This window comes from Nicotiana tabacum, chromosome 22, assembly GCF_000715075.1.
Source record: "Nicotiana tabacum cultivar K326 chromosome 22, ASM71507v2, whole genome shotgun sequence".
Lineage (NCBI taxonomy): Eukaryota > Viridiplantae > Streptophyta > Magnoliopsida > Solanales > Solanaceae > Nicotiana > Nicotiana tabacum.
Window position 1 is genome coordinate 29,936,854 of NC_134101.1, and position 72,089 is coordinate 30,008,942.

Below are 72,089 nucleotides of genomic sequence, written 5' to 3' on the forward strand. Positions count from 1 at the left end.
GAGAGTCTCCTGGATAGCTGGTTTAGTAACAGGCGTCTCACGTGCCTGCCCTCCAACTGGAGCTGCTGGTGGCTCCTCTGTAGCAGCTTGTGCGGGTGCTCTGGATTCACCACGTGGACGTCCTCGGCCTCTACCCCGGCCCTGGCCTCTCGCGGCTCTAGCAGGGGGTGCGTGTGTCTGGTCACCTGATCCAGCCGTACGTGTCCTCACCATCTGTGAGAGAATAGAAAAACATAAATTTAGAATCCGAAGTCAAAGATTTCACACGATTACAAATCAAAGAAGTGAAGCTTTTTCCTAACAGTTCCATAGCCTCCCGAAGATAAGTACAGATGTCTCCATACCGATCCGCGAGACTCTACTAAACTTGCTTGTGACTCATAATACCTATGAAACTAGAGTTGTGATACCAACTTGCCACGACCCTAATTTCCCTCCGTAGGATGTTGTGATGACACCTAGTCTCTAAGACTAGGTAAGCCTACAAAACATGCGGAATCACCGAAATAATAATAATAATAATAATTTAAATCTCAAAACATCCACAACTATATATGTAAAGGAAATATGCAACCCAACATGTACATCTCCCAAAAACCGGTGAAGTATAAGTCACAAGCTCTAGATACAGTACAGAACGCTCCTATACATCACTGTCTACAAAAATATAAAGGAACAAGAAAAAAACAGGATAGAAGGGGACTCCGAGGCTTGCGGACACTAGCAGGTGTACCTTGAAGTCTCCAAAGCAGCAATACAACGCCCTAATATCGAGGCTGATAGGATTATACCTGGATCTACACAACAACATGTGCAGATGTGTAGTATGAGTACACCATAATTGTACCTAGTAAGTGTCAAGCCTAACCTCGGTAGAGTTGTGACGAGGTCAGGTCAAAGCCCTACTGGAGATAATAAGAAACAAGATAGATAATATAATGACATAATGAAATTACAGTGAAGTGAAATAGTAAAGAATTTATGGAAAGTAACAACACGGAATCAAGGAAAGCTAATTCAACACGAAAGGAAAACAAGAATTTTACATGTTAAGAAAACAGCAACCCACAATATAGCAAATTAGGAAGATCAATAGGGACACTCCCGAGTTACCGCCTCGTAGTCCCAAATCATAAAATAACTCACATTCCTTATATCACAGCGGGGCCTTTACATTTAGTTTTGAAAATCATTTTCTCAAAATAGGACCTCGCGTTTTAGCCCAACTTATCACACCGCAGGGCTTCTAGTAGTTTCCCTACTACTCACACATATCAAGCCCATCTTATTTCACCGCATGCGTTTCAACACTCATAACTTATACCACCGCATGCGTATCAATAATCACAACGGCACGACAGAAACCTCGTGCAATAATAACAACATCACGACAGAAACCTCGTGCAAACAACCAAACAATCACCTCAACAATAATACAAAAGCCAAGACATAACAACTAAGTAAATGATATTTCACAACTTACACCTTGCCTCAAAAGAACCGCGGCCTTGCAATTCAACACCAAACTCAACAGCAAGATATTTCAAGTAAGGAGTTCCATAGTTAAGTAATGATTACTGAAATCAAGAAAAACAAGTAATTCAACTAAACATGTGATACAAGTTGCAAATAGGAGTTAAGACAAGTAGACATGTGACATTAGGCTAAACATAATGACTATAACATGCTAAAGTATCTCAATTAAGGCATGAAAAGGAAACTACGTAGCAAAACCCGAAATTTCAATATTTAGCCCATGTACGCATTTGTCACCTCACGTACATGGCCTTCACATATCATAAATTATCACCAAAATACCAAATCTTAAGGGACATTTTCCCCACACAATGTTAGACAAGTCACTTACCTCAAACCTTGCTCAATCAATCAACTAGAAGGCCTTTCCCTCGATTTTCCAACTCCGAACGGCCCGAATCTAGCCAAAATAATTTCATACTATAAATATAAGTATAGGAAACTAGTTTAAATAATGAAACAATGATTTTAGCAAAGAATTTGAAAATAGTCCCAAAAGGTCAACCCGAGCCCACATCTCGGAATCCGACCAAAATTATAAAATCCGAACACCCATTCGATATCAAGTCCAACCATACAAGAATGATCCAAATCCGACCTCATTTAGCCTTTCCAAACCTAAATACTTGGTCTAAGAACTTCTACGCTTTTTTCCCAATTTGAAACACCAAAACAATAATTAAAAGGGGTAATTAACAGTAGATTCATAGGAATTAATTAAAAACGAGTCAAGAATCCTTACCCAAATGCTTCCTCTGAAAATTCTCAAAATCTCGCCTCAATCCGAGCTTTCAAAGTAACAAAATAAAAATGAAATAAAACCCTCAATCTTTCCCCTTTTCTGCCCAGTTATGTCGCGCCTGCGACCTTATTGCCACATCTGCGGCTATGCACCTGCGGAATTTCCATCGCAGGCGCGGTTATGACTAAGCCCAGCACACTTCGCATTTGCGAGGGCAGGTCGCACCTGCGGCAACTATGTCACATTTGTGCTTCTGACCGCACCTGTGCTCTTTTCTATCGCAGAAGCGTCGCCGCTTCTGCGGAACAATTACTACACCTGCGGGCCATGCCTAGACTGCCCTCTCTGCTTCTGCATTCCACTGCTTGCACATGCGAGTCTGCACCTGCGGCCATTCCCTCCGCAGGTGCGATGACACCAGAACTGGGAGCTTCAGCATTTGCATAAGTCCAAATTTTGTTCTGATATCGATCCGAATCACATCCGGGGCCCCTGGGACCCCGTCCGAATATACCAACAAGTTTCAAAACACATAACGGACTGACGCAAGGCCACAAATCACATCAAACAACATCAAAAATACGAATCGCACCCCAATTCAATCCTAATAAACTTATGGACTTTCAAATTCTGAAACTGACGCCGATTCATAATAAACAACTCTGATTGACACCACATTTTTGTACACAAGTTATAATCGATATTACGGACCTATTCTAACTTTCGGAATCGGGATCCGACCCCGATATAAAAAAGTCGACTCCCGATCAAATTTTCCAAAATTCCACCAATATCTAACTTTCGCCAAAACACACCGAAATGACCTGCTGACCTCTAAATCAATGCTCGGACACGCTCCTAAGACTAAAATCACCATATGGAGCTATTGGAATCTTCAAAACTCCATTCCTGAGTCGTCTTCACACAACACAAACTACGGTCAACTCGTACGACTTAAACTTCCAATTTAGGGATTATGTGTCCTATTTTACTCTGAAACTCACCCGAAACCAAAATCAAACATCCCAACAAGTCACGTAACCACAGAATAAAATAGAGGGAGCAATAAATAGGGGATCGGGGCTAATACTCTCAAAGCGACCGGCCGAATTGTTACAACAGAATCTCCCTATAATCCCTTAATCCCTTAAATCAAAATCCCTACAATTTTGCCTAAGTAATTAACTGGCTAAAAATAGTAAAGAAATTGCGATTAGCGATTAAAATGAATTACAAAAACAAAATAGGGTTATTGAAAGTTTATAAGTAATATGGGATGCTAGTTAAGTTAAATCTTCTAATAAAAATGCCAAAATTGTAACTACAGATTTAGTTACTTTTACAAGTTTAACAATTTATCAAACTTTAAAAACTTTCATAAATTTTACATACAAACATCAGCTCAATCTATATACCACAAGTACTAAAACTCTACTTATTTGTTAAATTAAACAAATTTGACAAGCTTTAAAATATTTGTTGTCACTAAATAATCTATATTTATAGTATATTAAAAGCACAAAGGCCCTTATCGAAATATCGTTAGCCTTTTTTTACGCATTTAAAATACAGTTCACATTGGACAAAATAGTCATTTGATTATTTTTCAATATTTAGGAATAGTCATTTAAGTTATTTTCTACTATTTAGGAATAATTATTTAATTATTCCCGTAATATTTAGAACTTTTATTTTCAATTTCTTTAGATCTTAAATTTAAAGCACTTTCAACTAAAACTAGGAAAGTTTTCGTATTCAACTAAAATTAAAGAAGTTTCTGATTTAGGAAACTTTTATTCAATTTAGGAATTCTTTTAGTTAAATAAACTTTTGATTCTTCGAAAACATATTAGGTAAAAATGAGCAATTTGATTTTCTTTTTGGTTTAGGAGTCTTTATTTTCTGATAAACCATTAAACTATACATAATTTTATTTTGTATAAATCTTTTCTTGTTTCAAATTATATACCCAAAAACTTCTATAAAAGAAGCTACAATTCTACGTATCATCATCAAAAATTTGCCTTGTTCGAGCAACAACTATAAAAATTAGGATTTTCATGTTCTTCTTTGAGCAATATTTTTTATAATAGTTGAATTTTGCATTCACGTATTTATATTAATAGTTAAATTTTGCATTCACGTATTTATATTATTAATAAAAAATATTTTCATTCATGTATTCAACAAATACATCTTTATTTTGGTGTTCTATTTTTTTTTGGTAATAAAAGACTTTTATTCATAATAGTAAACTTCAAGAGTTATTACAAAGGGAGATACTCCTAGGTAACAAGGTACCTATTCCATCTCTTTCAAAAGTAGTACAAACAAAAGCGGGGGGCAAAAGATAAGTAGATAATCTTCCAAAAATGTCTATTTTGCATGTATTTTTTGCTAATTGGTCTGCTACTCCATTAGCTTCTCTAAACACATGCTTTAGTAGTGGATCTCTCGCGCTCCTCAATAGAGAGCTGTAATCATCAATCAAGTTTTGATAGAGACAATCATTGTTAGCTAGTAAATTTATAAGTTCTTGACAGTCTGTTTCAATTACTACTGGAAATAAGCCACTTTCAATAGCTAATTTAACCCCATAAAGCAAATCTAGTGTTTCAATGTAAATATTTGCCGCGTGTTTTATGCTCATGCTAAATCCCATGATCCATTTTTTATTCCTGTCCCTAAATACTCCCCATATACCTCATTTCCTAGATTACCAGCACAAGCCCTATCGATGTTAAGTTTATTTAAGCCGGTATGATGGGGTTCCCACTTAATAAGAATGGTATGTTTCTAGGATTTTTAGATAACTTGTTAGTTGCGAGCACGAATTCAATTGCCCTACTTACTGTGATATTTATATTAGGAGAAGATTTTTTATTCTGAAAAACTATATCATTTCTAGTGGACCATAAATACCATAGTAGAATGAGAAGTAATTCTGACCAATTGACGTATATATTGTAGAGCTTTTTAGATTTTAATTTATTTCTAAGCCAGTTAAACATGGTGTCATTTGAACTCTGGCCTTGGGGATAGTTATGATTAGTGCATGTTTGTGCTCATGTTGCCTTAGAGTAGACACAGCCAAAGAAAATGTGCTCGATGTCCTTTTCTTTGATGTAACAAATGGAACAGTTTCCATTAGGGAAGATATTTCTTCTAGCGAGTATGTGAGTTGTAGGGAGTCTGTTGAGAGCGATTGTCCATAAGAAATGTTTTAAACTTATTTAGTGTGTTAACTTTCCAGATCCAGTCAAAGTTGGCCCCTTCATAGACCCCTTGGCCGGAGATGAGCTCATATGCAGCTCTGGATGAGAAACTATTATGATTCCTAGAGCTCCATCCAAATGAATCCTTTTAAGGTGGAATTATGACTAGATACGAGTCGATCGGAGTCGGAAAATCGAGGAAAAAGCATAATACTCGGTTAAATTGGAGCAAATCGAGGTAAGTGACTTGTCTAATCTTGTGTGGGGAAAATTTCCCCTAGAATTGATATTAATGTGATTATTAAAATATATTGAAAGTCATGTACACGGGGTGACGAGTGTGTACACGGGCTAAATATGAAAGATTATATTTTTAAATTGTATAGATCATTGCTGCGCATTTATTAAATTATTTTATCTTGTTATATTCTTCATCATTGATTTGTGATATATATTTTAAATTTATTTGCCTTTTTCCTGCTAATTGTTTTACCTGTTTAATTGAAACTTGGTTTCTTTCATACTGTGCATTATTTGAAGGTTGATTTTCTTTAAATTAAATATTATTAATATAAAGTATTTGATATTTTAATTTTGATATTAAAGCAACGTATTAAAAATTAGAATATTATTTTCCTGAATTATTTATTCTTGAATATTTTCTATGTACTATGAATCATGTTGGTTAGTTTTTCAGGAAGGACAATGGACATGTTAGTAAGGTTATAGGATTCATTTTCCAGTATAGAGTTCAAGGTTTGGTCCATTTCCTTTTGTGTGAGGGGTCCCTATACATATCTCTGAGTGGGCCTGATTGATTAACCCAATTATCATGCCATATGTTTATAGATTTTTCATCTCCTACCAACCATTTGGTGGCTTGATTACATATGGTATTTCCTTTCTTGATATTTTTTCAAGTATGAGAGCCTAAGATTTTATTGACATTATTACTTTTCGACGGTTTTTTCCTATCATACTTATTCTGTAATATATTAGTCCATAGAGAATCCTTACTTTTTCTATATCTCCAAGCCAAGACTGCTTGGAAGGAGCTATTTTTCCAAGCTTCTTTATGGAGTCCAAGACCCCCTGGTTCTTTGGTCTCGTGACAACATCCCACCTAACTAAGTAAAATTTTCTTTTTTCCTCAGTAGTTCCCCATAAGAAATTCTTTTGGATTGTGTCAATATTATTCAGGGTAGCCTTGGGGAGGTTATATATTTGCATGACATGGTTTGGGATGGCAGCTAGGGTCGATTTTATAAGGGTTGCTCTGCCGCATTACTAAGAAACTTAGTTTTCCATCCTTTAAGCCTGTTATTCATTCGATCTATTATGAATTGAAAATCCTTTTTGGAATGTCTAGTGCTAATTATTGGGAATCCTAAGTATTTGCCGAGATTGTTGGCAACCTTCATTGATAGCTTATTGCTATATAAGTTTCTCAGGCCGGTGTGGTATTATTGGAAAATAAGATTTTGGATTTGTTGAAATTTATAGATTGCCCTGATATTTTGCAAAATTTGCCGAGCGTATTAATGAGAGAATTGCAGCTTTTTTGATTGACCTCCATTAATAAGATAAGGTCATCTGCAAAGAAAAGATGTGATATAGGGGGTCCCTTAGCACTGATTCTAATGGGGTCCTATCCGCAGCAGTCAATTTCATGGTTAATGAGTTTGAATAGCATTTCCATGCAGATGAGAAAGAGGTAAGGGGATAAAGGGTCTCCTTGTCTAATTCTTCTTGTTGGTTTGAAGAATTCTGTCCTGGTCCCATTGACAAGGATAGAGGTGTTTGTGGTGGAAATGCAGGCCATGATGAGGTCGATGAGATCCTTCGGGAAATTCAGGGATATTAAGGAAAACCTAATAAATGACCATTCAATTTTATCAAAGGCTTTCTCTAAATCTATTTTGATCATCATTTTTGACTCTTTCCCTTTATGATTTTTAAGGTGAAGGAAGGCTTTTTGTACTATAATGGCATTATCAGCTGCCCTTCACCCTTTGATGAAGCTAGTTTGGGTAGGGTGAATAATGCTAGCAAGGTAGGGTTTTATCCTATTGACTATTATTTTGTGATAACTTTGTACTCCGTGTTACAAAGACTAATGGGTCTGTATTGTCTTATAGTCTTCGCATTTTGGTATTTTAGAATTAAGCAGACGTAGGTGTTGTTTATGTCTTCAAGCATATATTTAGAGATAAAACAATCCCTACAAAAATTGACCAGGTGCTTACTAGTCTCCTCCCAGTATCTTTGATTAAAAAAAAGAATGTAAACCATCGGGACCCGGAGCTTTAAAGGGTGTGAATGAGAAGAGAGCATTCTTAATTTCTTTCTTAGAGGGGATGTCAGTTAATAATTGGTGGTCAATATCGTTGATGGTGTAATTATAAGACAAATAGATATTCTTCCTATAGGATAAAACATGCTCTATAGAGTATAACAAGTTGAGGTAGAAATTATTACTGATAGCCTTTATATCCTTTTGGTCATGAATCCAGTTCCCACCCTCATCCTTTAGACTGAGGATTCTATTTTTTCTCCTTCTTTATAACATAGTTATCTGGAAGAATTTGGTGTTCGCATCCCCTTCTTGGATCCATTGAATTCTGGATTTGAGCTTCCAAAATTATTCCTCTAATCTCATTAAATTATTATATTCCTTAATAAGGTCATTTTCTAGGCTAATAAGAAAATTGTTAGTGGTTTATTTTGGTGAGTTCTTAATACCTTGTAGTCTAGCAATAATGGTATTATTTTTCTAAATATATTCCCAAAAGTATTATTATTCTAATCCTTAACCCTAGTTGTAAAGTGCTTGATTGTGTTAAGGATGTCTAAATGGTTATCCCATTTTTCTTTGACTAAAATTCTGAAACTAGGGTGTGACATCCACATAGACTCGATTCTAAAGCTATTATTACTGGTGCTGATCGATTTGTGAAGGTCTAACTTAATTGGGCAGTGGTCGGAATGTCTCCTAATAAGGTGTTTGACACTCACTTCTTGGAATAGTTTAATCCAATTCGTGTTTGCTAAACATCTATCCAATCTCTCCATGATTAGTATTTTGCAGTGCTTCCTTTTATTAGTCCAGGTATACTTAGGTCCTTTGTACCCTAAATTCATGAAATTACAATAATTTAGGCAATTATTAAAGCGGGTAAGTCTGTTATTATTAATAGAAAGCCCCCCAAATTTTTTTGAACCTCGTGTTACCTCGTTAAAATCTCCTACTACTAACCAAGGGTCTTTGAAATTATTTTCTACTATTTTAAGATTTTTCCACAAAATAAGTCTTTCCTCTAATAGATTGCTAGCATAAATTACCGAGAGAAGCCAAGAATTGTTCGAATTATTTACCTTTACCATGGCGTGGATCTCCTGGTCTGTGCCATCAATTTGGTCTAATAATGTGTCTTCATTGTTCCATGTACAATATTGTGATGATCTCCTGGTCTGTGCCATTAAGATGAATCATTTTTCTCTTCTTGCCTTGAACACTATTGTTTGTGAGTATCTCAGCACTCCATGCTCCACTACTCTTTCTGTTGGCATTTATTCCTTTTCTTTTTCCTCTTCCATCCTTGCTTGATTCTGATCCTGCTGGGGAGCTGGTGTGAGCACTGGAGCAGTATGTATCTCTGTTGCTGGTTGTATATTGTTGTTGGCTTCGTGTGGTAGAGGTGTGTGTATGGTTTGTGAATGGTTCAGTGGGTGTGCATGGTTTGTTGCATGGCTCATGTGTGTGCTCATTAGATGTTGTGGATTACTTTGGTACATTGGAACTAGGGCTGGTGGGTTCTGAGGGTTGGGGAAGAGTGGCACTTGCATGTTGAACAGGTTGGAGGGAGCTTGGGCATGTAAGCTTGGGTATCCCCATGTATGTTGACTCCATAGAGACAGGTGAATCCATGGGCTTGGGTATATAGGAAAGGATTTTGGGTGGTGGTGAAGCATGTAAAACCATGGTATGTTCATGATGTTGTTCATGCCTAGCTGGAAACCCTCCGAGACTATTTGTGCTAGATAGCTTGGTTCCTCTATCTGAACCACTATGTTTTGCCCATTGAGTTGTAGACTTATGCTCAGAGCATGTCCCATTAACCTGTGCTCCAACCATGACTGTGGAACAAGGTTTTGTTGGATGGAATCGTTGAGTAGATTAAATGAGGTTTGGTTGCATTCAGTGGAGGAACCTCCCTTGTGTTGTTTTGTGCCTGCTGGTTCTCCCTTATCCACATGTTCCTTCTTGCTCTGTGAATTCTCCTGTTCTGGCTGTATGGTGGTAGTTTTGGCATTTTAGCCTACTAATGTAATGTGTTGGTCTTGCTTAGCTAACTACTTTGCTTGATCTTGCCCAAACGAGCTGTTGTTTAGATCTTTTTTTTTGTTAAAAGTGCTATGTTTATAGCATGTCCATTGATCTAGTGGTCGTTGTTTTGGTGGCTGAGTTCCCTTGGAATTTATTTGACGGTTACTATTATTTGAATTCTTGTCTCCGTGTTCTGTAATAAGGTGTACTAAAATGGTTATTTAGGGGAAGTCTGTCCAATTTGAAGGGCGGGGTCTTGTCTCCCATAAATGTAACGATCGATTCCTCAAAGCCTGAGGTTGTTTCAATGTCCATAGAGGCTATGAGGTCTTCTTTTTGATTGCTTTCTAGGCTAAATTTTATCAGAGAGTTAATGCAATTGAGGTCTTTAGTTTGTCCTATGATTGACTCTTTAAGGCTAGCTTGATTTCTAGGTTATAAGGTATTTACTGTGTCCAATTGTGTAAAGGTATTTTTTGGCTTATTGACGAGCAAGCTTTGTTTGTCTTCTAGGCAATGGTCCGTCTTTTGGATTTTAGAGTTGTTAGGGTCATTTATTGTTAGGTCCGTGTCAAGATTTATTGGGTTGGTAATTATGCTTTGACTAGCATGGTTAGAGCCTAATATTTGAGGTTTTTTAGTACCCTCTGGATATTCATGTTGTGCTTGGGTAATATGAGGCTTTGATTTGTATTCTTGCCATGTGTTGGACGAGCTTATCAAGCCCTTCTCCATCTGGTAGGACGTGCCCGCCATTGTTGTGTTTTGGATCATCTTACCCCCATGGTTAGTGTGGTTGTTGCTGAAGGTTGCGCTCCCCACACTTGGCTTTTGTTTCCTTTTATGTGAAACAATTGTCCATTGATCTAATTTGTTAGTTAGTTCTTTCATATCGTTAGCATTTTTAGCAGGCTCATCGTTGCTCGAGTATACTGCCTGGATTTTTTGAATTGGTCATGAATTTTGGTTGTGCCCTAAGCGTCCACAGCTTGTACACAATATGCTAAACCCTTCATATGTAACCCTTTGGTTGTGTCTACCAATTATTACATGGGTGTTCATGGGATTTTCTATGGGTACTAACACACAAAATCTAGCATATTTTCCCCTTAACGTGAGGTTGTACTAGCATCAATACAAATTCTCCCTAGTTTGTTTCCTATCCATTGAAGTATATCATAATCGTAAAATTCCGTGGGTAGTTCAGGTAGTTTTGCCCATACAACTGAGTATGTTAGTGAGGCTTTGGATGCAACAAGCTTTGGTTCCCATCTTCTCACTGTCAAGAATTGGTTTCCTATGAACCATAGCCCTTCATGAAGAGCTTTGTTATAGTTTTCCTCCTTAATGAACTTGATCATGTAATAGTCATATCCTAGGTCGATTAAGGAGATGGGTTCTGAAGGTTTCCATATAGCGTGCAGCTTTTGCTGTAAAAACTGAAAACCTACTCTTCTTCCAAAGATTTTTATGATTAAAGCATTAGACCAATTTTCATAAATTCTTTCCTTATCTGACGAGGACTTGGGAATGAAGACATCTATCTCAAGAGTATTTTAGGATTCATCTTCTGGTACGAGGTTTTCAAAGTATCATTGAACCCAGATTTGGTTCTTATCTTGTGACTCAATAATACTAGATTTTTGTTTTTCTAAGAAGCTGGATACCCCTACTTCTTTAGTTTGAATTAGAGTTTCACTCCTTAGAAAGGTGGAGGAAACACGCAGATCCTCGTTTTGGTTCTCCTTTGGGTTTTTCTTTGCTATGGCTTGTTGATCCTCTAGTTCCATGTCCTGATCCATTGGTGTCACTACGGCAAGGAAAAAAAATAGTAAGGCGAGGGAGTTTAGGGTTTCTTAAGTTGTCCTTAACTATCCCAGAGAGAAGGAGGAGGTTCTTTCTCTAGCCCACGATGTCTCCTACCTAATCCCCATTTTGGTGGTCTTACTTGTGAATCTTGATTGAACATGAGCCGGTTTGGCCAAATTCTCAAAATTTATTTATAATTTTAGTTGTTTTATAATTTTTACGGTATTTCTTATTAATTAAAGAACTAAAATAATTCACATTTTGCTTGTGAGACCAAAAAAGATCTTTTGTTAGTTAGATGATACAGTGTATGTTTTTTAGAATGAACTTAAGAATATATACTTCTCAAAAAATAATTTAAAAAAAAAACTCTTAAATCTTCGAGAGTTTATGTGTTCTTGATGAAAAAAAAAAGCGCGACAACTCGTGAAATTATAGTAATGAATAAATCTTAAGTTGAAAATATTGACTAAGATGATTAAGAACTTCTTTACCACCGTTTCTTCATTTATTGACTTGCTAAACAGAATCAAGAATCGTCATTTTCAGGTACTCGCACTTAAATAATTAAAATTATTTTATAGCTCAAATGTAATTAGTTAATATAGTATTTATGTGATTTTTAAAAAAATATGTACTTGTTGAAATGGGATACACGCGCAACGCACATATCGTATAACTAGTTACCGAAAATGCAAGAGAACTGTAACTAAACTAATCTACATTACAATTTCAAGTTGCCACGAGTTCCTAAATAGTTGTATAAATCATGGTAGCTCAATTGAGAGTTGAGACAGTAAATAAAAGGTCAGGAATTGGTGATCAAAGGCAACAAATTAATAAGCGAGAAGAAGACATATGGAGAGCAGAGACAAAAAATAGTGTAGACCGAGTAAAAACTAGGAAAAAAACAGACAGAAGAAATTGTTGACCAAGATAGAAGAAAGCCGGCGGGCAGAGCATTACTTTTGGAATTATCTTGTTGTGTCTTTAATACGTTGTTGCTTTGTTATTAAAGGGCATATATAAATTGGATTTATCTTATAAATAGTCACATTAATGATATTTTTATATTATCAGTATATATACTTTAGCTTTCTATAAGGTAATTTGTTTTATTTTTCCAGAATTCAATTTCACTTTTATCGATGATTACCTGATGGTGTAAAATTCTTTTAATATATTACTCTCTCCGGTTCACAATAAGTGATTTTTTTATCTTTTTTTGTGATAAAAAATAAGTGATTTTTTCAGATTTCAAGAATAAATTAATTGTTTTTTTTCCTACATTGCCCTTGGAGTAAATAATATTGGATTATATGTTAGGGGTGTTTATGTGAAGAGATAGTAAATGTTAATATGGTCAATTTTATTGCTAATTAATGTTTAAAAGTGAATTTCTTATTCTGTGTGAAAACATCCAAAAAAATTACTTATTGTGGACCGGATTGCTACATGCTTCTGCCAAAAATGTATTGTACTTTATTGCCTGGATACTTTCGAATGTCATATTCCATTCTTAAGTAATATTTCCCTTGCTATAAATACTTCCTAATTATGGTCACATCCTTCAAGCAGAGATAGCAGTAAATTAAACAAACAATATGGCGACTAGCAAAGTTGGTATCCTCACTCTCCTCTTTCTCTGTGGTATGCCTTTTACCTAATGCTCATCTTTCTTTTCATATATTCCATAAAGAAGCATATAAACTTAGCACCAAATAATAGCAGTAGTTACTTCATTAAAAATATTTAGATGAATTTAGTTTTCTTATTTACGTATGAAATGCTACTTTTACGACGATGTAAAATAGACAAAACGGTCTGCTGCTCCTTTAAATTTGGATACCTGAAACACATACAATAAAATGTCATAACATGTTAATATCCACATATAAAAATTGAAGGAAAAAAAAAACTAACTCTTACAAGAAGTTCCTATCTATTGTCTTTGAAACAGTGATTGGAAGCACAGTTGAGAATGCAGAGGCAGCCAAATTTTGTCCCCTGAATTGTGATGGTAGAGTGACATTCATGACTTGCGCATCTAAGAAGTCTTTTCCAAAATGTATCAACTGCTGCGGAGCACCCAAAGGCTGCAAGCTTTTCCGTCAAAATGGTTCCTTAATATGTACTGGAACTTAATTAATATAATTCTTAAAAGGATTATTACTCCAACTTCTAGTAATTAAATTAAAGTTATGTGTCACTTATAAGATGACCCCACCCAACTTGATGTAACTTTCACGCTTTTGTCTAATTATCATTTCTCCTTTGATTAGAATTGTCTCATTGTCACGCAGTTTTCTTTCTTTGGGTGTTCTGCATACAAATTAAAGACAGTTCTAAATACAATCTATGAAATGTGGATACGTAGTTCTAATCCAAAGCATGCATTAAAAAGAGAAAAAACTTTTCACAGAACAGAAAGCAGTAAGATCTGTGAAAGCGGGTTGGTCCAATCCGGGCTATAGAATTCAATAATCCAACCCAGCCGAACCTTTCACTTGAGGGCCTTTCAAATTGCTAGCCAAAGTCATCGGGTGATTGACAGGATTGGTCCTATAAGGAGCTATTCTTTAAATATTATCCCCATATTTGAATGTACTAGTTATAACATACGTGCTTTGTGCGTGTACCTTAGTTTAATAAGTATAAACTAAAAAAAATCACATAATATATTAATCTATGTATTTTTTACGTTCAATTATTATGTGTCATTACAAAAGTATTTCTAAAATTTGATGTTGAGTTTTTTACAATGCTTGCTCATCAACAATTTATTCTTATACAAGACTATTGTTGGAGCAGTAGCTCATCTATTAATGATTTTGAACTTGTAATAGGCAACTTAATACCTACTTCCTCTGTTTCAATTTATGTGAACCTATTTTCTTTTTAGTCTGTGTAAAAAATAATGACTCCTTTCCTTATTTGGAAACAATTTACCTTTATGCAATGATTTATAACCATACAAAATATATGTGCCTTATTTTACACCACAAGTTCAAAAGTCTTCTCTCTTTCTTTTCTTAAACTCCGTGCTCAGTTAAATGAGTTCACATAAATTGAAACGGAGGGAGTATAAGTTTTAGGAACATACATAATTAATAAGTTTACATATTTTATAGGTCTTTTCTTCCACAAGAATTTTATTTATCAAATTAAATAAAAGAGGTACAAGAATGAATAAGTTTCATAATGATACTTGTAAAATAAAAGAGTTCTTCAATTGTAATAAAAACTATGGCACACAAGCAGACGAAGAACTACAGAAAAGATATAACTCTGAAGTGATTCATCTGCCACTTACAAAAGAATTGTCAAAATACTTAATAGCTCCATGGTCTTCAATGGCTTCGTTCAAGACCAACAAAACCAGACTGAACAAATTTGTGGAGAAAGCCGCAGACAATATGAACCATATTTGTGGAGAAAACAGACAATTGCTCAGCTATGGATTTTTTAGCTATTTTATATTTAAAATCTTTCCTTGCATTTAAATTCCAATCTTTTTAAAATTTTTCTATACGTATTCAATTAACTTGTATACGGTCGAAATAGATTTTGACCTTCATACGTTTGATTGAGTTCGGATGGTAAGGGACCGAAGTGAGACTTCGAGACGAGTTCCGAAGATAGTACAAACAAGCTTCGAGCTCCAAGACCGATCGAAGAATCGGCTCGGTATCATTATCGAGCCCAGGACCAAATCGAACCGCAAGGCAACGTGAAGGTTGTCGGAGACGCACAGACCGATTGACACTCACCCCTAATGTCGAACTCTAACCAAGGCCGAGGGCTCGACCTAATACCGCGCTCGAGCCAGTATCGAGCTCGCAGACAAGAGCCGTTGCAACCGCACTAGGGGAAAAAATCTTGGCGGGAATCGAGGAAGAGACAAATCATCATGGGTTCTCCACTATATATTTTTTATTATAAATAAAGTAAGATCCCTCTACTATAAAAGGGGGAATCCTTGTAAGCATAGGAGGTCCATACATTGTAACAAAAGACTACTTCTCTTATTAAAAAATAAATCTCTTAAGCTTGTTTTACTCAGCATACTCACTCTTCTTGTTAATTAATTTATATTCCGTTTTTATTGCCAAGAATCTAAACATTTCCACTTCTACGTACGATTTATGTCAAGCTATATCACATATCCTTAGAACTACTTATAAATTTAACTATATCCGACTTCCCAGGTAAACAGTTTGGCGCCCACCATGGGGCTAAGGGTAACAATGATTGTTTGATACAAATCTGCAATACACACCAGTTTACAACTTCGAATCAGCAATGATAAACCCTCGATTGATGGCTTTACCTATTGACCACGAAGCCGGCTTTCAAGATGAAACCAACAACTTGATACCCAGGGCCGGAAGGCCACTTAACGATTTCACTGAAGCTCGAGTCGAAGTACCTGAAATTCGAGTCGAAGTACCGCTAGATATCAATTCACAAGTGGCTCTTGAGGCGAACCAACATTCCGAACCGGAAAAAAGCATTCAGGGCGGTACAAGCCCAGCAAATAGAGATAGCTCAGTTGCAGAGCCAAACTCAGGTACAAAGAAGGCCGGAGCCCAATCCGCTTCGAGAAATCACCCACAGAACGGAGCCAGCCATAGTAAAGTCAAACGAGCAAGAATTGAGGACCACTCCCGAAATTACTAAATTGCTCGAGGAACTCACAAAACGAGGCAAAACGAGCGATTAAAAAAGCAGAAACATATAATTCCAAGGTCGATCAGATCCCGGGAGCTCCACCAATGATAAAAGGGCTGGATTCGAAAAAATTCATACAAAAGCTTTTTTCCTCGAGCGCAACCCCAAAACCAATCCCCAAAAAATTCCGTATGCTCGAAATTCCCAAATATAACGGCACAACCGATCCCAACGAACACGTTACCTCTTTCACGTGTGCCATCAAGGGTAACGATTTGGAAGACGATGAGATCAAATCCGTGTTATTGAAAAAATTCGGAGAGACCCTCTCGAAGGGAGCAATGATTTGGTATCATAATCTGCCACCAAATTCCATCGATTCTTTTGCCATGTTAGCAGATTTGTTTGTAAAGGCATATGCTGGTGCCATAAAGGTTGCAACAAGGAAATCAGACCTCTTCGAAGTAAAACAAAGGGATAGTGAAATACTGAGGGAGTTCGTGTCCCGATTTCAAATGGAACGCATAGAATTGCCACCGGTCACATACGACTGGACCGTCCAAGCTTTCACTCAAGGGTTGAACGAGAAAAGTTCAATAGCATCACGTTGGCTGAAGCAAAATTTGATCGAGTATCCAGCAATAACTTGGGCGGATGTACACAACCGATATCAGTCCAAAATTAGTGTCGAAGACGACCCGTTGGGAGCTCCTTCCAGATCCATGCATCAGGACAAGACAACTATTAAAAACCATAGGGACATCGACAGAGAGCAAAGGCCAAACAGAGACCGATATCAACCGTACGTCGCAGATCGAATGAACAATGGTTCAACACGCAATGCCGCTCGAAACAATCGAAGGAGTGATCGAGGACAAAATTCTCGGGGACTTATGAGCAAGAGTGGCTTAGATAAATATGCCGATCCTATAGAGGCACCTCGACTATTGGAGTACAATTTTAGCGTCGACGCATTGGGCATTGTATCGACGATCGGAGGAATCAAAGATACTAGGTGGCCCAGACCCATGCAAACCGACCCTTCCCAAAGGAACCCAAATTCGATGTGCAAGTATTATGGTACGCATGGCCACATGACCGAGGATTGCAGACAATTAAGAGAAGAGGTAGCCCGTCTATTTAATGAGGGCCACCTTTGAGAGTTCCTCAGTGACCGATCCAAGAATCATTTCAGAGAAAGGGAAGCCAGTGAAAAAGATAAACAATAAGAACCTCTGCATATCATTCATATGATCATCGTTGGGGTCGATACTCCACAAGGACCCGTGCTCAAATACGGCAAGATACCGGCCACAGGGGAAAATCAAACTCGAGGCTACATACCCGAGGGCACTTTATCATTCGGAATTGAAGAAGCCGAGGGCATCTCTCAATCTCACTACGATGCTCTGGTAATTTCTATCCTATTAAATAAAGTTCAAGTTAAGCGTGTCTTAGTGGATCCATGTAGCTCTGCGAATATCATCCGTTCTTGGATAGTGGAGAAGCTCGGTTTACAGAATCAAGTCGTGCCCTCAGCTCGGGTCTTAAATGGCTTCAATATGGCCAGTGAAACAACTAAAGGGGAAATTATTCTGCCCGTAAATGTGACTGGAACCATCCAAAACACCAAGTTCCATGTAATCGAAGGCGATATGAGGTACAATGCCCTACTCGGAAGACTATGGATCCACCATATGAGGGTAGTGCCTTCGACTCTACACCAAGTGATGAAATTCCCTACGTCGAACGACGTGAAGACAGTATAGGGGAGCAACATGCTGCGAAGGAAATGTTTGTGGTCGATGAGATAACACCGATACTAACATTATCAGCCTCAGAAAGGTCGAGCACAAAATATAGGCGACAAACCAAATAGCAATCACAGCAACCAGTCTCGACCAAATCGGTGAAGCAGCAAATAGAAGATGACGAGGAAGAGTTTCCGACACCTCGAGCTCTCATTGTCCCTGACGACTCCGATGCCACCAAGTCGACGATCGAAGAACTGGAGCAGGTTATATTAATCGAACGTCTGCCCGAGAGAAAGGTATACCTGGGAACGGGGTTGACCCCCGAACTCAGGAAAAAACTTATTCAATTTCTTATTGATAACATAGATTATTTTGCTTGGTCCCATTTAGACATGACAGGGATCCCACCATTGATAGCAACGCACCAACTGAGTTTGGACCCTAGGTTCAAACAGGTGAGGCAAAAAAGAAAACCTCAATCCGAGGTAAAACACGCATTTGTAAGAGATGAGGTAACTAAACTTCTCAAAATAGAGTCAATTCGGGAAGTAAAATATCCCGAATGGTTAGCCAATGTGGCTGTAGTCCCCAAAAAAGGGAACAAACTTAGAATGTATGTAGATTATAAAGATCTAATCAAAGCATGCCCAAAAGATTCTTTTCCACTGCCTAGCATCGATTGCTTGATCGATGCCACAACCGGCCACGAGATCCTCACTTTTCTTGACGCCTATTCCGGGTACAATCAAATTAGCATGAACCCGGAGGACCAAGAAAAAACTTCATTTGTCAATAAATATGGAACCTATTGCTATAATGTAATGCCATTCTAGCTAAAAAACGCAGGGGCTACGTACCAACTCCTAGTGAATAAAATGTTTAAAGAACAAATAGGTAAATCGATGGAAGTTTACATTGATGACATTCTAGTTAAGTCCCTGCGCGTAGAGGACCATTTGACTCATTTGCAGGAAACGTTCAAAGTTTTAAGGAAATACAACATGAAGCTCAACCCCGAGAAATGTGCTTTCGGGGTTGGATCGGGCAAGTTCCTCGGGTTCATGGTGTCGGATCGGGGGATCGAGATCAACCCCGACAAAATCAAAGCCATCGAAGACATCGCCATCGTGGATAGTGTGAAAGAAGTGCAAAGGCTAACCAGACGTATAGCAGCCTTAGGCCGATTCATTTCAAGGTCGTCAGATCGAAGCCACAAATTCTTCTCTCTGCTAAAAAAGAAGAACGATTTCACTTGGACCCCAGAATGCCAACAAGCACTTGAACAACTGAAGCGGTACTTATCGAGCCTACCATTACTTCACACTCCGAAGACAGATGAGAAGCTTTACTTATACTTAGCGGTATCGAAAATTACGGTAAGTGGTGTCCTAGTTCGAGAAGAGCAAGGTATGCAGTTTCCTATATATTATGTAAGTAGGACCTTAGGGGAGGCAAAGACTAGATACCCACACTTAGAGAAATTGGCGCTTGCATTGATAAGCACCTCTAGAAAGTTAAGACCATACTTTTAATGTCACCCCGTATGCATTTTAACAACTTTCCCACTTCGAAACATTTTGTACAAACCCGAACTATCAGGCCGACTGGCCAAATGGGCCGTCGAACTCAGTGGGTATGATATTGAATATCAACCTCGAACGGCCATCAAGTCCCAAATTTTTGCAGACTACATGGCCGATTTTGCACCAGCCCTCCCACCCGAAATTGAAAAGGAACTCTTGTTAAAATCAGGTGCATCGTCGGGGGTTTGGACCCTCTACACAGATGGTGCTTCAAATGTGAAGGGATCCGGTCTTGGCATCATATTAAAACCTCTCACATGTGGCATTATTAGGCAATCCATCAAAACTACTAGATTAACTAACAATGAGGCCGAGTACGAGGCCATGATTGCAGGTCTCGAGCTAGCTAAGAGCTTGGAAGCAGAAGTCATTGAAGCCAAATGTGACTCTTTGCTAGTGGTGAACCAAGTGAACAAAACTTTCAAAGTTTGAGAAGATAGGATGCAGAGGTATTTGGACAAACTATAGGTAACTCTACACCGTTTCAAAGAATGGACCCTACAACATATGCCTCAAGAACAAAACAGTGAGTCCGACGCACTCGCAAATCTGGGGTCATCGGTCGAAGAAGATAAGATCGACTTGGGGACTGTCGTTCAACTTTCGAGATCTATAATCGAGGGAGGGAATGCCGAGATAAATTCCACAAGCTTAACCTAGGATTGGAGGAATAAGTATATTGAATACTTAAAGAACGGAAAACTCCCATCAAACTCTAAAGAATCGAGGGTTTTACGAACCAAGGCTGCTCGATTCACGTTGGTTGAAGATGGAACATTGTACAGAAGAACGTTCGACGGACCACTGGCAGTATGCTTGGGACCAGGGGACACCGATTATGTTTTACGGGAGGTCCATGAAGGCACCTGTGGAAACCACTCCGGCGCCGAACCACTAATTCGCAAAATCATCAGAGCAGGATACTACTGGGATAGCAAGGAAAAGGACCCTAAGGAGTTTGTTCGAAAATGCGATAAATGTCAAAGGTTTGCACTAATGATCCATCAACCAGGAGAGCAACTTCATTAAGTCATTTCTCTATGGCCATTCATGAAATGGGGAATGGCTATCGTCGGCCCTCTACAATTGGCCCCAGGTAAAGCTAAATTCATTTTGTTTATGACTGACTATTTCTCTAAATGGGTTGAAGCACAGGCATTCAAAAAAGTAAGAGAGAAAGAGGTTATAGATTTCATCTGGAATCAGATCGTGTGTAGATTTGGTATACCAGCAGAAATAACATGTGACAATGGTAAGCAATTTATCAGTGGTAAAGTGACAAAATTTCTCGAAGATCATAAAATAAAAAGGATACTGTGAACACCATATTATCCTAGTGGTAACGGACAGGCCGAATCAACGAACATGATTATCATCCAAAACATAAAGAAAAGATTGAACGCAGCTAAAGGAAAGTGGAGAGAAATTTTGCCCGAAGTCCTTTGGGCATATCGGACAACATCTAAATCCAATACAGGAGCAACTCCATTTTCCTTAGTGTATGGCTCCGAAGCTTTAATTCCGATCGAAGTCGGAGAACCAAGCGCAAGGTTCCGATATACATCGGAAGAATCAAACTACGAGGCAATGAATACTAGCCTCGAATTATTAGATGAAAAACGAGAAGCGGCACTGGTTCGAATGGCTGCACAAAAACAACGAATCGAAAGGTACTACAACAGAAGAACCAACCTGTGCCATTTCAAGACCGGGGACTTGGTCCTAAGGAAGGTCACTGTCAACAGTCGAGATCCTAATGAAGGGAGCTCAGCCCAAATTGGGAAGGACCCTATCAAGTCCTCGATATAGTCAGGAAAGGGTCTTATAAACTTGGAGCAATGGATGGAAAACCATTACCAAACAATTGGAACATATCACTTCTCAAACAATATTATTGTTAAGGTATGATTTTCTCTTCTCTATCATCTATATACGTATATTAGACACTAACTCATTGCAAGAATTTGACAAAAAACATCAAGACCTCTGGTTTCAAAGCACGCGTTGTACTCTTTTTTCCTTAAGTTCGTCTTTTTATCCCAAATGGGTTTTTCCGGCAAGGTTTTTAACGAGGAAACAACTATGTGCTACCCGGGGACAAATCAATAGTATCCGAGGCTCCTTCGTAATCAACCTCGAATACTGGGGGGCTACCAATCGAATAAATCAAGTTCGGCACAAGAAAGCTGTTTCATAATCAAATTCATGTCGAACAGGGTCTCGATAGAGAAAAGTGTAAGGGCCAAATGGTCAAAACGAACCATGCCCACATAGTTTTGCTCGAACTCTGGCACAAGATACAAACATATGTATAATGACTTATAAAGGAGAGCTTCTTCTTTTTTCAGATATCTCACACTTTGAAAAGATCTTCCTGCTTCATGATTCAAACAGGCTTAAAGGCCAACTACCATCAAAAGGATTTTTGATACAAGCGATCATAAAAGGCCCACACGCTAAGATACTTTGAGTTCGAGTTGGAAACAATCGCTCACTCAATTATTAAAGCCTAAGGCCTATCTTACTTCGAGTTCGAGCAATCACTCACTCGATCATAAAAGGCCTACGGGCTGCGATACTTCGAGTTCGAAACAATTACTCACTCAATTATTAAAGCCTAAGGGCCATATTACTTCGAGTTCGAGCAATCACTCACTCGATCATAAAAGGCCTACGGGCTACGATACTTTGAGTTCGAGTTCAAAGAAATCACTCACTCAATTATTAAAGCCTAACAGCTATCTTACTTTGAGTTTGAGCAATCACTCACTCGATCATAAAAGGCATATGGGCTAAGATACCTTGAGTTCGAGTTCGAAACAATCGCTCACTCAATTATTAAAGCCTAAGGGCTATCTTACTTCGAGTTCGAGCAATCACTCACTCATTCATAAAAGGCCTACGGGCTACGATACTTCGAGTTCGAGTTCGAAACAATCACTCACTCAATTATTAAAGCCTAAGGGCTATCTTACTTCGAGTTTGAGCAATCACTTACTCGATCATAAAAGGCCTACGGGCTAAGATATTTTGAGTTCAAGTTCGAAACAATCACTCACTCAATTATTAAAGCCTAAGGACCATCTTACTTCGAGTTCGAGCAATCACTCACTTGATCATAAAAGGCCTACAGGCTACGATACTTCGAGTTCGAGTTCGAAGCAATCACTCACTCAATTATTAAAGCCTAAGGGCTATCTTACTTTGAGTTCGAGCAATCACTCACTCGATCATAAAAATCCTACGGGCTACGATACTTTAAGTTCGAGTTTGAATCATTCACTCGACTACTAAACCTTTGGGCTACTTTTATTTTGAGTTCGAGCAAGTACCCACTCGACCATTATGCCTACGGGCTACTTTACTTTGAGTTCGAAATGTTTACTCGACTACTAAGCCTGTGGGCTACTTTTATTTCGAGTTCGAGCAAACACTCATTCGGCCATCAAGGCTACAAAGGCCGAATTCAGTGAAATAGCATAAATCCTTATTAAAACATTTGCAAGGCATGAATGAAATCTTCACAAGGCAAGAAAGCAGAAGCAAGTCATTAAAAGAAAAAGATATTAGTATAAATATACAAAGATTGTTTACATGAATAAATGCAACATAGAAGCTAAGGGCTAAGCTTCTGGGTTATCATCGAGAGTGGTCTCTTCTTCACCGGGCTGCCCCCCGTTATCGGACCCGCTCTTGCTACCACCACCACCATCATCATCATCATCATCATCATTATTGTCGACATCAGAAGCCAAGGCTTCAGCATCGGCTTCGAGTTCTTTGGCCCTTTTTATCTCTTCAGTAAGATCGAAACCTCAAGCGTGTATCTCCTCGAAGGTCTTCCTCCGAGATCGACACTTAGCAAGTTCGGCAACCCAATGTGCTCGAGTGTCGGCAGTATCCGCTGCCTCTCTTGCCTCCATTTGAGCACCCTCGGCATCGGCTCGATACACAGCAATAGACTTGTCTGCCATAACTTTCGAAGACTCAATCTCCGCCTTGGCCTCAGCAAGCCTTGTTTCAAGATCCTCGATCCTCTTGGCCTGAGCCGAAACTTTTTGCTTGATGCTTCGAAGCTGAACATCGGCCGATGATAATTTGGCCAAGATAGTTACTTTTTCTGTAGCTAGGCGGTCGATAGTCTCCTTCTACCGATCACATTCGGCCTTGATTTGATTGACTTCTTCCCGAAGTAACCCGTTCTTTTCGACCTTTTGCTGCAACTGAGATAAGGAAGGGTTAGCTTCCACAGTCGGGTCAAACCCATACTCTAACAGAACGAGGCTCACCTCCTTATCTAGTTTGGCTGCTTCTTCACGAGCCTTAGCCAAATCTGCTTGGAGGTCCCTTATAACCTCGTCCTTTTGGCCGCAAAGAAGCCACAGAGCATCTCTCTCCCCCGAGACCTTCTGAAGCTCGACCTCACACTGGCTGAGGTCGGCTCGAACTTGCTAATGGCCTACACAGAAGGGAAAAACACAAGTCAGGTTTAGAAAAGAATGAATAAATGAAGCGCAGCAAAATCATTACCCGATAAATAAAATGTTAGGCCTCTTCGAGGAGAAGAGAAGCATCACTAATATCGGAGGGATCACCGACTCCAGTAAAGCAATCCCAAAAAGGATCCCCTACACTAGAGCCTCCGCCCATATCGGGGGTCTTCAATTCTCGCGCTTCCTCTAACACCTCCTCAGAAAAAGTCAGAAGAGAAGGCGAATGACCCACTATCATGGTCCCGAGCGAATCGCTCGAGATGCTCTGATCGAGACTTGGGGTATCAGAACCAGCCCCGACCGGTATAGCCATCATCGACTCAGAAGGTCTGGTGACCTCGATAGATTTCGCGGATCGGACCACCAAAGCCAAAGCATCTTCTTCTCTCAGTCGTTGGACCAGGTCCGTTGAAAGAGCAATTTCCTTCCTCCTCACCCTTTGAGTTTTGGGCTTGAGATCCTCTGACCGAGAGACAAATTTTTGCCTTTTATCTTTCCCCGGTTTCGGTACCGGGGACTTGGTTCCTTCTTCACCACTCGAAGGCCTCAAAACAACATCCTTGGTTACACCTGCATGAAAGGAAGTCAGTAACGAATGGAGCATAAAGAACGTTTCTAAAAACATGAGAAGTGACCCTTACCGTGATTCTTGGCCTCCCACCTACCTTTTGCCAAATCACGCCAAGCGCGCTCGGCATAAGAAGAAGTCGAGGCTAACTTCCGAACCCAATCCTCGAGGTCGGGTACCACTTGTGCCATCCAAGGGGCAGCTGTATATCAGAGGGAGATATAAGATATAATCAGAGAAAGATATGAAAAGCAACGCCTTATAAAAATCACTCACGATCAAAATTCCATTCCTCGGGGAATGGCATCTTCTCTTCCAGATAAGGTCACGGGTCCTCACCCGAATATAATGGCCCATCCAACCCCGATCCTTGTCTTCGTCGATGCTTGATATTAAAGCTTTCGTTGCCCGATGATGGAGCCTGATTAGTCCTTGAAAGATTTGAGGCCGATACAATCGTATGAGGTAATTTAGGGTAAAATCCAGCCCCTCCGGCCTTGTTGGAGAAGAAGCGAAGTAAGATTACTATGCGCCATAGAGAAGGATGAATTTCACCGAGGGTGACCTGATATCTTTTGCAAAAATCAATGATCACTGGGTCGACGGGACCCAACGTGAAGGGGTAAGTATAAACACTTAAAAACCCATCCATATGAGTGATGATGCTCTCTTCGGGAGAGGGAATTTGCAACACAGCCTCGGGACCCCAGTTGAAGTCTTTCCTCACAGCCTCGAGATGGCCCTCTGTTATCGAGCACATGTACATTGACACATGCTCACATCGGCCCGGAACCGACGAAGGATTTTCAACCTTAAAATCGATCTTTAGAGTACACGGGCTAGGAACATACTCGTGGGGAGGCGGCACCCCCGGCGCCTTGTCGCCAGACGGCCGTGAAGAGGAAGCTTTATCCTTCTAAGGTACGGTTTTTGAAGTTTTTGCCATTGATATAAGAAAAAGAAAAGCAAAGGAAGATGAAAGGTTAATGGTGCCAAACGCTGGCGAAGGTGGCTCTATAAGCAGCGAAAAAGAGGCAGAAAGAGTAAGAAAATTTGGGAGATTGAAGATGTAAAAGTGGTAAATGATAAATGGAAGGGTTATTTATATGTTTATACCGTGGCGGTTCAGTATCAGCAGTGGCCGACCACCGTCTGACAGGCATTAAATACCTTGAAAGACTAAATCGACGAGATAGCTATCACGTACGTCATGATGTTTAATAGGAAGGAACAAGCTCCCCCTTTACATCTATTTCACATCATAAAAATTTAGTAGGAACAGATTCTCAGAGTGAGAGTCCTCCCAAATGAAGGTAACATATTATTAGGGGACGTCAAAATGGTACATCATGAGAAGTTGTCGATTCAAAAATAAATTCTTCTTCATGGTTTTGCTACGAAGAGAAGGAAATTGGAGTTTGTCCATGTTAACTTCTCCTCTAACCTCCCTGGGAAGTTGGTGGAAATTGTCGAACCAAGTAATGCCATTACAATTGAAGCCAAAGTTAGCCAAATGATGTGCTACCTTATTGCATTCCCTGAAGCAGTGTTTCATAGTAATTTCTTCAAAGCAATTCATTTGGTTCCTGATTTCTAAAACAACATCTTGCAATCTCCATGGAATATTATTGGTGTTTGTTATCCAATTTACCAGCATGAGAGAGTCACTTTCCACCTCAACTTTTTTGATATTATTATGAATGCACCAGTCTATATCGTATTTCAGTGCTAAAGCTTCAACAAAGTTATTATTTTTCGTGCCAAATGATATAGCATACGCCTTAATCAAGTTTCCATGATCATCCCTGATAATACCTCCTCCTCCACTAGGGCCTGGATTGCCCTTAGAGCATCCATCGTAGTTCAATTTCACCCATCCATTGTGTGGGGAGGACCACTTAACAAAATTAGTATGACTTGCAGGTTGTGCAGTATCAATTAATTCAAAGAAATGATTCCCTTTCATAAACGGAGGTACTACGGGGTATTGTTTGTGAGCAATAATATTGAGTTGCTGGGTAGTGTGAAGGATTATCCTGCCGGAAGACATCCTAATCCCTTCAAATCTACTCTTACATCTAGCTTTCCAAATTTGCCAAACAATTATACCAGGTAGGATCTGTAGGGCAAATTTTTGTAAAGCATTTTGACCACTTTCCATCCACCAAGTAATGACCATCTGCCTAATGTTGTTATGATCTCTTCTAAGACCAAACATTTGGTTGAAGAAGAGCCACACCGCTTTACCAACCATGTTGTTGATGGGCTCTTCATCCTCTGAACTAGAACTAATGCAACATGAACATTTTGAGGCCAATTGAGTGCCAAATCTGCCTAGATTGCCATCTACAGAGACCTTATGTCTGAGTAGCCTCCAAATGAAGAAAGAAATTTTAAACGGGCATCTTGGATGCCAAGTCATCTTATTACTCAGTGAAGTATTGTGAATTTCTCTAAGATTTTTTCAAGCTGAGTTATAACTAAATCTCCCATCTATTGACGGAGTCCATATTGGTTGGTCTTTTATTTTGGGAGAGTTAATTTTAACTCCTTGAATTTGATGAACAACATGTAAAGGAAGGTTTTGAGAGAGTTTAAGAGTATTCCAGTTACCATTAAAGATATAAGAGGATACCTGATTCTTTGTGGAGGTAGATGCAGTTCCAAATTGAGCCAGCTTACCCATTCCAGACCAGTTATCCCACCAAAAGTTTGAGTTGCCAGAGTTTATCTTCCAAAGAATTAGGTGGTCAGTTCTGTGTCTGATTTTCATCATCCTTCTCCAAGTGTGAGAGAGTAGTTCCATTTTCTGGCCATTGGGTGGACCCTTTGAGAGTATTTAACCTTCATAAAATCAGTCCAAAGAGATTCTCTAGTTCTAAATTGCCACCAAAGCTTAGATGAGAAGGTATCTGAGATCTCTTGCAGAGTTCTAATTCCAATTCCTCCTCCTTCAATTGGCAAGCACAATTTTTTTTCATGAGGCCCAGTGATATATTTGTTTACCTTCTAGGTTTTTCCAGAAAAAGTTTGCAAAGACTCTTTTAATCTATGCTAAAATAGTTTTTGATGGTTGGCAAATAGACATCAAGTGAAGAGGTATTGCAGTTAGAACATGCTTGAAAAGAGTTTTTTTGCCACCTGTAGATAATAAGTTAGCATGCCGAGATCCTACTCTTTCGATGATTTTAGTAGCCATCTCCGTAAAGAACTCAATCTTTTTTCTCCCATAAAATAGTGGACATCCCAAATATTTGATGGGAAATTCTTTTTCTTTAAAATTCAAGTTCCTAGCCACAATATGTTTTCTCTTGGCAGGGATCTCTTTGTCCATCAGGAAATAACTTTTCTCCTTATTGATAAGTTGGCCTGAGTTATCTTCATATTTTCTTAGAGTGTCCATAATTAGTTGTAAAGTAGTTGTTTTTTTCTGCACAAAAAATTATAATATCATCAGCATAAGATAAATGATTAATCTTTGGTCCATTTGGTTGCATAGTAAAACCAATGAACTTCGGATGACTATATATGTTATTAAGCATCCTTGATAAAACTTCAGCAACAATAATAAAGAGAGATAGAGATAGAGGGTCCCCTATTTTACTCCCCTTTATGATTTGAAGAATCCATGTCTTTTACCATTTATTACCATTGTATACCACATATTGGATAAAAGGTTCCAGATAATATGAATCTATTTTTTTGCAAAGCCCATCCTCCTCATAACCGTGCCAAGAAAATGCCATGGTAGTCTGTCATAGGCTTTGTTCATATCTAACTTAATCAGGATATTACCTCCCTTATTAGGTTTTCTCATATCATGTATAATCTCTTGCGCAAGAAGAACATTTTCCCTAATTGCTCTCCCCTTAATGAAACCGCTTTGGTTTTGAGAAATAATTCTGGGGAGTAGCTTAGATAACCTCTCATTCATCACTTTAGAAACTATCTTCTGGGAAACATTACTAAGGCTAATATGTCTGAATGAATTAAGAGAAGTACTGGGGCACTTCAATTTTTGGAATTAGGATCAAACAAGTGTTAGTGAAGAATCTAAGCATTTGCTCTCCATTAAAAACAACTCTCACCAGATGAACTATATCATCACCGACGGTCTCCCATGTTTTCTAAAAGAACATACTATTGAAACCATCAGGGCCTGCAGTACTATTTGGATTTATATAAAAAACAACCCTCTTAACTTCTTCCGGAGATGGTTCTGCTAACAACATCTCTTTGTCTATTGTTGTAACAACATTTGGTATGACATCCATGCTACTCATATCAATTTTATTGTTGTCTTGGCTGAAGAGTTATTGGTATAAGTCTACAGCAGCTTGCCCAATATTATCATCTCCTTCTATATATCCATTGGTCGTCAACCTTAATTCTATGTATATACAATCTCTTCCTTCTACCTCTGATCACGCTATGAAAAAATTTGGTGTTCTTGTCACCTTCAAGTTGCCATTTGAGGTTGGATTTTTGTCTCCAAAAGGTGTCAACCATCTTGTGATGGATCAATAATTCGGCTCTGGCTTTATTGAGGTTCATTCTATCTTCTTGGTTCAAAGAATTCATATAATTAGTCTCACATTCATCCACCTTGTTTTCTTGTAGTTGAATGTTAACAAAGATATCCCCAATTTTGTTTCTAGACCACTCATTAAGGGCTCTGCTAGTCTTCTTCATTTTATGATGAACAATCCAAAAGATGTTACCCATAATATCAGCCTCCCATTGTTGTTTAACAATATCTCTGAAGTAATCTCGATCAACCCAACAATTTAAGAACTTAAAATATTTGATGTAGTTCCCATCATCCTTTTCGGCAGTGATGAGTATTGGAAAATGGTTAGAGCTTAACCTTGTCAAGTGCTGAACTGATGTTTTAGAGAAGTATATATCCCACTCATTATTAGCAACCACTCTATCCAGCCTGTTCCTTCATTACACCAAGTAAATGTGTGCCCTGAGTATCCCATATCCATTAAACCACAATCATTCAAACATTCAATGAAAGGAAGACTTTTACCAAGTCTACGTGGAAAACCTCCCATCTTTTCTTTCTGCATTAATGATGCTGTTGAAGTCACCACATACAGTCCAAGGGATAGAAACAGTAGAAGTTCTCATATACTCCCCAAGTTCCTCTCTTCCGGCAAACTTAGATTTAGCATAAACAATTGAGACGAAAGCAGCTTGGTCAGAGTTGTAAGGCCTAACTTTACACGTAATTATTTAAGCATGGTTAGCATAAAATTACAAATCAAATTAGCACTCCAGAAAACCCAAATCTTATTACTAGAGTTTGCAAAACAGCCCTGCATACCCAAAATATCTATATCTATCTATACTATATTAAAAGCACGAAGGCCCTTAGCGAAATGTCGTTCGCCTTTTTTACCCTTAAAAATTATGTTTACACTAGACAAAATAGTAATTTTATTACTTTTCTAATATTTAGAAATAATTATTTAATTCGCTCCCTAAAATTTAGGATTTCAAAATTAATTAAAGATTGTGTCCCAAATCCTTCCTTATTTGAGCCATGTAATACAACATATCTGTAAATAATAATTGTACGCTTCATTAACACGTAAACATCTTTTGATGGAACACTTTCAATTCCTTAAGTCATAGTAGGAAACGTATCAGCACTTTGGAATCCTTTTAGCTATAGGCGTCCTTTTTTTTTAAACATTAACCAATTATATTTCTATAAATATTTTAGGCAAAAGTTTCGTTAAGTATTCATATATATTTTAGATTATAATCCATTACTTTCAATCCTTTTACTTTAGGAGTTTTTTTAATATACGTTTGGCTAAAAGAAAGGGAGGACGGGGGTGTGAATCAGTAAAGGAAAAAACATATACCAAATTATTTCTCTTAGGTAAAATTTATATAATGTATTTCTATTATCACGGCCAGAAAATAGTAAATGTCGTTCGCCTTTTACCCTTAAAAAATAACTTTTAAAATGAATAAATTTGTAACTTCGGTTAGTTTCCTAATGTTTAGGACTTTGAAATAAATTAAAATTTTGCATATTAAATTTTTTCTTATTAAAATAGGTAGGAAGTATTAATATTTAGAAAATTAAAATCAATAAATATTTTACCTTATGTAAATTGTACTAATTTACAATACATCCTTTGTGCAATACGTATAAAATCAAGATGAGAACGATGGCGACTTCAATTAATTTCTAATTAAAAAATAAAAAATGGAGACATAAAATCATATTAATTCATGTTCAATTAAGCACTCTCTCACGACCCAAAATCTCACCTCAGGTGTCGTGATGGCACCTATTCTCTAAGATTAGGTAAGCCGATTTCAATTACATTTCAAGCCATTTTTTTTAAATATATAATTTAATACGACCTCCCAAGTCTGGTAATACTGAGTCACGAACTCTAACTGAATACATGAAATGATCTCAAGGATCGAATACTCAATATTGTTTGAATAATAATTAACATTATAATAAAATAAAAAGACTCCAAGGAACTGCGACGACCAAGCAGCTCTAACTTGAATGCTTGCGATCTCACTCTAACTCTGTTCGAGTCCGATAGCTCCAATATCTGGCTCTGCACAAAAATATGCAGAAGTGTAGTATGATTACACCACAGTCGGTACCCAGTAAGTATCAAGACTAACCTCACTGGAGTAGAGACGAGGTACAGTCAAGACACTCACTAGTCTAATAACATGTGCAATATAGTATACAAAATAATAGAAAATAAATAACAATAAGGACAACACAAATCAACCAGTGATATGCCCGACATGGGAACGAGAACTCTATTAATATTGCTCAACAAATAATAAATACAAGTACACCCAATTAAATCAAGTTCTTCAAATAAATATCTTTCACATATAATTCTTCCAAATAACTCACTTTTAAATATAATTTTCTCAAATAAATATCTTTCAAATATAATTCTTTTCATAAATCCTTTTCAAATATAATTCCCTCACATAAATATCTTTCAAATACAATTCCTTCAAATACTACTTTTTGAATAAAAATCCTTCCGAATAAATATTTTGAATATAATTCTTTTAATTAAAAGTTATCATGTGACACCTCATTTCATAGTTATAAAAATACGGGTCTCAGCCCTTTTCATATTTTCATGGCACTTCGTGCCCATAATTAAATCATCATATTTTTCCAACACCTTGTGCCCATTTTGCATATCACATTTGCACGGACAGTTCACGCGCCAATAATAAAACCATTATTTTTTTCCACGGCACTTCGTGCCCACGTTTCATATTTTAATTGCACGGACAATTCATGTTCCAATATCATCATTATTTACTCACGGCACCTCGTGCCCATATTTATTTTTATAATCCGCCTGGCAATAGCCACAGGTTCTCAATTTCAACATAAATCAGACTATTATCAATTTACCAACAACAAGACAAATTGCACAAGGTATAGAAATAAACACAACGAAAATCACAACATCACATAAAATCGCCAATGCAACAACTCCACATCATCACATATCATCCGTGATAATAGCCACCCTTATCTCTCCTATAGCTACCCTTATCACTTCTATAATAGCCTCCCTTATCCCTCTGCCCTGACAATTTTAATAGCCACCCTTATCGCTCTTATTGCCACCCTTATCTCTCCTATAACTACCTTTATCGCTCGGCCCAGACAAACATAACAACAGTGAAATGTCACCATTTTGCCCACATAATATCAACAGTGAAATGCCATCCTTATGTTCTCAAAATAATAACTCAAATAACACAATAATTTATACAGAATATTATCACGGCAACATAACAAAATCAATTCACATCACGATTTGCCCAATAGCCACAACCAATTTCAAACATATAACAAAATCAATTAATTTCACAACAAATAGCCCAAGGCTCCACACAATGTGTATAAAATCTCAAAAATAATCAACAGAGATAGAAATTAATCAACATAGGGCAACGCCTTCATTAATCCAAATTTTGATAATTATATTAACACTTCTTCTTAAGATTGTTTAATTAATTATTTGTACAGGAAAAATTCATACTGAAATTAAATTCAAAGAAATATCAAACCATCGAACTCATGGAATTCACATAAATATACAAGTAATAATTACATCGAATTGTCATATAAAAACAAGTTCAATAAATATGATTCGAGGCATGACAATTATTCAATTTACTACACAATATGCCCTAGACTTTAACTCAATAAATTTGTCACATATAAGTCTGGGTACATACCCGTCACTCCGCGTACACGGCTTTTTACATTTCACAAATGCCATATAAGACTCGATGCCTAAAGGGTAATTCCCCCACTCAAGGTTAGGCAAGACACTTAACTTTTTAAAGTTATGCCGATATTCCAAAAATTACCTTCTTGCTTGAATTGACCTCCGGACAGCTCAAATCTATCCAAATTAATTGTACAACTTCATTAAAATTCATCGGAAATAATTTCGGATAATAAAATGCCGAATTAAAAATTTATTCCATAAAGTCAACTAAAGTCAACGCAGGGCCCGCCTCTCGGAACCCGACATAATTTTTACGATATCTGAACACCCATTCCGATACTAGTTCAACCATACCAATTTTATCGAATTCCAATAACAACTCGGCCCCTAAATCTTAAATTAAACCAAGAGGGTTTTCACAATTTTCAAACTTAATTCACCGATTAAATGTTAAAAATAACCATGGATTCGGGTAATTTAACCAATATTGTGTTAAGAACACTTACCCCATTGTTTCCTCTGAAAATCTCCCAAAAATCGCCTTTTCCCGAGCTCCAATCCGTCAAAAATAGAAAATGGGACGAAGTCCCATTTTTAGAACTTAAACTCTCTGCCCAGTCATTTGCTCTACGCAATCGTGAACATTCCCACGCGATCACGAAGAACAGTTTTCCACAACCCAGATTTAACCTTACGCGATCGGAAACTTTCCCACGCGATCGCGATGTACAACATCACAAACCTACGCGATTGCGGACTCGTCCATGCGATCGCGAAGCACAAAATGCGTGACTTCTATTTCCGCTCCACTTACTCTACGCGAACGTGACCTTCTTCACGCGTTCACGAGTCACAAAATCCCAGAGCTACGCGATCGCATCCCTCTTCACGCGATCGCGTAGAACAAAACTCAGAAGCCCCTCAGTTAACCCCACGCGATCGCATAGAACAAAACTCCACTGCCTAACTAAGCCTACATGATTGCAGACACATTCACGCAATCGCGTAGAAGGAAAACAGAATCAGATATCAGAAAATTCCAGCAGCTGTTCAAGTCCAAATTTTTGATCCGTTAACCATCCGAAACTCACCCGAGCCCCTCGAGACCTCAACCAAATATACCAACAAGACCTAAAACATCATACGAGTTTAGTCGAATCCTCAAATCACCTCAAACAACACTAAACCCACGAATCATACCCCAATTCAAGCCTAATGAACTTTGAAACTTTCAGTTTCTACAAACAACGCCGAAACCTATCAAATCACGTCCGATTGACCTTAAATTTTGCACAAAAGTCTTAAAATGACGTAATGGAGCTATTCAAATTTCCAGAATCGAAATACGATCGCGTTATCAAATATTCAACCTTCGGCCGGACTTTCCATAAATTTTCTATTTTCCAACTTTCGCCAAAATACGTCGAATTGTCCTACTGACTACCAAATCCAAATCCGAATATACTCCTAAGTCTAAAATCATCATACGAAACTATTGCCATCATCAAAATTCTATTCCGTGGTCGTTTTCTCAAAGTCAACTCTCCGGTCAACTCTTTCCATTTAAGCTTTTAAATAAGAATTGTTCTTTTAATTAAATTCCGAATCTTCTGAAAATCAAACACGATCATACCTGCGGGTCATAATACATATTACGAAGCTGCTCGGGACCTTAAATAGTTGAACGGGGCGTTAATTCTTAAAACGACAAGTCGGATCGTTACACACCCAGAATAATTATTTAATATCATATTTATTTACAAACAAATATACAAGCCTAAATTTCTCTATATCTATATATATCTATACTATATTAAAATAAGGGTGGCATGTGGGACGGTTAGGACCGGGCCTTGCCCAGGACCACAAGCCCAAATGGGCGGTGGGCCTAAACGGTCCTAACGGGATAGGACCGGGACCGTGGGGAGGTGGGCTGGGTAGTGGGCCGGTCCCATAGGCGAGGCCCCCGAGACCGGGACCGGCCGGGAAGTGGGCCAGTTCAATCGGTCCTAAACGGGCCTATCCGGGCCCAACGGCTAATTTTTTTTAAAAAAACATCTGCCACATTATAGCCGTTATGGTATTTAAAATATGGCCGTTTTACCTGCCAAAATAGTCGTTGGCTATTTATAAAATAGCCATTTAACCCCCTCAACTTTGTTTTAACCCCAAACGTTTTATAGGTGTGTGTGTGTGTGTGTGTCTATATATATATATATATATAAATCGAATATAACTTATATATCTTAAGATGTATATATAGTATAGTATAGTATATATATTACATGACTCGAAATTCCCACCTCCGGATCATGATGGCGCCTAACATTTCACTTGCTAGGCAAGCCAACGTTAGAATAATATTATCTATTTTTAAAATATTTTTAAAATTTATTAATAATCAAAGAAACAAATGCGGAAGTAAGGTCTGAAATATAGTGATTAATCCATAAAACAACGTTGCCTAAATACCATCCCAGAATTAGTGTCACAAGTGCACGAGCTTCTACAATAATACAAATAAAGGTCTGAATAAAATAAAGTTGTCTGGAAATAAACACACAGCTAAAGTAAAATAGACGGGGACTTCAAAACTGCGGACGCCATGCAGTTATACCTCAAGTCTCCTCTGGTAGCTGAAATCCGAGCAAGTCTATGGTACGCCACTGGGACCAACTCCAAAATCTGCACAAGAAGTGCAGAGTGTAGTATCAGTACAACCGACCCCATGTACTGGTAAGTGCTGAGCCTAACCTCGACGAAGTAGTGATGAGGCTAAGGCGGTTCACTTACATTAACATGTACGCAATATTAATAACAACAATAAATAATAGAAATAAATCAGGTAACTCATTTATAATAATTGAAGCCAACTCAGTAGTCATAATTCATTATTATTTCAACCAATTCTGTTGCAGCGTGCAACCCGCTCTCACAATATATTCACATTCAATTCTGTTGCAACGTGCAACCCGCTCTCCCAATATTTTCCTTTTAATCAAGTCTATCATATATTTATTTCAATCAAGAATATATATAGACTTTTAAATAAGTCTGTTGCGGCGTGCAACCCGATCCTCCAATATGGAATTTTTAATAAGTCTGTTGCGGCGTGCAACCTGATCCTCCAATTTTGACTTTTAATATATATGTCATATATTTATTTCAATCAAGTACATATATAGACTTTTAAATAAGTCTGTTGCGGCGTGCAATCAATCTCCCAATATTGAATTTTAATAAGTCTGTTGCGACATGCAACCCGATCCTCCAATATGGACTTTTTAATAAGTCTGTTGTGGCGTGCAACCCGATCCTCCAATATATCCATTTCAATCAATTCTTATAGAAGAAATTTTCCCAATAGATGCAACAATTAATATAAAATTATAAGACAACAAGCATTCAATAATTGTGATTTAATTATGAAACAAACAATGACAAATAGCAAATTATTATGGAAATCGGGGAGAAAATAGGCAGTTTAATATTTAATATGCTAAATGTGAAATAACAATTAAAACACATAATTCAAATAGCATGTAACAATTAATGCAGAAATTCAAGAATTAATATATGATAAAGAATAGGAGAGAAACAATTATTATAATAATTAATTTATGATTTAAAACTTATGATTTTTCAAGTAAGCAAGCAAACAATTAATTTGATGACGTATAGATACTCGTCACCTCCCCTATACGTCGTTCACATGCAATTCATATAACAAATAATTTAAGGGTTCTATTCCCTCAAGTCAAGGTTAACCACGACACTTACATCACTTTGCAAATTCCAATTAATTATTCAACAACAGCTTTTCCTTTTAAATTTGCCTCCAAAAGCTTCAAATCTATTCACAAACAATTTGATATATTCAATACTAATCATAGGAATTAATTCCATATAAATTTACAAATTTTACGGATAAAAATTCAAAATTCATTAAAATATTCGACAGTGGGACCTATGTCTCAAATCCCTGAAAAACTCACGAAATCCGGACACCCGTTCCGATACGAGTTCAACCATACAAAAATTATCCAATTCCGATATCAAATGGACCTTCAAATCTTAATTTCTTTTTTGGAAGATTTTATAAAAATCTGATTTTTCTTGCATAAATTCACGGATTCATGATATAAATGAGTATGAAATCATGAAACATAATCTATATAGGATAAGGAACACTTACCCCAATATTTTTCCGTGAAAACCGCCAAAAATCGCCTTACCTGAGCTCAAAAATTTGAAATTGTTGAAAATGGGTCTAAACCCCATTTCCAGAACTTAAGTTCTGTTTTTCAGATTTTTATTCATCGCGATCGCGGAAATTCGTTCGCGATCGCGTAGAACAACTTTTCCCAGATTCATTTTACTCTTCACGATTGCGGGAATTGCTTCGCGATCGCGAAGCACATTTTTGCATAGGCTGCCACTTTGCTCTACGCGAACACGACATAACACACGCGAACGCGAAGCATAACCCCGCAGACCTACGTGATCGCAGACTGTTTCATGCGAACGCGAAGAACAAATTTGAGTACCCCAGCTTCTGCCTCATTTTCTCTTCGCGAACGTGAAGCTTTACACTTCGACCCTTCGCGAATGCGTGCCCTCGGTCGCGAACGCGAAGCATAATTGTTGCAGTCCAACTTTCCTCTTCGCGATCGCAGGAATAGCTTCGCGATCGCGAAGAACAAAACACCAGATGATAGAAGAAGCTAAAAAACCAGATTTTTCTAAGTTCAAAATCATCCCGTAGCCTATCCGAAACTCACCCGAGCCCTCGGGGTTCCAAACCAAACGTGCATACAAGTCCTAAAACATCATACGAACTTGCTCGCGCGATCAAATCGCCAAAATAACACCTAGAATTACGAATCAGACACCAAATCAAAGGAAATTTTCAAGAAAGCTTTAAAACATATATTTTTACAATCGGACGTCCGAATCACGTCAAATCAACTCCGATTCTCATCAAATTCGGCAGACAAGTCATAAATATTATAGTGGACCTATACCGGGCTCCGAAACCAAAATACGGACCCGATGTCAATAATTCCAATATTAGTAATTTCTTAAAAATTATTAAGTTTTCAAGATTTTAATTTTTCTTTAAAATTCCATATCTTGAGCTAGGGACCTCAGAATTCGATTTCGGATATACGCCCAAGTCCCAAATCACGATACGGACTTACCGGAATTATCAAAATACTGATCCGGGTCCGTTTGCTCAAAATATTAATTAAAGCCAACTCAGTTGTGTTTTTAAAGCTCTATTTCACATTTTAATCCATTTTTTCACATAAAACCTTTCCGAAAAATTTTACGGAATGCTCACGCAAATCGAGGAATAATAAATGGTGCTTTACGAGGTCTTAAAACACAAAATTACTTATTAAATTTAAAGATGACACTTTAGGTCATCACATTCTCCACCTCTACAACAAATGTTCGTCCTCGAACGGAGTTAGAAAAAGTACCTGAGCTGGAGAAAAGGTGTGGATATTTACTCTGCATGTCCGACTCGGACTCCCAGGTAGATGCCTCTACCGGCTGACCTCTCCATTGCACCCGAACTGAAGGATAACTCTTAGACCTCAACTGTCGGACCTGCCGGGCTAAAATATCCACTGGCTCCTCATCGTAAGTCAAATCTTTGTCCAATTGGACTGAGCTGAAATCTAGCACATGGGACAGATCACCATGATATTTTTGGAGCATAGACACATGAAACACCGGATGAACCGCTGATAAATTAGGTGGTAATTCAAGCTTGTGGTCTACTTCACCCATTCCTTCAAGAATTTCAAAGGGTCCGATATATCTAGGGCTCAACTTGCCCTTCTTTCCGAACCTCATTACACCTTTCATAGGTGAAACCCAGAGCAATATTCTTTCTCCAACCATGAATGCAATATCACGAACTTTACGGTCGACATAACTCTTTTGCCTAGACTGAGCTTTGTGAAGTCGATCCTGAACAGTCTTGACCTTATCCAAGGCATCCTGTACCAAATCGGTACCCAACAACCGAGCCTCTCCCGGTTCAAACTAACCAACTGGCGATCGGCATCGCCTTCTGTATAATGCCTCAAATGAAGCCATCTGTATGCTCGACTGGTAGCTATTATTATAAGCAAACTCTGCAAGTGGCAAGAAATGATCCCAAGAACCTGCAAAGTCTATAACACAAGCGCAGAGCATATCTTCCAATATCTGAATAGTGCGCTCTGACTGTCCATCTATCTGTGGATGAAATGTTATACTCAACTCCACCCGCGTGCCTAACTCACGCTGTACAGCCCTCCAGAAGTGTGAGGTAAACTGCGTACCTCGATCTGAAATAATAGACACGGGCACACCGTGAAGGCGGACAATCTCACGAATGTAAATTTCAGCTAACCTCTCTGAAGAATAGGTAACTGCCACTGGAATGAAATGTGCTGACTTGGTCAACCTATCCACAATGACCCAAACTGCGTCAAATTTTCTAAGAGTCCGTGGGAGCCCAACAACAAAATCCGTAGTGATACGCTCCTACTTCCACTCAGGAATTTCTAGCTTCTGAAGCAAACCACCAGGTCTCTAATGCTCGTACTTAACTTGCTGACAATTCAGACACTGAGCTACATATGCAACTATATCCTTTTTCATTCTCGTCCACCAATAATGTTGCCACAAATCTTGATACATTTTGGCGGTACCTGGATTAATAGAATACCTGGAACTGTGTGCTTCTTCAAGAATTAATTCACGAAGCCCATCCACATTAGGCACACAAATACGACCCTGCATTTGCAGAACCACATCTTCCCCCACAACAACCTGTTTGGCATCACCGTGCCGCACCGTATCCTTAAGGACAAGTAAGTGAGGATCATCATGCTGCCTCTCTCTAATGCGCTCATATAAAGAAGACCAAGCGACTGTGCAAGCTAGAACCCGACTGGGTTCTGAAATATCTAACCAAACGAAATGATTAGCCAAAGTCTGAACATCTGCAGCTAATGGCCTCTCACCAACCGGAATATACGCAAGACTGCCCATACTCATAGCATTTCTACTCAAAGCATCGGCCATCACATTGGCCTTTCCGGGGTGATACAAAATGGTGATATCATAGTCTTTTAACAACTCCAACCATTTCTCTGCTTCAAATTAAGATCCTTTTGTTTGAACCGATACTGAAGGCTACGATGATCAGTAAATACCTCACACGAGACACCGTAGAGGTAATGCCTCCAAATCTTCAGCGCATGAAAAATGGCTGCCAATTTTAAGTCATGAACAGGATAATTCTTCTCGTGAATTTTCAATTGCCGCGGAGCATATGCAATTACCTTACCATCTTGCATTAATACTGCACCAAGCCCAATGTGAGATGCGTCATAATATACTGTATATGATCCTGAACCTGTGGGTAATACCAACACTGGTGCCGTAGTCAAAGCAGTCTTGAGCTTCTAAAAGCTCAACTCACACTCGTCTGACTATCTGAATGGGACACCCTTCTGGGTTAGTCTGGTCAGTGTGCTTGCTATAGATGAAAACCCTTCCACGAACCGATGATAATAACTTGCTAAACCCAGAAAACTTTGGATCTCTGTAACTGAAGTAGGTCTAGGCCAATTCTGAACAGCCTCAATCTTTTTAGAATCCACCTTTATGCCTTCTGCTGATACCACATTCCCCAAAAAGGCAACTGAGTTTAACCAAAACTCAAATTTTGAAAACTTGGCATATAACTGATTATTCTTTAAAGTGTGAAGCACACTTCGAAGATGCTACTCATGCTCCTCTCGACTGCTGGAGTAAATTAAGATATCATCAATGAATACAACCTCAAAAAAGAGTTCAAATAATGCTTGAACACCTGATTCATCAAATCCATAAATGTTGCTGGGGCATTTGTCAACCCAAATGACATCACTAGGAATTCGTAATGCCCATACCAAGTTCGAAAAGCTATTTTAGGGACATCAGAGCCCTAATCTTCAACTGATGGTAACCAGACCTCAAATCGATCTTTAAAAATACCTTGGCACCCTGAAGCTGATCAAATAAGTCATCAATTCTTGGCAGCGGATATTTGTTCTTGATAGTGGCCTTGTTCAACTGCCGATAGTCTATACACATCCGCACAGAGCCATTTTTCTTCTTTACAAATAATACTGGTGCACCCCAGGGTGAGACACTAGGCCTAATGAATCCCTGATCAAGCAAGTCTTGTAACTGCTCTTTCAATTCTTTCAACTCTGGCGGGGCCATACAGTATGGTGGAATAGAAATGGGCTGAGTGCCCGGAGCCAAATCAATACAGAAGTCAATATTTCTGTCGTGTGGCATTCCCGACAAATCTGCAGGAAATACTTCTGGAAATTCACGAACAACTGGCACTGAGTCCATAGAAGGGACATCCGCACTGGGATCTCGAATATAAGCCAAATAGGCTAGACACCCTTTCTCTACCATACGCCGAGCTTTCATATAAGAAATAACCCTGCTCCCAGAATGGCCAAGAGTTCATTTCCACTCTAACCGAGGTAACCCCGGCATAGCTAGGGTCACTGTCTTGGCATGACAATCCAATATAGCATGATAAGGGGACAGCTAATCCATACCCAAGATGACATCAAAATCTACCATATCAAAAAGTAGAAGATCCACATAGTCTCAAGATTACCAATAGTAACCACACACGAATGATAGACATGATATACTACAATAGAGTCTCCCACCGGTGTAGATACACACAGAAGCACTCAGAGAATCACAAGGCACAACCAGATATGAAGCAAAATAGGAGGACACATAGGAATAAGTAGATCCTGGATCAAATAGAACTGAAGCATCTCTATGAAAAACTAGAATAATACCTGTGATCACAGCATCAGATGACTCGGCCTCAGGCCTAGCTGGAAAAGCATAAAATTGGGGCTGGGCCCCACGACTCTGAACTGCGTCTCTGGGACGGCCTCTAACTGGCTGGCCTCCACCTCTAACGGTCTGACCTCCACCTCTAATGGTCTGACCTCCACCTCTAATAGCCTGACCTCCACCTCTAGCTGACTGGCCCCTACCTCTAGCTTGCTGAGCTGGCGGTGACACAACCGGTGCCGGTATGATGGCACGAGAATCTTGTCGAGATCTGTTACTCACCAATCTAGGGCAATACCTCCTGATGTGACCAATGTTCCCACACTCATAACACCCATCCTGATGTCGTGGCTGCTAAAGCTGAAGCTGACCGAGATGGGACAGATAACCACTGTAGTAACTCTGGAGTGGTGGTACACTGATAGGAGTTAAATGTGCACTAAATGTTGGCAGCCCACAGTAAGGCATAATAGGACCGTGACTCTCTAAAGCACTGGGAGATGCATGAAGTGCTGAATGAAACGGTCTGGGAGGATGACCCCTACCAAAATTACCCCTTCCTTCAGACGAGGCACCACTGAAACCATTGAATTGACGATGCCTCTTATCAGACCTCTGCCCTCTCTTCCTGTGCAAGAACCATCTCGATCCTCCTTGCGACATTAGCAGCCGCCTGAAAAGAAATCTCACTTCCGGTCTCTTTGGCCATCTGAAGTCTGATAGGGTGAGTGAGTCCCTCAATAAACCTCCTCACTCTCTCTCCCTCCGTAGGTAGTAAAAAGAGAGCATAACGAGCCAAATCCACAAAACGGGACTCATACTGAGTAACAGTCATACTGCCCTGCTGTAGACACTGAAATTACTTGCGGGATTCCTCTCTCAGTGTGATAGGGAGGAACTTTTCCAGAAATAGCCGAGAGAACTGCTCCCATGTAAGTGCAGGAGATCCAACTGGTCTGGTCAATGTATAATCTCTCCACCATCTCTTGGCGGAACCCGTCATCTGAAATACAGCAAAATCAACCCCATTGGTCTCAACTATACCCATGTTCCGCAGCACCTCATGACAGCGTTCAAGATAATCCTGTGGGTCCTCAGAAGGTGTACCACTAAAGTGAACTGGAAAGAGATTGGTAAACTTATCCAGTCTCAATAAGGCCTCAAAAGACATGGCGGGCCTATCACCGATCTGTGCCGCAACAACTGGTTAAACTACCCTAACTGGCGGGGCTGTTGGAGCCTGATTCTGGGGAGCCATCTGCTCCGGAGCGAGAGTAGTGGGAGTTTGTGCTCCTCCCCCAACATGTGAAACGACTGGTGCCATTGGAAATGTACCATTCTGGGCCACGCCCTCCATAAGACTCACCAAACGGACTAGAGCATCCTGAAGCACTGGAGTGGCTATGAATACTTCCGGGACATGAACTGGTCCAACTGGTACATTCTGAACTGGAACCTCCTCCTGAAGGTCCATCTCAGGTTCTACAACAGGTGCAGCTGCTCGAGCTCTGGACTGAGCTCTACCTCAGCCTCTGCCTCGGCCTCTAGCACGACCTCGACCTCGACCTCTACCCCTGGCCATAGTTGCCCCCGGGGGTTCTAGTCCCTAACCATCGGTAGAGGTATTATGTTTTCTCACCATCTGCGAGAGAATAAGAGTAGAATGGTTCAATCATCGCTGATAGAATAAAATCGCATGACAGAATAAGAAAGAAATGATATTGTTCCTAAACTTCATAGCCTCTGAGAGATAAGTACAGACGTCTCCGTACCGATCCTTCAGACTCTACTAAGCTTGCTCGTGACTCGTGAGACCTATGTAACCTAGTGCTTTGATACCAACTGTCACGACCCGAAATTCCCACCTTCGGACCGTGATGGCGCCTAACATTTCAATTTCTAGGCATGCCAACGTTAGAATAATATTATCTATTTTTAAAATAATTTTTAAATTTATTAATAATCAAAGAAACAAATGCGGAAGTAAGGTCTGAAATATAGTGATTAATCCATAAAACAACGTTGTCTAAATACCATCCCAGAATTGGTATCACAAGGCACGAGCTTCTAGAATAATACAAATAAAGGTCTGAATAAAATAAAGCTGTTTGGAAATAAACACACAGCTAAAGTAAAATAGACGGGGACTTCAGAACTGCAGACGCCATGCAGTTATACCTCAAGTCTCCTCTGAATAGCTGAAATCCGAGCAAGTCTATGGTACGCCGCTAGGACCAACTCCAAAATCTGCACAAGAAGTGCAGAGTGTAGTATCAGTACAACCGACCCCATGTATTGGTAAGTGTTGAGCCTAACCTCGACGAAGTAGTGACGAGGCTAAGGTGGTTCACTTAAATTAACCTGTACGCAATATTAATAACAATAACAAATAATAGAAATAAATCGGGTAACTCACTTATAATAATTGAAGCCAACTCAGTAGTTATAATCCATTATAATTTCAACCAATTCTGTTGCAGCGTGCAACCCGCTCTCACAATATATTCACATTCAATTCTGTTGCAGCGTGCAACCCGCTCTCCCAATATTTTCCTTTTAATCAAGTCTGTCATATATTTATTTCAATCAAGTATATATATAGACTTTTAAATAAGTCTGTTGCGGCGTGCAATCCGATCCCCCAATATTGACTTTTAATAAGTCTGTTGTGGCGTGCAACCCGATCCTCACAATATATTCACTTTCGGTTCTGTTGCGGCGTGCAACCCGCTCCTCCAATATATTCATTTTAATCAAGTCTGCCATATATTTATTTCAATCAAGTATATATGTATAGACTTTTAAATAAGTCTGTCATATATTTATTTCAATCAAGTATATATATAGACTTTTAAATAAGTCTGTTGCGGCGTGCAATCCGATCCTCCAATATTGACTTTTAATAAGTCTGTTGCGACGTGCAACCCGATCCTTCAATATATCCATTTCAATCAATTCTTATAGAAGAAATTACCCCAATAAATGCAACAATTAATATAAAATTATAAGACAACAAGCATTCAATAATTGTGATTTAATTATGAAACAAACAATGACAAATAGCAAATTATTATGGAAATCAGGGAGAAAATAGGCAGTTTAATATTTAATATGCTAAATATCAATTAACAATTAAAACACATAATTCAAATAACATGTAACAATTAATGCAGGAATTCAAGAATTAATATATGACAAAGAATAGGAGAGAAATAATTATTATAATAATTAATTTATGATTTAAAATAATTTATAATTTTTCAAGTAAGCAGACAAACAATTAATTTGACGACGTATAGACACTCGTCACCTCGTCTATACGCCGTTCACATGCAATTCGCATAACAAATAATTTAAGGGTTCTATTCCCTCAAGTCAAGGTTAACCACGACACTTACATCGCTTTGCAAATTCCAATCAATTATTCAACCACAACTTTTCCTTTTAAATTTGCCTCCGAAAGCTTCAAATCCATTCACAAACAATTCGATATATTCAATACTAATCATAGGAATTAATTCCATATGAATTTATAAATTTTTCGGATAAAAATCCAAAATTCATTAAAATATTCGACAGTGGGACCCACATCTCAAATCCCAAATAAACTTGCGAAATCCGAACTTCTGTTCCGATACGAGTTCAACCATACAAAAATTGTCCAATTCCGATATCAAATGGACCTTCAAATCTTAATTTTTCGTTTTTGGAAGATTTTATAAATATCTGATTTTTCTTCCATAAATTCACGGATTCATGATATAAATGAGTATGAAATCATGAAACCTAATCCATATAGGATAAGGAATACTTACCTCAATATTTTCCCATGAAAATCGCCCAAAAATCGCCTTACCCGAGCTCAAAAATTGGAAATGGTTGAAAATGGGTCGAAACTCCATTTCCAGAACTTAAGTTCTGTTTTTCAAATTTTTACTCATCGCGATCGCGGAAATTCGTTCGCGATCGCGTAGAACAACTTTGCCCAAATTTATTTTACTCTTCGTGATCGCGGAAATTGCTTCGCGATCGCGAAGCACATTTTTGCACAGGCTGCCACTTTACTCTACGCGAACGCGACATCACACACGCGAACGCGAAGCATAACCCCACAGACCTACGCGATCGCGAACCGTTTGATGTGAACGCGAAGAACAAATTTGAGTACCCCAACTTCTGCCTCATTTCCTCTTCGCGAACGCGAAGCTTTACACTTCGACCCTTCGCGAACGCATGCCCTCGGTAGCAAACGCGAAGCACAATTATGCCAGTCCAAATTTCCTCTTCGCAATCACAGGAATGGCTTCGCGATTGCGAAGAATAAAACATCAGATGACAGTAGAAGCTAAAAAACAGATTTTTCTATGTTCAAAATCATCTCGTAGCCTATCCGAAACTCACTCGAGCCCTCGGGGTTCCAAACCAAACGTGCATACAAGTCCTAAAACATCATACGAACTTGCTCGCGTGATCAAATCACCAAAATAACACCTAGAATTACGAATCAGACACCAAATCAAAGAAAATTTTCAAGAAAGCTTTAAAACTTATATTTTTACAATCGGACGTCCGAATCACATCAAATCAACTCCGATTCTCACCAAATTTGGCAAACAAGTCATAAATATTATAGTGGACCCATACCGGGCTCCGAAACCAAAATACGAACCCGAGGTCAATAAATCCAATATCAGTAATTTCTTAAAAATTATTAAGTTTTCAAGCTTTTAATTTTTCTTCAAAATTCCATATCTCGCGCTAGGGACCTCAGAATTCGATTCCGGGCATACGCCCAAGTCCCAAATCACGATAGGGACCTACCGAAATTGTCAGAATACTGATCCGGATTCGTTTGCTCAAAATGTTGACTAAAGTCAAGCTTAGGAAGAAATGCTAGCTGAACTTGCGGAGGATGGTGCTTCGCCCGAAAGCGGTGATGACCAAGCTTCTTTTCCGCCACCACCAACGGAAATTCCTCCGGACCTTGAAGGATTTATGAAATTTATAAGAGATACCATGTAACTTGTATGAACAAAAATTAATATGTAACTTGTATTTTGGAACATCTTGATTAGTTTCTTTTTCTTCTCAATGGTGGTATTAACACCTTGTTGTGCTCATTCCATAGGGGGAGGAAGACTAAGAAATATATTTCCATGTATGTTTAATTCTATAATAAAATTATAACGCATTGCTTTGAATATCTCTTTACAATATTTTTGTCTTTAAATTTGAATTAAAATATTTATTACATAATTATATAATATATTTTATAAGGAATTGCCTTAGATATATTTATTATCATTTTTTTCTCAAACTTCTATAAAATATTTTTAAAAAAATAGAAAGTATCTGTTGGGCCCATTTTTAATAAGTCTGTTGCGGCGTGCAACCCGATCCTCCAATATAGACTTTTAATAAGTCTGTTGCAGCGTGCAACCCGATCCTCCAATATATTCATTTACCAATTCTTATAGAAGGAATTTCCCCAATAAATGCAATAATTAATATGAAATTATAAGACAACAAGCATACAATAATTACGATTTATTCATGAAATAGACAATGTCAAATAGCAAATTATCATAGAAATCAGGGAGAAAATAGGCAGTTTAATATTTAATATGCTAAATGTCAAATAACAATTAAGACACATAATTCAAGTAGCATGTAACAATTAATTCAGAAATTCAAGAATTAATATTTGGCAAAGAATAGGAGATAAACAATTATTATAATAGTTAATTCTTAATTTAAAATAATTTATAATTTTTCAAGTAATTATGCAAACAACTAATTTGACGATGTTTAGACACTCGTCACCTCGCCTATACTTCGTTCACATGCATTTCACATAACAAATAATTTAAGGGTTATATTCCCTCAAGTCAAGGTTAACCACGACACTTATCTCTCTTTGCAAATTTCAATCAATTACTCAACCACCATTTTTCCTTTTAAGTTTGCCTCTGAAATCTTCAAATCTATTCACAAACAATTCGATATATTCAATACAAATCATAGGAATTAATTTCATATGAATTTATAAATTTTTCGGAATAAAATCCGAAATTTATTAAAATATTCGGCAGTGGGACCCACGTCTCAAATCCCGAAAAAACTCACGAAATCCGAACACCCGTTCCGATACGAGTTCAACCATATAAAATTTGTCCAATTGCGATATCAAATGGACCTTCAAATCTTAATTCTTTTCGTTTTTGGGAAGTTTTACAAAAAATCCAATTTCTTCCATCTAAATCCGAAATAAATGATGAATATAGACTTAGATTTATGAAATACAATCACTATATGATAAAGAACACTTACCCAGTTCGAAATCATGAAAAACTCTTTTGAAATCACCCCTAAGCCGAGTTATAATTGAGGGTTTGTGAAAAATGGGAAAAATCCCGTTTTGATTATGTTTTAAGTCACAATGGTCAGTCCTTCTTCGCGTTCGCGTTCGCGATGAGTAGCAACACGTGGCTTTCGCGTTCGCGAGTCCTCCTACGTGTTCGCGAAGGCTTTTTCCCCCTTGGACTTCGCGTTCGCGTGCCAGTGCTCGTGTTCGCGTATAAGGACAACTGACCCCTCCCTCAAGCCTCTAAAGCTTCGCGTTCGCGTTGAGCTGGTCGCGTTCGCGAAGGGTAAAGTCCCCATAGCATCGCGTTCACGAAGAAGAAAAATTTGGCCAGCTCAGTTTGCTCTTCGCGTTCGCGAGAGTACATTCGCGAACGCGATGAAGGAAATTCCAGAAGCCCAAAGTCTGCAGAAAACCAGATTTCCTAAGTCCGATATCATCCCGTGGCCTATCCGAAACTCACCCGAGCCCTCGGGGCTCCAATTCAAACATCCACACAAGTCCTAAAACATCATACGAACTTGCTCGCGTGATCAAATCGCCAAAATAACACCTAGAACTATAAATCAGACACCAAATCAAAGGAAGTTTTCAAGAAAACTTTAAAACTTATATTTTTACAACCGAACGTCTGAATTACGTCAAATCAACTCCGATTCTCACCAAATTCGGCAGACAAGTCATAAATATTATAGTGGACCTATACCGGGCTCCGAAATCAAAATACAGACCCGAGGTCAATAACTCCAACATCAGTAATTTTTTAGAAATCATTATGCTTTCAAGCTTTTAATATTTCATCAAAATTTTATATCTCGGGCTAGGGACCTCGGAATTCGATTCCGAGCATACGCCCAAGTCCCAAATCACAATACGGACCTACCGGAATTATCAAAGCACTGATCTTTGTTCGTTTGTTCAAAATGTTGACCAAAGTCAACTTAGTTCAGTTTTAAAGCTCTATTTCACATTTTAATCCATTTTTTAACATAAAAACTTTTCGGAAAATTTTACGGACTGTGCACGCAAGTCGAGGAATGATAAATAGTGCTTTTTGAGGTCTTACAAGTAGCAATTAATTATAAAAATTAAGGAGGAAATAGGCAATTTAATAATTAGTATGCTAAATGTCAAGTAGCAATTAAGTCACATAAATTGAATAAGCACGTAGTAATTATAGCATGGATTCAAGGCATAATTGTGATGACCCAAAATGTCATCTTTAAATTTAATAAGTAATTCTGTATTTTAAGACCTCGAAAAGCACCATTTATCATTCCTCTAATTGCGTGCTCAGTCCATACAATTTTCCTAAAAATTTTATGTGAAAAATGGATTAAAATGTGAAATAGAGCCTTAAAACTCAAATGAGTTAACTTTGGTCAACATCTTGAGCAAACAAAACCGTATCAGTGTTTTTACAATTCCGGTACGCCCGTATCGTGATTTGGGACTTGGGCGTATGTCCGGAATCGAATTCCGAGGTCCCTAGCCCGAGATATGGAATTTTGATGAAAAATTAAAAGCTTGAAAGTTTAATGATTTTTAAGAAATTACTGATGTTGGATTTATTGACCTCGGGTCCGTATTTTGATTCCGGAGCCCAGTATAGGACATTTTTGGACTTGGAAAAAACTACAAAAATCTGCTTCTAGTATCCTTCTCCGCGTTCATGAGAGGGGGCTCGCGTTCGTGCAACCCCATCCTCTAATATAGACTTTTAATAAGTCTGTTGCGGCGTGCAACCCGATCCTCCAATATAGACTTTTAATAAGTCTGTTGCAGCGTGCAACCCGATCCTCCAATATATTCATTTACCAATTCTTATAGAAGGAATTTCCCCAATAAATGCAATAATTAATATGAAATTATAAGACAACAAGCATACAATAATTACGATTTATTCATGAAACAGACAATGTCAAATAGCAAATTATCATAGAAATCAGGGAGAAAATAGGCAGTTTAGTATTTAATATGCTAAATGTCAAATAACAATTAAGACACATAATTCAAGTAGCATGTAACAATTAATTCTGGAATTCAAGAATTAATATTTTGCAAAGAATAGGAGATAAACAATTATTATAATAATTAATTTATGATTTTTCAAGTAATTATGCAAACAACTAATTTGACGACGTTTAGACACTCGTCACCTCGCATATACTTCGTTCACATGCATTTCACATAACAAATAATTTAAGGGTTCTATTCCCTCAAGTCAAGGTTAACTACGACACTTATCTCGCTTTGTAAATTTCAATCAATTACTCAACCACAGTTTTTCCTTTTAAGTTTGCCTCTGAAATCTTCAAATCTATTCACAAACAATTCGATATATTCAATACGAATCATAGGAATTAATTTCATATGAATATACAAATTTTCTGGAATAAAATCCGAAATTCATTAAAATATTCGGCAGTGGGACCCACGTCTCAAATCCTGAAAAAACTCACGAAATCCGAACACCCATTCCGATACGAGTTCAACCATATAAAATTTGTCCAATTGCAATATCAAATGGACCTTCAAATCTTAATTCTTTTCGTTTTTGGGAAGTTTTACAAAAAATCCAATTTCTTCCATCTAAATCCGAAATAAATGATGAATATAGGCTTAGATTTATGAAATACAATCACTATATGATAAAGAACACTTACCCAGTTCGAAATCATGAAAAACTCCTTTGAAATCGCCCCTAAGCCGAGTTATAATTGAGGGTTTGTGAAAAATGGGAAAAATCCCGTTTTGATTCTGTTTTAAGTCACAAGGGTCAGTCCTTCTTCGCGTTCGCGTTCGCGATGAGTAGCAGCACGTGGCTTTCGCGTTCGTGAGTCCTCTTACGTGTTCGTGAAGGCTTTTTCCCCTTTGGACTTCGCGTTCGCGTGCCAGTGCTCGTGTTCGCGTATAAGGACAACTGACCCCTCCCTCAAGCCTCTAAAGCTTCGCGTTCGCGTTGATCTGGTCGCGTTCGTGAAGGGTAAAGTCCCCATAGCTTCGCGTTCGCGAAGAAGAAAAATTTGGCCAGCTCAGTTTGCTGTTCGCGTTCACGAGAGTACATTCGCGAACGCGATGAAGGAAATTCCAGAAGCCCAAAGTCTGCAGAAAACCAGATTTCCTAAGTCCGAAATCATCATGTGGCCTATCCGAAACTCACCCGAGCCCTCGGGGCTCCAAACCAAACATCCACACAAGTCCTAAAATATCATACGAACTTGCTCGCGTGATCAAATCGCCAAAATAACACCTAGAACTATGAATCAGACACCAAATCAAAGGAAGTTTTCAAGAAAACTTTAAAACTTATAGTTTTACAACCGGACGTCCAAATTACGTCAAATCAACTACGATTCTCACCAAATTCGGCAAACAAGTCATAAATATTATAGTGGACCTATACCGGGCTCCGAAATCAAAATACAGACCCGAGGTCAATAAATCCAACATCAGTAATTTCTTAGAAATCATTCAGCTTTCAAGCTTTTAATTTTTCATCAAAATTCCATATCTCGGGGTAGGGACCTCGGAATTCGATTCCGGGCATACGCCCAAGTCCCAAATCACGATATAGACCTACCAGAATTATCAAAGCACAGATCCAAGTCCGTTTACTCAAAATGTTGACCAAAGTCAACTTAGTTGAGTTTTAAAGCTCTATTTCACATTTTAATCCATTTTTCACATAAAAACTTTCCAGAAAATTGTACGGACTGCGCACGCAAGTCGAGGAATAATAAAATGGTGTTTTCCGAGGTCTTAGAACACAGAATTACTTATTAAATTTAAAGATGACATTTTGGGTCATCACATTCTCCACCTCTAAAACAAACGTTTGTCCTCGAACGGAGTTAGAAAAAGTACCTGAGCTGGAGAAAAGGTGTGTATATTTACTCCGCATGTCCGACTCGGACTCCCAGGTAGATGCCTCTATCGGATGACCTCTCCATTGCACCCGAACTAAAGGATAACTCTTAGACCTCAGCTGTCGGACCTGCCGGGCTAGAATAGCCACCGGCTCCTCCTCATAAGTCAAATCTCTGTCCAATTGGACTGAGCTGAAATCTAAAACATGGGACGGATTACCATGATATTTTCGGAGCATAGACATATGGAACACCGGATGAACCGCTGATAAACTAGGTGGTAATGCAAGCCTGTAGGATACTTCACCCATCCTTTCAAGAATTTCAAAGGGTCCGATATATCTAGGGCTCAACTTGCCCTTCTTTCCGAACCTCATTACACCTTTCATAGGTGAAACCCGGAGCAACATTCTTTCTTCAACCATGAATGCAATATCACGAACTTTACGGTCGACATAACTCTTTTGCCTAGACTGAGCTGTGCGAAGTCGATCCTGAATAATCTTGACCTTATCCAAGGCATCCTGTACCAAATCGGTACCCAACAACCGAGCCTCTCTCGGTTCAAACCAACCAACTGGCGATCGGCATCGCCTTCCGTATAATGCCTCATATGGAGCCATTTGTATGCTCGACTGGTAGCTATTATTATAAGCTAACTCCGCAAGTGGCAAGAAATGATCCCAAGAACCTCCAAAGTCTATCACACAAGCCCGAAGCATATCTTCCAATATCTGAATAGTGCGCTCTGACTGTCCGTCTGTCTGTAGATGAAATGTTGTACTCAACTCCACCCGCGTGCCTAACTCACGCTGTACAGCCCTCCAGAAATGTGAGGTAAACTGCGTACCTCGATCTTAAATAATAAACACGGGCACACCGTGAAGGCGAACAATGTCACGAATGTAAATTTCAGCTAACCTCTTAGAAGAATAGGTAACTGCCACTGGAATGAAATGGGCTGATTTGGTCAACCTGTCGACAATTACCCAAACTGCGTCAAATTTTCTCTAAGTCCGTGGGAGCCCAACAACAAAATCCACAGTGATACGCTCCCACTTCCACTCAGGAATTTCTAACTTCTGAAGCAAACCACCAGGTCTCTGATGCTCGTACTTAACTTGCTGACAATTCAGACACCGAGCTACATGTGCAACTATATCCTTTTTCATACTCCTCTACCAATAATGTTGCCGCAAATCTTGATACATTTTGGCGGTACCTGGATTAATAGAATACCTGAAACTATGTGCTTCTTCAAGAATTAATTCACGAAGCCCATCCACATTAGGCACACAAATACGACCCTGCATTCGCAGAACCCCATCTTCCCCTACAGTAACCTGTTTGGTATCACTGTGCCACACCGTGTCCTTAAGGACAAGTAATTGAGGATCATCATACTGCCTCTCTCTGATACAAAATGGTGATATCATAGTCTTTCAAAACTCCATCCATCTTCTCTGCCTCAAATTAAGATCCATTTTTTGAACAGATACTGGAGGCTATGATGATCAGTAAATACCTCACACGCGACACCGTAGAGGTAATGCCTCCAAATCTTCAGCGCATGAACAATGGCTGCCAATTCTAAGTCATGAACAAGATAATTCTTCTCGTGAACTTTCAACTGCCGCGACGCATATGCAATTACCTTGCCATCTTGTATTAATACTGCACAAAGCCCAATGTGAGATGTGTCACAATATACCGTATATGATCCTGAACCTATGGGTAATACCAACATTGGCGCCGTAGTCAAAGCGGTCTTGAGCTTCTGAAAGCTCAACTCACATTCGTCTGACCATCTGAACGGGACACCCTTCTGGGTTAGTCTGGTCAATGTGCTTGCTATAGATGAAAACCCTTCCACGAACTGACGATAATAACCTGCCAGACCCAGGAAACTCCGGATTTCTATAACCGAAGTAGGTCTAGGCTAATTCTGAACAACCTCAATCTTCTTAGGATCCACCTTTATGCCTTCTGCCGATACAACATGTCCCAAAAAAGGCAACTGAGTCTAACCAAAACTCACATTTTAAAAATTTGGCATATAACTTATTATTCTTCAAGGTGTGAAGCACACTTCGAAGATGCTGCTCATGCTCCTCTCGACTGCTGGAGTAAATCAAGATATCATCAATGAATACAACCCTAAAAGAATCCAAATAAGGCTTGAACACCCGATTCATCAAATCCATAAATGCTGCTGGAGCATTTGTCAACCCAAATGACATCACTAGGAAATCGTAATGCCCATACCGAGTCCGAAAAGCTATCTTAGGGACATCAGATGCCCTAATCTTCAACTAATGGTAACCAGATCTCAAATCAATCTTCGAAAATACCTTGGCACCCTGAAGCTGATCAAATAAGTCATCAATTCTTGGCAGTGGATATTTGTTTTTGATAGTGGCCTTGTTCAACTGCCGATAGTCTATACACATCCGCATCGAGCCATATTTCTTCTTTACAAATAATACTGGTGCACCCCAGGGTAAGACACTGGGTCTAATGAATCCTTGATCAAGCAAGTCTTGTAACTGCTCTTTTAATTCTTCAACTCTAGCGGGGCCATATGGTATAGTGGAATAGAAATAGGCTGAGTGCCCGGAGCCAAATCAATACAGAAGTCAATATCTCTATCGGGTGGCATCCTCGGCAGATCTGTAGGAAATACTTCTGAAAATTCACGAACAACTGGTACTGAGTCCATAGAAGGGACATCCGCACAGGGATCGTGAATATAAGCCAAATAGGCTAGACACCCTTTCTCTACCATACGCCGAGCTTTCATATAAGAAATAACCCTGCTCCCAGAATGGCTAAGAGTTCCTTTCCACTCTAACCGAGGTAACCCCGGCATAGCTAAGGTCACTGTCTTGGCATGAAAGTCCAATATAGCATGATAAGGAGACATCCAATCCATACCCAAGATGACATCAAAATCTACCATATCAAGAAGTAGAAGATCCACACTAGTCTCAAGATTACCAATAGTAGCCACACACAAATGATAGACATGATCTACTACAGAGTCTCCCACCAGTGTAGATACACACACATAAGTACTCAGAGAATCACAAGGCACAACCAAATATGAAGCAAAATAGGAGGATACATAGGAATACGTAGATCCTGGATCAAATAGAACTGAAGCATCTCTATGGCAAATTGGAATAATACCTGTGATCACAACATCATATGACTCGGCCTCAGGACTAGCTAGAAAAGCATAAAATTGGGGCTGGGCTCCACCACTCAGAACTGCGTCCCTGGGACGGCCTCTGACTGGTTGGCCTCCACCTCTAGTGGTCTGACCTCTACCTCTAATGGCCTGACCTCCACCTTTAATAGCCTGACCTCCACCTCTAGCTACCTGACCCCTACCTCTAGCCGGCTGAGCAGGCGGTGAAGCAACCGGTATCGGTATGATGGCACGAGAATCTTGCCGAGATCTGTTACTTGCCAATCTAGGGCAATACCTCCTAATGTGACCAATGTTTCCACACTTATAACACCCATCCTGAGGCCGTGGCTGCTGAAGCTGAAGCTGACCCAAATGGGTCGGATAACCGCTGTAATAACTCTAGAGTGGTGGTGCACTGATAGGAGCTGAATGTGCACTGAATACTGGCTGTCCAGAGTAAGGCATAATAGGACCGTGACTCCCTAAAGCACCGGGAGATGCATGAAGTGCTGAATGAAACGGTCTGGGAGGATGTCCCCTACCAAAATTACCTCTGCCTCCAGACGAGGCACCACCATAACCACCGAACTGACGAGGCCTCTTTTCAGACCTCTGCCCTCTCTTCTGTGCAAGAACCATCTAGATCCTCCTTGCGACATTAGCAGCCGCCTGAAAAGAAATCTCATTTCCGGTCTCCTTGGCCATCTGAAGTCTGATAGGGTGAGTGAGTCCCTCAATAAACCTCCTCACTCTCTCTCCCTCCGTAGGTTGTAAAAGGAGAACATGACGGGCCAAATTCACAAAACGGGACTCATACTGACTAACAGTCATACTGCCCTGCTGTAGATGCTCAAATTGCTTGCGGAATTCCTCTCTCAGTGTGATAGGAAGGAACTTCTCCAGAAATAGCTGAGAGAACTGCTCCCAGGTAAGTGCAGGCAATCCGATTGGTCGAGTCAATGTATAATCTCTCCACCACCTCTTAGAGGAACCCATCATCTAAAATACAGTAAAATCAACCCCATTGGTCTCAACTATACCCATGTTCCGCAGCACCTCATGTCAGCATTCAAGATAATCCTGTGGGTCCTCAGAAGGTGTACCACTGAAGTGAACTGGAAAGAGCTTAGTGAACTTATCCAGTCTTAATAAGGCCTCAAAAGACATGGCGGGCCTATCACCGGCCTGTGTCATAACAACTAGCTGAACTATCCTAACTGGCGGGGCTGCTAGAGCCTGATTCTGGGGAGCCATCTGATCCGGAGCGGGAGTAGTGGGAGTTTGTGCTCCTCCCCCAACCTGTGAGATGGCTGGTGCCACTGGAAAGGTACCATTCTGGGCCACACCCTCCATAAGACTTACCAATTGGACTAGAGCATCCTGAAGCACTGGAGTGGCTATGAATAGCTCCTCCTGAAGGTCCACCTGAGGTTCTTCAACAGGTGCAGCTGCTCGAGCTATGGACTGAGCTCTACCTCGGCCTCTAGCACGACCTCGACCTCTACCCCTGGCCATAGTTGCCAATAGGGGTTCTAGTCCCTGACCATCGGTAGAGGTATTACGTGTTCTCACCATCTGCGAGAGAATAAGAGTAGAATGGTTCAATCATCGATGATATAATAAAATCGCACGGCAGAATAAGAAAGAAGTGATATTGTTCCTAAACTTCATAGCCTCTGAGAGATAAGTATAGATGTCTCCGTACCGATCCTTAAAACTCTACTAAGCTTTCTCGTGACTCGTGAGACCTATGTAACCTAGTGCTCTGATACCAACTGTCATGACCCGAAATTCCCACCTTCGGACTGTGATGGCGCCTAACATTTCACTTGCTAGGCAAGCCACCTTCGGACCGTGATGGCGCCTAATATTTCACTTTCTAGGCAAGCCAACGTTAAAATAATTTTAACTAATTTTTAAATAATTTTTAAATTATTAATAATCCAAGAACAAATGCGGAAGCAAGTTTGAAATATAGTGAATAATCCATAAAAATAACGGGGTCTAAATACCATCCCAGAATTGGTATCACAAGTGCACGAGCTTCTAGAATAAATACAAATAAGGTCTAAATAAAATAAAGTTATCTGGAAATAAACACACAGCTAAAGTAAAATAGATGCGGACTCCAGAACTGCGGACGCCATGCAGTTATACCTCATGTCTCCTCTGGTAGCTAAAATCCGAGCAAGTCTACGGTACGCCGCTGGGACCAACTCCAAAATCTACACAAGAAGTGCAGAGTGTAGTATCAGTACAACCGACCCCCATGTAATGGTAAGTGCTGAGCCTAACCTCGATGAAGTAGTGACGAGGCTAAGGCAGGTCACTTACATTACCTGTATGCAATATTAGAAACAACAACAATAATAGAAATAAACCAAGCAACTCCTTTATAATAATTGAAGCCAACTCAGCAGTCATAACCAATTATCTATTCTATCAATTCAGTTGCAGCGTGCAACCCGCTCTTACAATATATTAGCGTGCAACCCGCTCTCACAATATATTCATTTTTAATCAATATGGACTCTTAATAAATCTGTTGCGGCGTGCAACCCGATCCTCCAATATAAACTCTTAATAAGTCTATTGCGGCGTGCAACCCGATCCTCCAATATAGACTCTTAATAAGTCTGTTGCGGCGTGCAACCCGATCCTCCAATATAGACTCTTAATAAGTCTGTTGCGGCGTGAAACCCGATCCTCCAATAGACTTTTAATAAGTCTGTTTCGGCGTGCAATCCGATCCTCCAATATAGACTTTTAATAAGTTTGTTGCGGCGTACAACCCGATCCTCCAATATAGACTTTTAATAAGTCTGTTGCGGCGTGCAACCCGATCCTCCAATATAGACTTTTAATAAGTCTATTGCGGCGTGCAACCCGATCCTCCAATATAGACTTTTAATAAGTCTGTTGTGGCGTGCAACCCGATCCTCCAATATAGACTTTTAATAAGTCTGTTGCGGCGTGCAACCCGATCCTCCGATATATTCATTTACCAATTCTTATAGAAAGAATTTCTCCAATAAATTTAATAATTAATATAAAATTATAAGACAACAAGCATACAATAATTATAATTTATTCATGAAACAGACAATATCAAATAGCAAATTATCATAGAAATCAGGGAGAAAATAGGCAGTTTAATATTTAATATGCTAAATATCAAATAACAATTAAGACACATAATTCAAGTAGCATGTAACAATTAATGCAGGAATTCAAGAATTAATATTTGGCAAAGAATAAAAGAGAAATAATTATTATAATAATTAATTCATAATTTAAAATAATTTATGATTTTTCAAATAATTATGCAAACAATTAATTTGACGACGTATAGACACTCATCACCTCGCCTATGCATCTTTCACATGCATTTCACATAACAAATAATTTAAGGGTTCTATTCCCTCAAGTCAAGATTAACCACGACACTTACCTTGCTTTGCAAATTTCAATCAATTACTCAACCACCATTTTTCCTTTTAAATTTACCTCCGAAAGCTTCAAATCTATACACAAACAATTCGATATATTCAATACGAATCATAGGAATTAATTCCATATTAATTTACAAATTTTCTGGATAAAAATTCAAAATTCATTAAAATATTCTGCAGTGGGACCCAGGTCTCAAATCCCGAAAAAACTCATGAAATCCGAACACCCGTTCCGATACGATTTCAACCATACGATTTCAATTCCGATATCAAATGGACCTTCAAATCTTAATTTTTTTCGTTTTTGAAAAGTTTTACAAAAATTCCAATTTCTTCCATCTAAATCCGAAATAAATAATGAATATAGGCTTAGATTTATGAAATATAATTATTATATAATAAAGAATACTTACCCAGTTCGAAATCGTGAAAAAACCCTTTGAAATCGCCCCTAAGCCGAGTTATAATTGAGGGTTATTGAAAAATAGGAAAAATCCCGTTTTGGTTCTGTTTTAAGTCACAGGAGTCAGGCCTTCTTCGCGTTCGCGAAGGGCCAGTCGCGTTCGCGATGAGTAGCAGCCTGTGGCTTTCACGTTCGCGAGTTCTCCTACGTATTCGCGAAGGCTTTTTCCCCTTTGGCCTTCGCGTTCGCGTGCCAGTGCTCGCATTCACGTATAAGGATAGCTGACCCCTCCCCCAGGCCTCTAAAGCTTCGCGTTCGCGTTGAGCTGGTCGCGTTCGCGAAGGGTAAAGTCCCCATAGCTTCGCGTTCGCGAAGAAGAAAAATTCGGCCACCTCAGTTAGCTCTTCGCGTTCGCGAGAGTACATTCGTGAACGCGATGAAGGAAATACTAGAAGCCCAAAGTCTGCAGAAAATCAGATTTTCTAAGTACGAAATCATCCCGTGGCCTATCCGAAACTCACCCGAGCCCTCGGGGCTCCAAACCAAACATGTACGCAAGTCCTAAAATATTATACGAACTTGCTCGCGCGATCAAATCGCCAAAATAACACCTAGAATTACGAATCGGACACCAAATCAAAGGAAGTTTTCAAGAAAACTTTAAAACTTATATTTTTACAACCGGACGTCCGAATCACGTTAAATCAACTCCGATTCTCACCAAATTCGGAAAACAAGTCATAAATATTATAGTGGACCTATACCAGGCTTCGAAATCAAAATACAGACTCGAGGTCAATAAATCCAACATTAGTAATTTCTTAGAAATCATTAAGCTTTCAAGCTTTTAATTTTTCATCAAAATTTCATATCTCGGGCTAGTGACCTCGGAATTTGATTCTGGGCATACGCCAAAGTCTCAAATCATGATACGGACCTACTGGAATTATCAAAGCACTGATCCGAGTCCGTTTGCTCAAAATATTGACCAAAGTCAACTTAGTCGAGTTTTAAAGCTCTATTTCACATTTTAATCTATTTTTCACATAAAAACTTTCCGAAAAATTATACGGACTGCGCACACAAGTCGAGGAATGATAAATGATGCTTTTCGAGGTCTTAGAAAATATAATTACTTATTAAATTTATAGATGACATTTTGGGTCATCACAATACGTTTTATATTGATTAACGTGATGCACACGTGCAACGTACGTACACTGAAACTAGTATTATATTAAAAGTGGGAAGCTCTTAAGTCAAAAGTTAAATTACTAAAATATCCCTCCTTATTTACTAAACCAACCCATTTAATTTAAATATTTAAAAACTACAAATAGATGCAAGTGACAGATGCTTACTTTTAACAGCCAAGCAAGCAACGTTTCATGCCCCTTCTTTAAAATCAAAGCCTTTCCATGCACAAGCCTCCATTTATAATATATTTAACTATTCCTATTTTCCGTGATTTTATAAAGTCCTGTTTATATGAATAACAAGGTAGATAATTTTAAGTTATGACTATGTTATTTCTTTCCCCAAATTGATATCAACCACGAGTTGAAAATTCAATTCTAAAGGTAGTATGATTGACTTAGATTTCTAATTAATTTGGATGTGTAAACGTTATGGAGTACATATAATTGCGTTTGCTGCTTGTGCCCTTGAATTGTGATGGCAAACATGATTCTAAAAATGTTTTTGTTCTTGCTATAGTGATCTTCTTTTTGTTTTCAGGGAGTATTGGAACAGGAAACATATCATCGCATCTACACTTCTTTATTTCTCACGACCCAAAATCTCACCTGTCGTGATGGCGCCTATCTCAATACTAGGCAAGCCGACAATCTCAACAAACTCCCATATTTTTGATGTTTAAAAATAAAAATGATTAAATTCATCGGAAGAAAATTTGCAAATACATACATAAACACTCACAAACCCGGTGTCACTGAGTACATGAGCATCTAATATGAATACAAGTCTGAAAAATATGGTCTATAATAATATAAGACCAAATACAGTAAACAAGAAGATAGGAAAGGTGAGACAAGGTCTGCGAAATATGACAGCTACATCTAAATCTCCGAAAAATCAACTGTGCGAGAGAAATAACACTCTCTATGTCCGAAAATACTTGGATCTGCACACGAAGTGTAGAGTGTAATATGAGTACAACCAACTCAGTAAGTAACAATAATAACTAAGGAACTGAAGATAGTGACGAACTACACAGTTATAGTTCATTTTCAATAATTCCAACAGAGAATAGACTTGCTTTCAAATCCAGCAGTTTAAGTCAAATCAATTTATAAAGTTCAAGTTTATGTAATCCGGATATAAAAATCTTTCAGAGAATTTCACAACAATGACAAATAGCAACTAAGTGCAACAACAAATGAAAAGCAAGTACAGCCTCTCAGGTCAACAATCACTCACTGGGCTCCCAGCCCTCATCACTCACACTCAATGGGTACCCGCGCTCACTGGGAGTGTACAGACTCCGGAGGGGCTCCTATAGCCCAAGCGCTATAATCCGCACGGTCAACTCACGTGCTATACTATCAATATCTGGATCCGCACGGATAACTCATATGCTGCACGGACAACTCACGTGCTATAGTATAATATTTGGATCTGCACGGACAACTCACGTGCTGCATGGACAACTCACATGCTATAATAATATCTCACAATCAGGCCCTCGGCTTCACTCAGTCATAAATCTCTCAAGTCTCTCGGGCTCTCAGAAATCATAAAATCAGCCCAACAATAATGATATGATGCATCAATAATGAACAATAGAGACTGGGATAAAATAATCAAGTAAACTGTGACTGAGTACAAAAAAACAATTAAGCAGATAGTTCAACATGTACACGACCTCTATGGGTCCCAACAGTACCAACATATAGCTTAAACATGGTTTCTAGCATGACTTATAGTCAAATTTCCACAACACATAGAGAGTACATAGCTATCAACAAGTTATTCAACTTTACAGTTTCCACGAGAAGGACCAAGTCACAATCTCCTCGGTGCACACCCACAAGCCCGTCACCTAGCATGTGCATCACCTCTAAAATAATCACATGACACAAAATCCGGGGTTCCATACCCTCAGGACCAGATTTAAAATTGTTACTTACCTCAAACCGTGAAATTCTTTTCTCTGCAATGTCTTTTCCTCGTGAATTGGCCTCCAAATTCCTCGAATCTAGCCACAAATAATTCGATTCAGTTAATAAAATTTATTGGAATTAATTCCATAAGAAAATGCTAATTTTCCATAAAAATATGAAATTTAGCTCAAAAATCGCATGTGGGGCCCACATCTCGGAACTCGACAAAAGTTACAAAATTCATAAGCCCATTCAACCACGATTCTAACCATACCAATTTTACCAAAATCCGACCTCAATCTCGACCCTCAAATTTTCAATTTAAACCAAGAGGGTTTTCTAGATTTTCAACTTAATTCACCCATTAAATAATGAATTCAAAGACATAATCATGGAAATTAATCAAAACTGGATAAGAATCACTTACCCCAAACACCCACGCAAGAATTTCTCCAAAAATCGCCTTCTACCGAGCTCGCAATTCAATTTTGTGTTATGAACTCAAAACCCCCATTTTGGAACTTTTAATTCTGCCCAGAAATGCCTTCATCTCGTTCGTGAACATGGCTTTACGTTCACGAAGCACAAAAATGTGATGCTAATATTCCTTCTTTGCATTCGCGACCTCTTCATCGCGTTCGCGATACATGAGCCGCGTTCGCAAATGCTTAACGCCAGGCAGGCCCCAGCTCTCTTTCCTCTTCACGTCGCGTCAGCCCACTCGCGTTTGGATAGGCTTCCCAGTCTCTTCTTCGCGTTCGCGTCTCCTTGCTCGCATTCGCGATGGGTAAATCCCAGCAGCCCAAAATTCCTTCTTCACGAACGCATGAGACCCATCACGTTCGCGAAGAACAATACCATATATCAGTTCCAACAGTTGCAAAACAAGGAAAAATGATCCCAAACCTATCCTGGAACTCACCCGAGCCCTCTGGGACCTCAACCAAATATACCAACAAGTCCTAAAACATCATACGAACTTAGTTGAACCCTCAAATCACCTCAAACAACGCTAAAATCATGAATTACACCATAATTCAAGCCTAGTGAACTTTGAAATTTCTAATTTCTACGAATGACTCCAGAACCTATAAAATCACATCTGATTGACCTCAAATTTTGCACACAAGTCATAAATGACATAACAGAGGTATTCAATATTTTTAGAATCGAATTTCGACCGCAATATCAAAAAGTCAACCTGTGATGACCCAAAATGTCATCTTTAAATTTAATAAGCAATTCTGTGTTCTAAGACCTTGAAAAGCACCATTTATCTTCCTCGACTTGTGTGCGCAGTCCGTATAATTTTCCGAAAAGTTTTTATGTGAAAAATGGATTAAAATGTAAAATAGAGCTTTAAAAACTCAACTGAGTTGACTTTAGTCAACATTTTGAGCAAACGGATCCGGATCAATATTTTTGGCAATTCCGATAAGTCCGTATCATGATTTGGGACTTGGGCGTATGCCCGGAATCGAATTTCGAGGTCCCTAGCTTGAGATATGGAATTTTAAAGAAAAATTAAAAGCTTTAAAGCTTAATGAATTTTAAGAAATTGCTGATATTGGATGTATTGACCTCGGGTCCGTATTTTTGTTCCAGAGCCCGGTGTAGGTCCACTATAATATTTATGACTTGTCTACCGAATTTGGTGAGAATCGGAGTTGACTTGTCTACGAGATGATTTCGGACTTAGGAAATCTGGTTTTCTGCAGACCTCAGGCTTCTGGTGTGTTCTTCTTCGCGTTCTCGAAGGTACTCTCACGAACGCGAAGAGTAAATTGGGGCTGGCACAATTTGTGCTTAGAGTTCGCGACATAGCGATTGCGTTTGCGAAGGATTGAGGTTCAAAGCTTCGCCTTCGTGATATAAGCCTCGCGTTCGCGAAGGAAAAGAGACTGGCCAGGAAAAATTAGCCTTCGCGTTCGCGAAGGGCATCTCGCGTTCGCGAAGGCCAAGCCAGGCAAGCATCGCGTTCGCGAGGTAGCCCTCGCATTCGCGAAGAGTAAAAATTGGACAGCACAAAGTTGTGCTTCGCGTTCGCGAGAGTACCTTCGCGAACGTGAAGGGTAAAAATCCCAGAAACAGAACTTAAGTTTTGGAAATGGGGTTTCGACCTATTTTCAACTCCTTCCCATTTTTGAGCTCGGGTAAGGCGATATTTGGGAGATATTTACGGGAAAATATTGGGGTAAGTGTTCCTTATCCTATATTGATTATATTTCATGATTCCACACCCGTTTATATCATGAATCCATAAATTTATAGAAGAAAAATCAGATTTTTCTAAAATCGTCCAAAAATAAAAAAAATTAAGATTTGAAGGTCCATTTGATATCGGAATTGGACAAATTTTGTATGTTTGAACTCGTATCGGAACGAGAGTTAGGATTTCATGAGTTTTTTCGGATTTTGAGACGTGGGTCCCACTATCGAATATTTTAATGAATTTCGGATTTTATCCGAAAAATGTGTAAATTCATATGGAATTAATTCCTATGATTAGTATTGAATATATTGAATTGTTTGTGAATAGATTTGAAGCTTTCGGAGTCAAATTTAAAAGGAAAAGCTGTGGTTGAGTAATTGATTGGAATTTGCAAAGCGAGGTAAGTGTCGTGGTTAACCTTGACTTGAGAGAATAGAACACTTAAATTATTTGTTATATGAATTGCATGTGAACGACGTATAGGCGAGGTGACGAGTATCTATACGTCGTCAAATTAATTGTTTGCCTGCTTACTTGAAAAATCATAAATTATTTTTAACCATAAATTAATTATTATAATAATTATTTCTCTCTTATTGTTTGTCAAATATTAATTCTTGAATTCCTGCATTAATTGTTACATGCTATTTGAATTATGTGCCTTAAGTGTTATTTGATATTTAGCATATTAAATACTAAACTGCCTATTTGCTCCCTGATTTTCATAATAATTTGCTATTTGTCATTGTTTGCTTCATAATTAAACCATAATTATTGTATGCTTATTGTCTTATAATTTTATATTAATTGTTACATTTATTGGGAAAATTTTCTTCTATAAGAATTGGTAAATGAATATGTTGGAGGAGTGGGTTGCACGCCGCAACAGGATTGATTATAATGTATATATCGGAGGATCGGGTTACACGCCGCAACAGACTTATTAAAAATGAATATATTGTGAGAGCGGGTTGCGCGCTGCAACAGAATCGAATGTGAATATATTGTGAGAGCGGGTTGCACGCTGCAACAGAATTAAATGTGAATATATTGTGAGAGCGAGTTGCACGCTGCAACAGAATTGATGGAAGTGATAATTGGTTATGACTGCTGTGTTGGCTTCAATTATTATAAATGAGTTACCTGATTTATTTTTATTATTGTTGCTATTACTAATATTGCGTACAGATAATGTAAGTGACCCACCTTAGCCTCGTCACTGCTTCGTCGAGGTTAGGCTCAGCACTTACCAGTCTATGGGGTCGGTTGTACTGATACTACACTCTGCACTTCTTGTGCAGATTTTGGAGTTGGTCCCAGCGGCGTACCGTAGACTTGCTCGGATTTTAGCTACCAGAGGAGACTTGAGGTATAACTGCATGGCGTCCGCAGTTCTGGAGTCCCCGTCTATTTTACTTTAGTTGTGTGTTTATTTGCAGATAGTTTTATTTTATTCAGACCTTATATGTATTTATTCTAGAAGCTCGTGCACTTGTGACACCAATTCTCGGATGGTATTTAGACACCGTTGTTTTTATGGATTATTCACTATATTTCAAACTTGCTTCCGCATTTGTTCTTGGATTATTAATAATTTAAAAATTATTTAAAAATTAGTTAATATTATTCTAACGTTGGCTTGCCTAGCAAGTGAAATGTTAGGCGCCATCATGGTCCGAAGGTGGGAATTTCGGGTCGTGACACAACCCCCCGTTCAAACTTCCCAAGAATTCGACTTTCGCCATTTTAAGCCTAATTCCACTACGGACCTCCAAATAATTTTTCGGACACACTCCTAAGTCCAAAATTACCATACGGAGCTATTGGAATCATCAAAATTCAAATCCGAGGTCGTTTACACATAAGTCCACATCCGGTCAGCGTTTCTAACTTAAATTTTCAATTATAAGACTAAGTGTCTCATTTCACTCTGAATTCCTTCCGGACTAGAACCAACTAACCCGATAAGTCACATATCAACTGTAAGGCATAAATTGTGCAGTAAATAGGGGAACGGGGCTATAATACTCAAAACGACCTGTCGGGTCATTACATTCTCCCCCACTTAAACATACGTTCGTCCTCGAACGTGCCAAGAGTTGTTCCAAGCCATCAAATCACTATTCCATCTTACCACGCGCGTACCCGGGGGTGATCCCACGTCACCCTATTCCACATAGGCCTGACAACACAATACAACTGGAAATCCTTAATTTAGCCTTAGCCCAAAAACCTTGGAATTCAATTCCCAACCTTCATAATTTCTTTTCAAGACACGAATCTTACATTTACACACTGTATGAGTCTGAACAAGCTGCATCGAGCTATAACTATAATCATGGATATAATCACCCAGCATATTACACAACTCGCACGTTCGTAGCACCATTCCTGATCACAGAACTTCTCCCTACCAACCAAGTACTAGCAGTAAACCCCATATCGAACAAAAAATCACACCGACACCTTCGTACACTGTTGATAATAAAAGAAACACGCAGAAACTCGTAACCATTCATCAGATCCACTAGTTGTGGAGCTCCCTCTCCTTCGACAAGAACCATAGCAAAATTCTAAGCCGACTTTCAATATTATCCTTCTGAGTATACTATAATCAAACATGATAGTACCCATTCTAGGTCCGATGACCTTATATTATTAAACACAACTATCCCACAGATACGCCACATCAATATAACTCCAACCACCACTGCGCAATCTGTGTACCCAAATATGGGAGATGTCTCAAAGAAGAGAACCATATTGCAAGTTCAACAAGCACCACCACAGCCACAATGTTACAACCAACTCCTCACATTTCGTGAAGAGGATAACCGTAGGTGCATGTACATAATTCCTCAAATACGCTGCTTATGTAATTTTTATCGTAGAGGAAGGAAAACAATGAAATCCGATAAATTATTAAAGAAATAAAATTCCCACACACGGCACGGACAACTCACGTGCCAATAATATGAACCACCTGGCATGGTCACAGGCCTCCAGTCCCAGCATATCATACAGGAGTAATTAAACAAGTACACTTGTATATGATAATGAAATAAGATTCTTATGCTCCTGGACTGGTATAAATAGTACGCCATAGTGTAAGCATGTGCAAAGTCTGCTATCACACTTCAAATCGGCAATTTTACGCAGAATTAGTAACTACCCTATTTATTTAGGGAATCATCTTCTATGTAAACTCAAGTATAGACCAGATAGTTCTCAACAAAGGTACGAATATGGGAAACATTATAACTTTACACTTAACAGTCAACTCTAGGCATGTTATAGCCTAAGCATGCCTTCGAGTATGAATACTTGCTCTAATGCCTGCACATGGGCTCAAACCTCACATATATGCGCACTCATAGTGCATAACTATCATAAATAATTAATGAAACTAGTGCCTCCACTTAGTTTAAATAAAATACTCACCTCAAACATGTCGCAACCCTGAAACAATATGCTTCAGAGAACTCTCGGTCTAAAAATTCATCGAACACATGGATCACCATAACTGATCTCAACTCCAGCACTAGAATGACTAACACGTCTTCCATTCACGATCTTCCCATGAGGAATACTTTCATAATTCTTTTGTGTCACATAGAAATAATTTGAATATCAGCAGTCTATCAACCAGGTGAGTACTGCAATACCGATGAACATTCGTAAATCAAAACACAACGCGCCTTCTGAAATGTGCACCCTTCTCAGGAATTACCGAGTAGTTATAACATTAATCGAAATATCTGACTCAACACACCACATCTATTATGCCATCATGTGACAAGCACATGAATTCTATTATCAACTCTGAGTCACCAGCAAATTACATACCTTATTAGTTGGAAACCTCTCTCTTGCTCCTTTCCAGGAGGAAATCACAATACGCAACACGTTCCATACACCGGTAGAAAATATCTAGTTCAAACCATGGTAGAAACTATCATAAACACTTTGAAATCCATTTGCACATAACCAAACTATCAGAGCTGAATTCCTCCAACTCCACCGAGCCACACAAGTTGTCAAATCCGAGAGTATTGCCACAAAACACTCGTAAAGTCTCACATCATCATAAGAATCCAAAAGAATCGAGCATACCATTCTCCGAGTTTCTTCTGAATCACCCTCAAGTTGACATTTCTCCTTATCAAAACACTACTATCCTTACCCAAATATCATTACAAGACAACCTAACATAAAACCACATTGCCCTAAGGTCCATAAGCCATTGTATTCTTCTTAAGCACCTTCATAAATACCCCAACTGTAACACTCACTCTGAAAATACCTTATGCGAATTTAAAGTTGTTCCTCTTTTCTTTCTTATACTGAAATGTAGAATCTATAGTCAAATAGAATTATCGCACGTCCCGATACCATCCAATGTAAGTAACTGATTCTAGTGATATACAAATTCGAAAAATTTTCAATTTCCACATATATATTTTGAATCCATTAGAACCCTCTCGATAGTTATCCACTCTGCTCAAATCTAATTTTCTCCGCCCCAAATAGGCCGAAAGACATGTGCTCCTTTAGTACAGTCAACACTCAAATAAGTAACCCTGCCTTAAAATGACCAATCAAATTCATACTTCGTGTGCACTACATCCTTCAAAATAATAACTTAATCTTTCTATAATTTTTCATATTTCTGTAAAGTTCCATATAACCCATATTTAGTAATTTCCTTACTCTGGTTATCCTTGATCTCCATCTCTGCAAGTCATAACTGATCTACAAATATGGCTCCGACCAAAACTAAAATTTAAAACATAACCATGAAATCAAATTGTCAAGAGTAGGCTCCCCCACTTAGCCTTAAGCTGCAATTATATAAAAATAGAACCCGCAAGGATTTCTCCTTCTCAATTACAAAGATCACATACTGTTAACCCGCCAGACTTCTCAAAGTCTTTTGTTAAGCTTTTCATGAACATTCTGAATCACCAGCCACAGTCACACACTCGACCTCTTACTAGGTAGCAACTAATATTTGTCGCAGAAGCTTCATCAACATCACGCCACTGCTAACTACTCACAGGAGATAACCTACCTGAAGAATTCCTTACCGACATCTTCCAACGACGCTGCACTGGGCGCAACAACAATGTAATCAGTAAATTTTCCTAAGCTCATGCTCGCCCACCATTTGTATAAGTTTGCACTTTCCCTATTGACATTAACTGAAAGTTCAACAATGCCTTCCGAACTCAAGTCATATTCAATCTTTCTCCGTACAGTAACCATCACTCCAAGTAAAGTCCGTAGGACAAATCACATTCTATGACGATTCCAAACCGTTCTACACTTTCTTAAGGCGCGCGAATACCTTGCCACAGAATCCATATGCTAATCTGCCATTGTTACTTTGGTTAAACCATATCCTTTAAGCAACTTCTTAACCTCTACTTCTCCTACTTGACCTGCTACTACTTCAACCACCGCGAAACACTTCTCGTCATGCCTTCCCTCATAATTTGTTATCCAACTATTGCATCAAATCAAAATGAATCTCTATAAAACCTGAACCAATAAGTTGTTACCGACTCTAAGCCTCTTCGAAGATCATCTTTCTTGAGCCATCAACATTAGAAATACCCATTCGATTCTGAACCATTGAACCGTTACACACAGCTATCTCTGGCAACCGCCCCTCATGCACCATTTCATAACACCCTGCCCCGAAGGTGAAATCCAAGAAGACCGTAACACTGGCGGACCATAATGCGTTCAAACAAGGACGGTGACACATCATCAAAATGAAAATTCGACCATGCTCGCAAATACCAAGTCTTGTTATTTTAACAACCAAACTTGGACATCTATAGTCAGATTGTCTTTCCTCCGCTGGAATGAATTGTTAAACCCCTTAATCATGCACTGAGAAATCCTCTCGTCGAGCCATTCACCGCCCCAACATATAACGAGCACCTTACCATTACACCAATATTATGCGATAACACCGCATAGCCATCGTAGCAACCCGTGCACAATTTCGAAATCATACTGAGCTGGAAAAAAAACATTAAAATCATCTTAACACATCCCGCAGTTACATCATACTCATCACAAAGACATTCCACCGCTCATCGAGCCACAAATTTCACTCATAGGGACACTACTGGACATATGAGTCCAATTGTACAAGATCACATAACTGAAGCTACTGAGCCTAAGCTGCGGTCTAACCCTGGCCTCAAGTCCTCCGGACTGGCCCATTACAGAAACACAAAATACACATCTTGAACCTCATTCATAGAATCCCAAGCCGGCGATGCACAACTGATACCGAGAGCTCATGTGCGCATACGAATGCGTGGAAAGAATTCAAAGAGTTATATTTCAAGCCGAATCAATTCCGCACGATAGAATACAAGAAAGTGAAATTTTCCTAAGGGTTCGGTAGCCTCTCGAAGATAAGTACAGACGTCTCCGTACCGATCCGCAAGACTCTACTAAGCCTGCTTATAACTCGTGAGACCTATGTCAACTTGGCTCTGATACCAACTTGTCACGACCTAAAATCTCACCTGTCGTGATGGCGTCTATCTCAATACTAGGCAAGCCGACATTCTCAATAAACTCCCATATCTTTTATGTCTAAAAACAAAAATGATTAAATACAGCGGGAGAAAATTTGCAAATACATACATAAACACTCACAAAACCCGATGTCACTGAGTACATGAGCATCTAATAAGAATACAAGTCTGAAAAATACGGTCTATAATAATCTAAGACCAAATACAGTAAACAAGGAGATAGGAAAGGAGAGACAAGGTCTTCGAAACACGATAGCTACCTCTGAATCTCCGAAAAATCAACTGTGCAAGAGAAACAACACCCGCTATGTCCGGAAACACATTGATCTGCATAAGAAGTGCAGGGTTTAGTGTGAGTACAACCAACTAAGTAAGTAACAATAATAACTAAGGAACTGAAGATAGTGACGAACTACACAGTTATAGTTCATTTTCAATAATTCCAACAGAGAATAGACTTGCTTTCAAATCCAGCAGTTTAAGTCAAATCAATTTATACAGTTCAAGTTCATGTAATCCGAATATAAAATCTTTCAGAGAATTTCACAACAATGACAAATAGCAACTAAGTGCAACAACAAATGAAAAGCAAGTACAACCTCTCAGGTCAACAATCACTGACTGGGCTCCCAGCCCTCAGCACTCACACTCAATGGGTACCCGCGCTCACTAGGGGTGTACATGCTCCGGAGGAGCTCCTATAGCCCAAGTGCTATAATCCGCACGGACAACTCACGTGCTACACGGACAACTCACGTGCTATAATATCAATATCTGGATCCGTACGGACAACTTACGTACTGCACGGACAACTCACGTGCTATAATAATATTTCACAATTAGGCCCTCGACCTCACTCAGTCATAAATCTCTCCAGTCTATCGGGCTCTCAGAAATCATGAAATCAGCCCAACAACAATGATATGATGCATCAATAATGAACAATTGAGACTGGGATAAAATAATCAAGTAAACTGTGCCTTAGTACAAACAACAATTAAGCAAATAGTTCAACATGTACACGACCTCTGTGGGTCCCAACAATACCAACATATCGCCTAAACAT